The sequence below is a fragment of the Kogia breviceps genome, chromosome 14 (assembly GCF_026419965.1).
Source record: "Kogia breviceps isolate mKogBre1 chromosome 14, mKogBre1 haplotype 1, whole genome shotgun sequence".
NCBI lineage: Eukaryota > Metazoa > Chordata > Mammalia > Artiodactyla > Physeteridae > Kogia > Kogia breviceps.
Window position 1 is genome coordinate 21,683,546 of NC_081323.1, and position 70,385 is coordinate 21,753,930.

The following is a 70,385-nucleotide window of genomic DNA, read 5'->3' on the forward strand; positions in this document are numbered from 1 at the left end:
GCAACGTAATGAGTCAACATTTTTATAGATTATATTCCATTTAAAGTTATTACAAAATATGGCTGTATTTCTCTGTGTGGTACAATATACACTTTTTTAAAATTAATTAATTAATTTATTTTGTCTGCGTTGGGTCTTCATGGCTTCGTGCAGGCTTGTTGCTTATTTATTGTATACATAGTAGTTTGTATCTCATAATCCCCTATCCCTATCTTGTTCCTCCCCTCTTCCCTCTCCCTACTGATAACCACTAGCTTGTTCTCAATATTGGCCTGTTTCTGTTTTATTTGTTCATTTGTTTCTTATTACATTTTAAATCTTTTGATATCACGTAGGTTCTTTGCTGATTTAACAAATAAGTATTGCTCTATTACAGTTAAATTTCCTGAACCTAAGTCTTGGTAAGGAAATAATGTTGATCTTCAAAAAACATAATTGTTAGGGACTTCCCTGGAGGTCCAGTGGTTAAGACTCCAAGCTTCCAATGCAAGGGGAGTGAGTTCGATCCCTGGTTGGGGAACTGAGATCCCACATGCCGTGCAGTGCAGTCAAAAAAGAAAAAAAATTGTCAAATGCAGTGATGATGTAGGAAAGTAGGTATTATGCCTTCACAAAACCTTGTTCTATAAATACCAACCTTTTGCTGATTCTTTATCATTTAGCTCCAAATTTACCATCCAGTTCCAACTAAATTCCATCGACCTGGTTACCAGCTAAATCGGAGGCTTGGAGGAAAGTGAAACGGGAGGAGGTTGGCCTAGCTTTTTATTCATTCAACAGTTACTGCCCCCTCCTCCCTGCCAGGCCCTCTACTGGGCTCTGAGGCCAAGCAGTGACCTCAGAATGAGCCCTGCCCTCAAGGAGCTCATAGCCAAGTCAGAGTTGACAGACACAGGGAGTGCACATGCATAGGTGTTTGCTTGATTGCCCGAGATCTCCCCAGACTGTCTACAGACCGCGTTTGTCTTACTCACTTCTCTATCCTCCATGCCCAGCACAGTGCCTGGCCACATTTTAGGCACTCAGTCAATGTTTGCTGAATGAGAGCAAAGGCTGCATGGAGGAGGTGGCGCTGACCTGGGGCTTGGACACTGGAGAGGCTATTGACAGGGGAAGACAGGGGAGAGGGGACACTCCCTCAAGAGGAAGAGTGACAGGATCATTTTAGGAAGATCATCCTGGCTGCTGTGTGGAGGACAGTGCTTCTGGGGGAGATGCGGGGGCAGGAGGACCAGCAAGGAGGCTGGTACAGGGCTGAGGAGAGAGAGGGTTGTGGCCTGGACCAAGGTTTTGGGAGTGGGGACAGAAAAGGCCTGAAGGGGGATTCTGAAGGGAGCACATGAGGAGCACAGAGCACGAGAGGGCAGGAGTCACAGGTGCGTCCAGCTGTCTGGGGGAGGGGGCAGGCTGGAGAGGCCTTGACAGGAAGTTAGGTCTGTTGAACAAAATTGTAGGGCAGCAGGAACTTCCAGATCCCTCAAGTCAGAGCTCAGCTCTGGTGTCATTTCTCCCACCTGGAACGGAGCTGGAGGCGGTGGTGGAGCAGTCCTGTGGGTCCAGGGGAAGGGAAGAGAAGTCAGCTGCATGTGAATAAGAGGCCCTGCCTCACCTTCTGTTTTCTGGGGCCCTGAGGGGGAGAGGGTTGGCTACCACGACTTTGTAAATGCCCAGACCTGGCATGAAGTTTACTGGAGGGTGAAGTCCCTTCAAAAACAGACCTTCTGATTCTTGCTCAGCAGCACACATCACACGCCGTGGATGGAAGGACCTCCTCCTCTCTTATTATATTTTATTTTTCTCGGGGTATAACATATATAAAGTACGTAAAGTCCTCTAATCTTAAGGTACAACTTGAATTTTTGCCCATGTAATCACCAACCAGACTAAGATATAGACCTTTTCCAGCACCCCAGAAAAGTGCCTCTTGCTCCTCCCCCATCTCTATGCCCCCTCCGACCCAGCTGGCTTCTGATTTCTAGAACCATAGATTAGTTTTCCCTGCCCTTGAACCTTCTGTGAATGGAATCATACAATATGTACTGTCTTTGTGTCTGGACTCTTTTAGTCCACATACCATATGTGAGTATTATCTATAGTGTCACGTGTGTCAGCAATTTGTACTTTTTTTCTTATGCCATGCTGGACGGCTTGCGGGTTCTCATTTTCCTGACCAGGGATTGAACCCGGACCACAGCAGTGAAAGCCCGGAATCTGAAACACTAGTCCACCAGGGAACTCCCATCAATTTGTACTTTTATATGTAAAACATAGTAGTCCATTGGATGGACATGCCATAATTTGTTTATCCATTCTCCTGTTGATGAACATTGGGCTATATGCATGTTGAGCTATGAGTAAATCTGCTATGAAAATCCTTGCCCAAGTCTGTTTGTGATAGCCACTTATTTCTCCTGGAATGAAAAGCTAGGAGTGGAAATTCTAGTCATAGCGTAAGTGTCTGTTTACATTGAGTAGAAACTGCCAGTTTTCTGAAGTGGTTGTACCAATTTCCCCTCACAGGCAGTGTGCAAGAATGTCCACATCCTTGCCAACGCTTAGCCTTTTTCTTTTCTAAACAAGAGTTTCCACTATGAGACTCCTCTTTTCCTCCAGTGTTGGATATTGGGTGTGCCTGGCGTGAGTGCAATATCCCTCAGCCCAGAAGCAGCAAGACAGAGGTCACATCTAGTTTGTTTGAGTCTCAGCTGCAGGAGGAATGGTCATCTCCTTGATGTGGATGAGACCCCAGGACTGAGGTGGCAATCTTAGGACCATGAGCATGAAACCAACATGAGGACAGCACAGCAGACATGGAATGAACCTAAGAGATGGAATGTTTGTCATGACATGATCAAGCCACTCAACTAACCTGCCACTGAGTGGCAGGGTACTTATTTTCTTAAGCCAAGTGATTTAGGGTCTTGTTTTTGGAACTTGAATCATAAAGGATACAGTCCATAAGCCCCCCTTGTAGCCAAACAGAATGGTGCCATTTCTGTCCTCCATAGCAGTCAGCTCCACTGAACATTCTTTCCTTCCTGAAACCTCCTCTCTTGGGATCCCAAGCTCACCTGATCCTCCTCCTACCCCACTGCTTCTCAGCCTCCTTTCCTGGCTCCTCCTCCTCTGCCTACTTATTAATCTACCTTCACTTTCTTGGGACCTCATCCAGCACCATGATGTGTGTACTGTGTGCTGATGTTACTGAAATATGTATCTCCAGCCCAGATCTCTCTTCTGAGCACCAGTCTCATATAAAGCTGCCTATTGACCCTCTCCACCCAATCGCTGCCCAGGCTGTTCAAACTTACCTTCTTAGCCAGACTCTTGACCTTCCCCCTTAATCTGAGCCTTCTGCAGGCTTTACCACCTTAGTCAAGGGCTCTTTCATTCCTTCATACTCAAGGCAAAGATCTAGGTGTCATTGCCAATGCCTCAACACCCACCCACATTCCATCTTACATTCTCTACTTCTCCACCTTCCCAAGCCACCGCCCTGCCAGGGTCACCATTCCTTTGTACCTGGAAACCTGCAACAGCCTTCTAGCTGGTCTCCCCACACCCACTCGAAAGTGCTTTCCAAGCCATGTAGGGTGGTCTTTCAGAGACCCAAACCTGGTATCATTCCCCTGATGAAAAAGATAAAGACTTGATTAAAATTATTAACAGATAGTGATCATTTGATGATTTAAAAAAATGTTATTTTATTGATGTATAGTTGATTTACAATGTTGTGTTAATTTCTGCTGTACAGCAAAGTGATTCAGTTATACCTAGATATACATTTCTTTTCCATTACGGTTTATCACAGGATATTGAACACAGTTCCCTGTGCTATACAGTGGGACCTTGTTTATCCATTCTATATACAGGATAATAGTTTGCATCTGCTAATCCCCAACTTCCAATCCATCCCTCCCCCACCCCCTCCGCCTTGGCAACCACAAGTCTGTTCTCTATATCTATGAGTCTGTTTCGTACATATGTTCATTTGTGTCATATTTTAGATTGCACATATAAGTAATTTGATGATTGTTTTTCTACCCCTCCCCCACACTCCCCCAGTAGCCGGGCATCGCCTTGAATTAGAACAGCGCCTATTTCACGCTCCATTCTATCCTCTTGCCTTTAGCACTGCATTTACACATGGTAAGCGCTCAAGGAATGTGCTTATTTAGCTAATAAATCGATACATTGACTCATTTAATCCCTATAACAACCCTGTGAAGTAGGCATTTCATCAGATTCGGGGAAGCTAACAGTCGGGGTGGGCAAGTGGCTCGCCCAAAGTACAGGGCAAGAAGAAGAGTCAGGTCCTGACCCAAGTCAAATTCTAAATTCTGAGCCGGAATATTTCCGCTCCTGACCTTTGGCCTTGGTAAAGGGGACAGGGAGGAGGCGGACTTTGAGCCACGTAAAGTTTTCACAGATTACACGGGTCATCCACGAGGACCAAAGCGAACAAACGTTCACCTACAGAGACTAGGGTACGCCCCCTCCGCTCTAAATGTGTAAAGATCACAATCCACTGCATATGTATGAGGGGACCAAAAGGGGGGGGCGTGATTTGGGGGTGTCCTGGAGGCGCCTGATCAAAAATTCTTCGTATTTGTAGACTTCATAAACCCCAGATTTCTGAACACGTTAGCAAAAAGTCTTCAAATGGTCATCTGTGGCACATGTTAGGAGGATATCGGGCATAGAAGACCCCCCCAATTTATGTCGTATTATCAGGCATCTGCCGTAGGCAGCCCGATCCCAGAAGGGGTCCTCGGTCGGCTCGACTAGAAGACGAAGGGGGCGTCTCCCCTGCTTCCTGCGGCGTCGGAGGCGAGTTGAGGTGGAGACGGGCTGCAGCTGCGAAGGCGTCAGCGGTGGCGGCGGCGCCATGGCAGGGCTCGCAGGTACCGTGGCGTCGGCCTCCTGGGGGTGGGTTGAGAGGTCCTCAATGCGGCCGCGCCGCCATGTTGTCCCTTCGGGGTCACCTTAGGCGTCGTCCGGTCCCTCTCTGGGGTTTTCCTTCCGCGCACCCTGGGGGCCGCCCCTGTCCGGTGTCACGTGATTGGCCTGTTTGGCCCCCATCCTGGGCCTTGGGGGTCTCTTCTTGGCCCGAGGGTAGATCACTGGACTCCTGAGTTCTCGTTCAGGCCTCCAAGGTCAGCACTCGCCTGTCTGCTTCTGGGATGGGGCAGGCAGAGCTGGGGAGCTCGGGGCTGGGGCTGCGACAACCTTCTCTCCGGCCGCGGTGCCGGTGGCAGGGGGCCCAGCTTCTGAGATGCCTGTCACTCTGTCCCCGCCACTTAAGTTGCTTTTTTCTTTTTTTTAAACCAGAAGGGGCGTGGGGGAGAGGGGAGAAAAGGGTCTCCCTTTCCGGGTCCCCGCCTTGGTGTCTAGGGTGATAGGTTGACGCTCTGCTTTGGGTCGCGGGTGCTTCTTACTTCCTCTAATTTTACACCAAGTCTGGACACCCGTTCCTTTTCCTACAATATCTGTGGGGAGTGGCCCTCAAGGGCAGCTGAAGGAATGGATTGCTTGGCACACTAATGGCCTGGAGAGCAGAATGGGGGATGGGGGACAGTTGCTTTTTCCTTCCCTCTTCCACACCTTATTCAATTTCCTTCCAGGCCTCCGTGTCTCTTTTCAACGCTAAATGTTTGGGCAGACTGGGGTCTGTCCTGAGAAAGAAACGGCCTTTCTGTTTATAGGTTCGGATCATGTTTTATCCCTTTCAGGGAACTGGTGTTTTGGGGACAGCTTCTGTTTGCCCTGCCTGACATGGTACAACCATCCCCTCAGCCTTCTGGACGGCAACACTACAGCCAGGACACACGCACACACACACACACACACACACACACACACACAAAGTTCCAGCTTAAGTGCTAATGCCAAGTGTTAGAGCTTGTTTATTTGTTTGTTTGTTTTAAATCAGAGACTAATTAATGTCAGCAAATCTGTTGAAAGATTGCCGAGCCCTGGTCGGTTTCCAGTGACAAGATCGCTTCCATATCTGAAATTGGTCTTGTTAGAATTGCTGCCAAAAACAGTTTAACCTTTTATCTGTAACATGTTTCAAAGAGGAATCTGGAAGTCTGGGTTTGGCTGTCTTTTTCTGTTGTTGTTCTCTTATCTTTGAAACATATGCATTCCATTTCAAGCCTGTCGCTGTATGATATACCAAGGACCATGTGTTGCCTGCCTCTCTGACTTCCTGTTCTGGGAATGCTCTGGAATCTGGATCCCGCTGGGGAATGGGCCCCGTGGGAGGGAGAAAGGGAGGGGGAGGGGGAGCAGGATCATAACCAGAGAAGATGGTGACATGTCTCTGGGGCATATAGAGGAAAGCAGAGGTCTCCAGGGTAAAAGAGACTGCTGTTAGACTAATGTTTTGTATATGTGTGCATGTTTAAATCTCGGGGGGTAAAACTCACTGCAAATTCAGAATCTCACTGTAGGGTACTGGCTTCTGAGTAGATAGAAGTTTGAAAATAAATGTCTAGCAAATGACTCACAGCACACCTGCTCCCTCATCCAATCCAACCCACATGTAATAAGCTGTTGCTGTCCTGCAGCTGAAGCTCAAGAAACTTGTCGTTCAGTCGCAATCCAAATATTCCACAGGTAGAGGTAACAGTGTCACATAGCACCACACACTTCCGACAGTCATGGTACCTAAACCCCTCTGCAGTTTAACCTCAACTGGTTAGGCTAAGAAACTAACATCCTTTGGGGGCATTAGTCCCAAGAGTCTTGCCTGTTGCTGGAGTCTCACAAAGCCATTCCAGTTCCCTCATAACTCAACTGCTCTATCCTTGGCCTCATGGGGGCAAAGTCTTGAGGATGTGGTAGAGAAAATTTAAGCAAAGGAGGGGGGCTGTGGACTAAGGGCTTTGCAACAAAACTGTAGTCATTTTCAACTCTTTTTGTTGCTATCAGAATAAAATGTTTTAATGGTATTGCTTCTGGAAAAAATTCTATAAACAAGATGTGTTTGGACTAGACTTTTAAGCATTGCACAGGAATAGAAAGTGAACACATTCCTTCCATCTTCTCTGGTGGACTGTGTTTCCTGCCATAACGTGAGGGTTTGGATGGGGCACGAAAGTGGGGAGTGGACATTGCACGTTCAAGCCACCCATGCGGGTGCAGCCCATCAGGGCAGCCCTTGCCTGGAAGTCTGTCATTTCATCATGCCACACTCAGAGCCCTGCTGATGGATGGATGGAGAAAGCCCTGCAGTTGGGCTTTGCCAAGATCATCTGGAAAGCCCTGGGGCTGCCAGCAGCCTCCTGCCTTTTAAAAGGGGACCTACAGTGTCAAGAGCAGCCAGACACTTCCATGCTGCTGCAGCCTGTCCCCCTGAACCCAGCTACCTTATAACTGGGCTGAGATTAGAGCATCTGGGGCAGTGGGGCTGTGGGCACACCCCTTGAGGGTTCTGAGGGGAGGGGCACCCTTTATTGAGAACACATGCTGAAATATGTTCATGGTTCTCTGCATTTAGTGTGGAAAACCACAGAAACTCCCAGTCTTGAGGCTTGCCAAGATACAGGCTTCGGAAGGAAGGTGTGGGCATTGCCTGCTGCTGAGTCACCCTGGGGCAAGAGGAGACCAACCCCACCTACAGGCTACAGTAGGGTCTGGAACCACCCAGCCTGAGGAAGATAAGGCTCTGATCGCACATCCTCACCCTAGTCGCATTGAGTCCTGATTGCCACTTTGATGGCAGAATGTTTCTAGTATGTTGGGGTTCACTGGGATCTTAGCAGTCCTTTTACAGAGGGGAACCGAAGGTGGCTAGGAGTGACCTGACCAGGTTCCCTGGGCTGACTGATGGCAAAGCCAATACTGGAATTGAGGTCTATACCCTCCACGCCCATAATTTCTCTTCTCTTGAACTGAAGTTATAGGTGCCTCTCAAGGTGCTAGTGGTTGGGCTGAGAAATGCTAGGGTCTGGCGCAGGGGCGGGTAACATCAGGCTCAAGGGATTGAGGTCCTTTGTGCTCCAGAATTGTTTGTGACAACTGTGACTAAGGGATTTGAGGAAGTGGCAGAAGGATTTATAGCCCTCAAACCCACTCCCTGGATGTTGACCCAGGAACAGGTGTGTGGTGACAAGGGCACACAAAGCCAGAGACGAGGCTGAACAGGCGGCAGGGCCATTTGGTGAGGCAGTCAGCTGACCCCACGTAAAAGAAGCCCTGACTCACTGAGGAGTGGGAGAGAGAACTTGGGAGCCGAGCAGGCAGCCCACCCCACCACCCTGGCATGATGGCAGGGGAGAGCCCAGGGCCCAGGACCTGGTAAGCACCCTTAAGGATATGGAGGCTTGTGCTGGGAGAAGCAGAGGACCCAGTAGTGGGGAGAGTGAGCTGGAGGGAGGTTCCTGAGGGTCGGGGAGGAGACCCTGGGAAAGTAGGTGGGCCTGAGGATGCCCTTGTAGTGGTTCTGGTAGAGGTGATAGGGCCTGGCGGGATGAGCTGGGCGGGGGAGGCACCACACCACACCTTTTACCCCATAGTCATTGTCCAAACCAGTGCCCCCCGCCCCCGTGCTCATTTCCTTGGGGATCCTGGATGGAGATAAGACTGTGTTCTGCATTCCTGATCACCCTCTTGGCCCCGAGTACCTCCATTTTGAGGGCTCTTTCCACTTTTCCCCCTCCTATCTTTTCCCTCCTTCCATCTTTCCCACTGATTTTTTGCCAAGGCCCCTTATCCCAGGAAACCTGAAGGCACCCACACCTTTGGGGAGGTGTAAGTGGTCCCTTATTCCGAGACTACAAGTGAAGATGTCCACCATTTTCTTTGGGTGGTGGTGCAGGGATGTGGTCCTTTATCTCAGGACAGTGTTGAGATGGAACTGGGTGTGTGAAGGTTTATTCCCATTTTGTTGCTTCCCCTCCATCCCTCTCCCAAGTAGAGTGCCCACTTCACAATGGGCACATCAGCCCAGTCTTAGAATTATGTGTTGAAGCCGGAAAAGAAGTCACAGGAGACAAAACTTTTTGGTGCGCCTCCACCGCCCCGCAGGGTCCTGGGACACTGTGCGAGACAAGGGAGGTACTTTTTTAATTTTTTTGTAGAGGCGGTCCCTGTCCTCCAGGAGCTTACAATCTAGCCGGGGAGACACAACTAATGCACACTTATACAATCATTACAATTAGCGATTACCACAATATTGACCACAATTGCGTGAGACCTGGGGGATGCAAGATCAGTGAGGGGCTGGGGGCTTGGAGAAGGTGTTTTGGCAAAGATGGGATTCGTTTTCTTGTTCAGTAGGTCCAAATTGAGTGACACATTTCTTTTGGGTGGGAGTGGGGGGAAAGAGGAACTGAGGGAGCAAAGGCAGCAAGGCTGGAATGCAGATGCCATAGGCAAGGGACAGTGAGAGGGCCCCGCTCTGTTTCTTAACCCTCCTCCCTCACCCTCTGCCCTCCAGTCCCGCCACACAGGCACGCAGTTGTCACTTGTCTGCTGCACGGAGATTCAGGGCTTCGGCTGGTGAAGTTGGAATGTCCATTCTGCTGGCTGGTGTGGTTGTCTGGATCTCTGTGGTGCGGCCTGCTGGCATGGCCGTGGCTGTGGGGCTGGGATGGCACTGTCCCGACTTGGTCCAGATCTGAATGCGTTGCCTGTGCCCAGATCTCGGGGTCTGCTCCCCCCATTCCCCCCTCCTCCCTCTATGCCACCCGCAGTAGGACGGGTGCAAAGGGGTGGGGAAGGGATCTGGTGTTGTCGTCATTGTCGGTGCTGCTTCTCCGGGGGCCTACCGGCCCCTCACTGACCTTGGCAAGTGCTCCTCTGGCGAGAGGGCACAGGGGACGCCCCATTCCTGCGCGGCACTGGCTCCCATGCTGGTGGAACTGCACAGGAGCACCTGGTGACACGGCCGCCCAGGGGAGGGGGCTGGAGCCTCAGTTGGGGGCCCGCTGGCGGCGCTCTCCCAGCACGTGCCGTCCGGTTCTCGACACGGTGTACGCCAGCTTCTGCAGGGAGTACCTGAACACCTGTGGCGAGAGAGAGACCCAGGACCTGCCCTTAGAGGCCGAGCACCCGCAGCGTGTCTGTAGTGCTGCCGTGCCCGCCCCTGCCCCGCCCCCTGCCCCGCCCGCCTGTCCAATGAGGAGAGGCGGGTGCGGGCGCAGCTTGTCCACGAGTCAGGGCAGCTGGAGCTTTTCCAACTGTGCTGAAGGCTGCATGGCCGCAAGCTGATTGGACCCACAACTTAGGTATACCTCACTTCTCGCAATGGGCTGTGTCCCTGGAGGATTTCGAAAAGCGAATCCTACCCAGTAAATGCAGCATTCCAGGAACACCTTGAAGGAAATATGCGATTCCTTTGGCAAAGGATTCCTTTAGCAGGGAATTCTTCCTGCAAGGGGTGCTTTTAGGGTAGATGATTTTATGGGCAAAGCAATTCTTCTGATTTATTTCTTTTTACACAAAGCGCTTTGCCTCTATTTGATTTTTTTTTTTTTAATAAAGCGAACTGTCCTTTTTCGGAAGCGCTTTTTTTCTGTTCTATTTTTCCTGCAAAGAACCTTTTCCTCTAATTGTTTTCTTCAAAGCGTTCTTATCGATTCATAGTTTGTTAGCTCCTTTGTCTAATATTTTTTCTGCAAGGCGCTTTTTATCTAATGCATTTTTTTCTGCCAAGTGCTTTTGTCTGATTTATTCTTCCTGCAATGCGCATTTTCTCTAATTCATTTTTTCCCGCGAGTTTTTCTGATTTGTTATAATCTTGTTTGTGGGGTGCTGTTTTTGTTTTTCCCCTGAGAAGTGCCTTTTTCTAACTTATTTTTTTGTCCCACCCCCGCAAGTACTATATTTTCTAAAGGAAAATTTCCCCGCAATGCGCAATTTTTTTAAGGCGGAAAAATTCCGCTGTGTGAGCGGTAAAGTCTCTTTTCGCAAAACAGAAGTGCCCCGCCTCCCTCCTGGGGTCGAGTCTCACGTAGCGGTATTTTCTTACCACGTTGGTCGCTAAGAGCCTCGGCGATCGTCCGCGGCTGGCGCCCGCCGCGCCCCAACTCTTTGTTCCCGGGCGGGCGCACTGGGAAGGGTCTACGCAAGGAGGAGGGCGCAGGGGATGGGCGGGGGCGTGCGGTGCCGGCCGCGGCACTTGGGTGGGCAGGGATCGCGGCAATCAGGACAGGACGGGTCAGGATGCGGCAATTGAGATGCGGACTTGCCGGTTCAGGGGGCGCACATCGCGACCCTCTCCCACCCAGAGCCAGGGCACACTTACCTGCAGCAGCACGCGGAAAATGTACCAGCCGATGATGAGCAGTTCAGCCGAGGCTGCCGCCACTGCCGCCATGGTTCCGAGAGTGGTGGGTGGGTGGTTGAGAGTGAGTGCTGCCGGTTCCGAGGTCCGTTGGCCTCTCGGAGTCCGCTGTTGGGCGCACTGCCGCAGCCGCGGTGGCCGCGCCTTAAGTATCCGCCCACCGCCCAAGTGCGCATGCGTGCTTTGGGGGGGTGTCCGTGAGGAGGGGTGGCCGGGGGCGCTCCTCATTCGTCAGGAGAGGAAAAAAAATAATCCATCTGCTCTTTCCACACCGACCCCCGCCTCCTGAGTTCATCTTAGCCCCTTTCCAGAAGATTCCGCTGTGCCCGCGTTTGAATTTTAATGTAAAATGGAGGGGAAATGCAACTCTGAGTTAGCGCATAGGATATGAGTAGGGGTGCGCGCCCCTTGGTAGCGGAGCCCATCTCTCCGAGCCCGGGCCTGCAAATTCGAGCCCAGTGTCCGGTGCCGCGCCAGATCGCACCTGGGCAAGGATGGAAAAACAGGGGGACCTAATTTAGGGATCATCTGCCCCGCGGAGCAAAAACAGGTGCCCCTTCCAGAAGCCTTGGCTTCACAGGCCCCCCGCTCAGCACTCCCTTTCTAATATCCGATGTATTAGAAGACCACGTCCTCTGCTTTGCGAGAGCCTCTGAGCGCGGAACCTTTCCCTGATGCCCGCATCCCGCTTCTTACGGTTGCTAGATTTACAGCGGTGGCGGCTGTAGGGAGCCGAGCCAGGGCACTGAGCCCTAGGTGCAAAAGCGATAGTCACCGGGTGTCTACCCTGTAGGAAGGATGGCGCCTTTGTATGCGTGGAAGGGATGGGATGAGCTCTCCAAAGAAGTGGTCTGAATGCGCTCTGGGATAGTTTTCTGCTAGGCGGGTAATTCAACCTCTGCTCCCCTACCCTCCAGGCTCTGGTAGGTCTTCCTCAGCCAGCGAGGTTCTTTGTACCCGTTGCGCTGGGCGTCTGGAGCTTGCAGGAGGGTTTTGCTACTGCCGCCAGAGGGTCGTGGCTGCCGCCGCTCGGATTCCTGTCGCGGCTCGAAGACCGGAATGCGGTCTGCGAGCGCGGCCCTGGCGCACCGGTGGCCCGCTGCTCGAGAGCACTTCTTCTCTCCAGCAAACTGCCTGGTACAGGGGCCAACTGGCATTTGCCCCTATGTGGATAGACAATTAATTTTGATTAAAAGCTCATAGAGGTCAAGTTCTATACAGTGCCGGCAGCAGATGGAGAGCGCAAGTGAACCCAGAGAGGTCAGTTTGGACGAAGTAGCATGGTGATTTTTTTTTCCCCCTACATTGACTTTCGAAGAAGTTGGCTGATTTTGGCAAAATGACGCCGGATTATTTGAAAAAGGCAAGCTCATTCTAGGCTGCCATCTTAAAACAAAATATTCAGTGATGCTGCTGTGGCGCCTTCCCAGAGCTTGCAAGGATCCATTGCCGGCAATCTCCCGCCGGCACTGCGCCGCTAACTACTTTAACTCTCCACTGAGCACCTGCTGTGAGAGATACTAGATACAGAATCCTTTTCTTATTCCTCAGGGGTCACAGCATGGAGCCCATGGCCGTCCGGTGGCAACCACAGGGCGGTATTGTGAGGTCTGGGTCCCTTGAGGACGGGCCGCAGCCCCAGGAGGCGATACATGATCTCTGCTGGGCAGGGCCCAGGCAAAGCCAGGCCACTGTGCCGGACCTGCCTAGAGCCCACTGGCCTAGCCCCCAAGAAGGGGAGACACCCAGGATGCTTCTGGAAAGGGTGACTTGGAGAGGAGTAGACTTCCATGGGTGGGCAGGGAGGAAAGGGCATTCACATTTGCTGTTGTTAACCATGATCCATTTTTCCAAATAAGTATACATTCTGTTCCTGTTTTTTTTTTTTTTTTGTCTGTCTGTCTGTTTTGTGTCTGTTTGTCTGTTGTGTTGACTTTTCTCTTCAGGATCCCTGCTGCCTTGGTGATCCCGGGCTGACAGCCAGAGACCACAGCGGCTCAGCTCCTGGAGAGCGAGGGTTGAAGAAAGCAGAGGGCAGCCGCCCGCGCCCGCTGGCTCCCATTAGGTCGGTTCCTGCAGCGGTGCCCGGTGGCCTTGGCGAAGGCCCTGTCCAGCAGAGATCATGTATTGCCTCCAGTGGCTGCTGCCCGTCCTCCTCATCCCCAAGCCCCTCAACCCCGCCCTGTGGTTCAGCCACTCCATGTTCATGGGCTTCTACCTGCTCAGCTTCCTCCTGGAACGGAAGCCTTGCACAATTTGTGCCTTGGTTTTCCTGGCAGCCCTGTTCCTCATCTGCTATAGCTGCTGGGGAAACTGTTTCCTGTACCACTGCTCCGATTCCCCGCTTCCGGAATCGGCACACGACCCCGGCGTTGTGGGCACCTAACAGCCAGCCCAGTTAGCTTTCCAAGGAAGCAGAAGACGGGAGGGGAGGCATTGACATAGGTCATAAAGCATTGGAGTTTCAAATCCCGCGGCCCTGCGGGTGCCACATTCCTGATGGCGCCTTTTTGGCCTGTGACGTTTTATCCTTATAATGTGAATAATAGCACTGACTGGTGCTTTTATCGTAGAGTCCTGTAGTCGTGGGTGGTCTTGTGGTTGTGTGTGTTCTGTCCCCATCTTGGCCCCCGACTGGCAGGATGGCCACCCCCCTCGCCTCATTCCCACGAGGAGCCTGCACCCATCCTGGTCAACTGCCCCAGCATGATCCGGGCAGATAAAATGCCAGTCTCATTGTCACCTCTGTGACCCTTCCTTGTCAGGGGTTCCTTCCTTCTCAGAGTGTTACTGACTCCTCCGTCCCTCTCTTGGCTTCCTGTTAGTTCTCTTTAGCCCTTTCCTTTTTGGGGGAGCACCTGTCCAAGACAGGGCTCAGTTTTGCACTTATCTCGAATATAAAGAGATTGCTGATGCCCGAGAGCCTCGCTTTTTCATCCTTCTTCCCTGGCCGGCAGGCTAGACAGAATTGTGTCTTGACTGCTGTCCACAAATCTTCAGTATTTTCCCCACTTCATTTTGAAGGAAGAAGTAACAGATACATGTTGCTCTTTCACCTGGGGGTCTGGGCTCCTGCTCAGCAACCCAGCTTCGCTTCCTTTGCCCTTCCTCCTGCCTTTCTCAACTGTCGCAAGGAGGGGGCCTCGTTTTGTCTCCCATGCATGCTCTGCAGGATTGATGTGTGGCGTGTTTACGTAGATCTAGCAGTCCCCAGCCGAGTGAATGGGAGAGTACTTGTGTGTTTCATAACAGCCACGATCCCGATAGGTGTTTGGATATTTTTTGGTGTGGTGTGCCGTGCGTGCGCGTGTGTGTATACGTACGTGTACAAGTACATGTGTAAATCCTTTTTAAAGAAGCTTTATCGAACGTGTTGTGATTTTGAGGTGTAGCAATAGCTAGCTTGCAGGGGCCGCTACAGTTGGTATTTAGTATGGGGATTGCAGAGCGACCAGCACACTGGACTCCGAGGTGGTTCAGACGAGACAGAGGGGAGCGGTGGCCATCGTCCTCATGCCAGGAGCTTCTCCGGTCCTGCGCGTATAGACTGTATACGTTACGAAGAATACACGGGAAGACTTTGTGACTGTCACTTGCTTTTTTCTTTTTCTGCGCTTCAGTAGAAGTGTTGGCAAATGAGACTGTCTCCTGGCCCCTGCCCGCTGGCGATCAGCATGGTTGTCCTTCCAGTCTAAACCATCCATCTTTCTCTTGCCTGAAGGGGGAGGGAGGTGGGCCAGGCAGAGGACAGAACTGGAGGCAGTCCATCTAGGGAATGGGACTGCGAGGCCACACTTGTGGAACATTTGGACTGCTATTCTGGAGCTTTTATTTCTGGTGTGTTCGTTGCACAGCTGTTTGAAATGTTTAATAAAGCTTTATAAACTTTAGTCTGTGGTTTTATGTGGCTGCAGTCCATTTGGGTCGTGGTGTTGGATTTCTAAGTTGGTTGGGGGCAGGGGGTAGCATGGAGGGGCTGAGTCCTTGGCGCCACAGTACCTTAGGCTGAAAATTTGATCTGCTCTCTGGAGAGCAGATGGTGGGATTGGGGGAGGGGGAGCAGGGGGCAGGCCAGGCGGTGAACAGGAGGGAGTCTGAAAGTTTTCAGAGATGAGACATTTGCGTTTCTCAGCTCCCATGGCTTCTCGCCTGAAACTGTTTCCCTCCGTAGGAGATTTGAGTAACCGATCCCTTGACAAACAACTTAAGACAGCTGGAGCTCTAATCATCAAGAATTTTTATGGTGCTGCTTTTGAAGTAAAAATAAAGTGAAACCCCTTATGGCATTTCAAGTGGAAAAATAAATAAGGTTGGCCGTCCACACAGGGGGCTCCGGCGATGGCTGGAAGTGCGGGAGTAGCGTGGTTCTGTGCCGTCAATGTGCACGTGCTCCCATGGCCGTGACCTTTGAGACAGAGCTGGTGGCTTTCCAGGGCCCTGTGCTGGGTGTCCACCTCTCCATCTCTTCTCCTTCTAGAAAACATAACAGGAGCACTGCCTGTCCGAGGCACAGGGCTGTTGTGAGAGTTTATTGTTGTAAAAGGGCTTGGGTTGTTTCATAAAAGGTCATCTGTTATACCTAGATTGGTAATTTATTGCTATGAAGTTTTGTGTAGTTTTCTCTTGCCCTTTGCAATCTCCCCATTGTCGGTGTATCCCTTTTTTTCATTCCTGCCATCGCCTATCAGTGGTTTTCCTTTTCTTTGTCAAAACTTGCCAAAGGTTTGTTCATTTTAGAGGTATTTTCAGAGAACCAAACTTATTGATTATATCTGCTGGGTATTTTTCCTATCTGATGCTTTTGTGTTTTTACTTCTGCATTCTTTTTTTTTTCTGTGTTCCTGGATGTATTTTGTGGTTCAGCAAATTGACAGGTTGAGGAGTGTTACACGGGAAGGATGGTTTGTTCAGCAAACATTGAGCCCCTGTACTGGGCTTGCTGGGGATTTCAGGGGCAAGACCCAGGCCTGACTCTCCAGGAGCGCATGACTCTAGCCTAGTGGGAAGACTTAAAAAAATAGACAACTGCAAATTCCAAAAACAAAACAAACAAACAAGGCTTTTGTGGCCACGCTCTCCCGTGGAGGCACCTGGATGATAAATGAAGCCAAGATTATTGCTTACTTTGCTCTCCCTCAGAAAGCAGCTTTCTGTCGTAGGTCAAGCTCACTAAAGAGTCACAAACAGGCCTCCCTCTGAAAGATTTGTGGCCCCTTTCCAGCAGGGAGCCTGCAGCCCACCCTTTCCCAAGGTGATGCCACATCAGCATTCTGTCTGCCCAGCACTGCTTTCCACCTGCGAAGGCAGCACCGGCAGCACCCTGCCCCCTCTTCCTGAAAAGCCTTTCAGGAAAATGAGAAGTGGATATCTCTTCTGGAAAAGAGCAGGGTACCAGATCTTAGAAAACCACACCCTGCAATTCTGCCAGTCGCCGTGGCTCCTGGTGTGAAATGGTTGCTCATGTGGTGGTAACTGGTAACCACAAGATCCCATGAGGCCTGGGTCTGGGCCTCTTTAGGAACTGGTCTGTGCCCTGCTCTGTGCCTCAGTTTCCTTGTAGGTAAGATGTGGGCTTTGGAGCAAACACAGTCTTCCTACCCCTAATATACTGGGACTCCTTTCTCCGAGGAACTTCGGGTCCTCCTGGATGCATTTGAGGAAGGTGATTTGAACTCTGGGAAGGTGGCACTGCATATGCAGCAGTGCATATGCTTTATGCTTTAATGACATGAGCCTAGGTATGCCTCTGTCAGGAAGCCTTCCTGGACTCTTCCCTCTCCCTGGAGATCCAGTTGCCTAGATGACTTCACTCAGCCCTCTGTTGAGTGCTAGTGGTCATGCAGACTTTCTCTTCCGCAGTGATTGGGCTCCCCCCACCTCCCTAGGGGGCTTGCATTGTTATTTAATCCGAGGTACTTGTCAGAACCCTGTACAGGACCAGGCCTTGGGGTCACACAGTGGACAAGGTGGGCCATCTCTGCCATCAGGGAGTCATCCAAACTAATGGGAAAGGGGATGACCTTGGGCAGATAATCCCACAGATGGATATAATATGGACTGTGGCAGGTGCCCTAAGAGGAGTCTAGGGGGGACCTGGTGTGGGCTGGGGAGGATTGATGTTCAGGCTGAGACCTGAGGACAAGTGTAAATGTTAGAGCGAGCAGTGAAATAACAAATGAGACGTTATTTCTCACCATCTAATCAAGCATCTCTGCTTACAGCTGAAGAGACTGGGCTGAAAGCAAAATGAAGGACCACCAGTATCTGGCTGCCCTGGAGGGCTGTATTGGGAGATAGTGAGGGGGTTGAAGGTTGATGTGTTGGTGGCGGGCCCCCAAACTCTGCCCTGAGTGAGAAGTCTTCAGTTTCCAACTGACTGGAACCATCACAGACAAGGATCTGATGGGAGTAGGGGGTTGACCCCATCAGAGCAGCAGCTAATTTAAGGCGGGATGATTTTCAGAGGGACAGGATAGCCTTTGAGCAGTGACAGCAGCAGGACTGTCAGGAAGGCCACTGCCCCGTCTAGATCACTGGGGACAGCGAGAAGTAGACCCAAGGAGCCAGGGTGGGTGAGGAGAGGAGGCAGGAGAAGGAGCAGGCTGGGGAGGGGGACAGAGAAAGATGAGAGACTCCCGTTGAATAGCTGCCGGAAGTGAGGTCACGGAGGGGTCATCCCTTGTGCTCAGCTGGCTGCCGGAGCCAGAACCTAGTCTCCTGGCATCTATTGCAAAGCTCACCCCTCATCCCCCAACCCCCTAAAGGGAGAAAGGGTCACTGCTCTGAAAAGAGGGAGGAACTAAGCAGTGCTCTCCTCAGCAAGCCAGGGAAGGTGATCCTGACTAAAAGCCAGAAGAGGGGCAGAGTTTGGTCTGCCAGGCTTCAGGGAGAGAATTCCATACCGCGAGAAAAACTTTGATTATAGAGCGGGCTCGAGATGAAGGGGAGGAGCTGGCTGAGCAGCAGCTGGAGGCTTCAGACGGAAGCCCTGGGTCTCCCTCTCGGGACTCAGTGGGCATGGACTTGGGGAACAGCTTTAGGACCGACAAACCTTGAGCGATGAGGTTTCGGGGAGCCCGGGCCCTATGCCCCTGCCTCTTTGACCACTCGTCCCTGAGCCTCAGTTTCCTCACTGGCAAAACAGAGGTGGTAACACCCCCTGTAGCCTGGCTCAAGGCCAAGTCTTCACAAATGTTACTGCCTCTCTTCTGTGCCCAACCACCCTCCACCGACCCTTACTGGGTTCAGGCTTCATAGGGATGCAGTCTGATCATCCAGCTCTCCCACTCATTCATTCCTGCAGGGAGCATCACCAGGCCCTGTGCCCAGCCCAGAACCTGATAAGACCATGTCCTCCGTGAGGAGCTCCTGCAGCAGGGGGGAGGGCATCGAGGCAGTCCTGCAGGCGCATGATTACCGTGCTGTGTCATTGGGGCTTTGTGGAGTTAGGGAGAGACCTCATTCGTGAGGCCGTATGTCAGCACCTCAACATGAATTCCCTTAATTATTTTTTACAAGCCCCGAAATGACAAGATCCTAAAAGGGAGAGGACCACCTCCACGGTGCTCTTTCCTGAGAGGCCAGAACCCTGGCTTTGCATCCCTGCTTGGCCACCAGCTCGCCTAGGACCGTCCATGGGTTTTTCCCTCTTGGAAAGAAATCACTGCCTCTTCGGCCTCCTCCTCGTGAGGAACTGGTGCGGGGATGTTTGAGAGTGAGTGCCCTGTCACATACGGGGTAAGCACGAACCTTCCCCACAGACTAACCCTTTGAGCGGTTCTGGCCTCTCACCTCTTTTCCTGGACAACTTGTGGAGAGTCTACAGGGGGACGCCTCACCACCTTTTCTTAAGCTAAATTCTGCCAATCCCTGCCCCACACTGCTAGTGGCCGCCCTCTAGGGCAGGGCGGGGAGCTGGGGCCCTGGGCCTGATCCCCACCCCCTTGCCATGTGACCTTGCTCTCCTCTGCTCATTCTTCTCCAGGCACCGCCCCCCCCCCCCCCCGACACCCACCCCGTTTCCCCATCTGTTCACCTAGGAGGGGCTGGCCCAGGAAGTCTTTAACGTTTCCAAAGCCATCTTCTGTGAAGTATCAGTGAACTTTATCCTTGTTACTTCAGTCTTAAAGGTATTGGTTGAAAGAAAGTATGTTAAAACAAGCATTTAATCAAAGGATTTTTTTCATTAAAGAATAAACTTTACATCTCTGGGGTGCAGAAGTGTCAAGAATCTTGGAGTCAAAGCAGACTTGGGAGGGTCTCTGAGGGACGAAGACAAACATGGCCCTTCCTTGGTTCCCTGTTGCTTGTGGTCCTGACTCAGCTTGGCTGTCAAAGCCCTGCGCCACCCTTGAGGGTGGGGGCTTGATCTTTGTCCCTTCACCAGGCACAGTACCTGGTGCTGCCCTTGACCAGGCCTGGCATAGAACCTGCTGGTTGGCTGGCCAGGGACGTGGATGGGTGGAAGGCTCAGTCAGTCAATCTCTAGACTCTCTAAGGAGTTAAGTGGCCCTCACTCTCCCAGAAGTGAGGGAATTCAGTTTGCCTCCCAAGTCTCCTCTTGGCAACTCTGAAGTGGCAGTATTTTCCAGCCTCTAGGCTCGTATTTTACACACACATATCACAGACACTAATGTGTCACAAGAGATACGTGAGAAGAACCTTGTAAAAGGCTCTATAGCCTGGTATCCTTCCTGTGGCAACAGGTGGCTGTGAATCACCTCCCCTCCCTGGGCCTCAGTTTCCCCATGTGTAAAATGAAGCACTTGGACTAGATAATCCTTGAGTTCCTTTCTAGCTCTAGCATCACCCTCAGATGCCCTGGTACCCAGAACAGTAATTGGACAAGGGACATGGTGACCCCAGGATCTGGGTCAGTCCACATCTTGGAGCATGGCGGAATCGTGGTGATGGCTGCAGCCCCCTGGAAACTGAACATGGCAGGAACTGGCTGAGAAATTTTTTTGCTGATGGTGAAATGTCCTGGCAGAGTCTATGCAGGTAGGTTGATGCAGGTGAGGGGAGGGGTTGGGTTTTCCCTCCCTTGTGGTCCCCGAGTAACATTTCCTTGCAGATTCAGAAGCTTCCAGGACTGTTTGTTGGGTGCCAGCTAGATTCAGCCACTCATATTGGCAAAGTGGGTGAACCGTCTTTCCACACACTGTCCTGGCAGGGCTTGCAGAAAGACTTTCTGCTGCCACCCCTTAAATGCTTCCCTGCATTTCATTGTTATTGTGTCTAGAATCATACCTTCCCATAGCCTTTTGGTTCCCTGTCCAGGTGGCATATTCTCTGAGGATGTTGTGGTCCTGATGCCATAATCAGCCAGGAATAACTTAGCTCAGTGTCAGAGCCACAAGGGGAAGACTTGTCCAAAGTTGGAACTCTGACTATTGAAAGAAAAATAATAATCCATTCTCAACCTCACCTCAGAGCACACCCCCAAATTCAAAAACTTTTGATCAGAAAGGAGACATAAATCCATTAAAAACCAGAGAGAAAAAAAAAAAAAAAAAACAGAGAGAAAAGGAGTTGGATATTTAACGTGTCTGAAAGGGGGAGCCCCTCTAAGCTAAAGAGCAACAAAATGCAAGAAGGCAAAGACCAACCAATTTGAATACATCAAAACCAAGTATTTCCAAAGTCAGTATCACAAGCAGAACCAAAAGGCAGAGTGGGTAAACTATTTGCAGATCCATACTGTGTAAAAGATAACACACAAAACCTTAACAGTAAAAATGCAACAGATAGGTATGTAATTCATGTAAACAGTTTACAGAAGAGGAAATAGAACTGACAAAATTTTTTGAAAAAACATTCAATTTCACTAATAACAGAAGATCAACGATAAAAAACAAAAAAAGCACTAGTTTTCACCAACAAATTAGGGGAAAAAAAGTTTAAGAATACTCAATGCTGATGAGGATACAGTGGAAGAGGCACTAAGTGTGAAGGGGAATGTGAATTGGTGTAACTTTTTGGAAAGTAATATGATAGTCAAAGGAGAGAGATGAAAGTTTCAAGAAAGGGCAAATGGCCTATATATTTATACAACATTTATTGAGTGTCTACTTTGTGTGAGGCATGGTGCTGGGTGTTAAAATGTGAAGATAAATAAGATATATTGTCTGCTCTTGGGCACACAGTCAAAGAGGTAGAAAAACACACAGATTCTAAAATGATACATAGTAAGAAGGCCAGAGATATGCTTGGGACACATGCAAAGCATGGAGCAGCTGGGGTGGGTGGCACAAGTGTGAAGCTTTATGGGAGTATCCAGGGAGGTTCCTAGAAGAGGTGCCTTGATGAGTAGGAGTTATTCAGGTAGAGGGCAGAGACAGAAGTGAGAGGCATCATGGATGAACTCATAGACAGGGTCGTCAAGGTGTGAAATAAGAGGCAGGGTGAAGAGTTTGGTCTTTTTCCTCTTGACAACAGGGAGTCACTGAAGCATTCTGAGTGGGCAGGTGCCATGGTAAGATTTCTGTTTTAAGATGATGACTCTGGTTACTTGGAGACATTTGGAGGTGTGAGAACCAGTGAGGAGATGATTGCTTTGGTCCAGGTAGAGAGGGCAAGGCCTGAATTAGGGTGGGGGCCAAGAGGATGAAGAGAGATAAAGTTAGGAGAAGCTGCTGACTGACTGTTGCTAGGGTCAAAGAAAGAGAGTCAAGGATGCCTCCCCTGTTTGTGTCTTGGGCAGATAGGAGAATACCCAGGAGAAAGAACAGGCTTGGGGGGCTAGAAGAGGATCGTTGAGCTCAATTTTGGACAAGTGGAATGAAAGGTGGGCATCCAGGTGGAGATGGCCTGTGAGGAGCTAGGAGAGAGCTTGGATCCCAGCAGAGATTTGAATGAAAGATTTGGGTTGTGACTGATGGCAAGTGCAGCCATGGACTTTTGTGAGCTGCCCTAGGAGAATGTGGCAGCTGAGAAGAGAAAGGGGGTCTAAGGCAGAGAACCTCTCCCCCATTTAAGGGTGGGCAGAGAGAAAGAAAAGCCCACAAAGGCAAAAGAGAAAGCAGAAAGATATGGAAAAAGCACCTGGAGCCTGTGTTGGCATGGAAACCCAGGGATGTGGAACGTTTCCAAGAGAGAATAATCAGCCGACAAAAGAGAAAAGCCAGTTAAGTAGGGACTGAGGGCCCACTGGATGGAGCAATTAGGGACCCCCTAGATCCTCACAGGAGCAGTTCCTATGGGAGATGGGTCAGAAGCCCCCACAAGGTGGGCCGAGGAAAGTGAAAGTGGGAGGGAAAGCAGGCAGCATGGCACCTGTCCTGGGGAGTTTGGAATATGGGGGAGAAGCTGCTAGAGCTATGATTTGGGTCAGGACGATATTCTGGGCTGGGCTGAGAGGAAACAAGGATAGACGTGATGGAAAAGAGGTTGAAAGGGCTGTCACCTAAAGTCCTCTTGTCTGTATAACTCAGAGGCAAGATCAAAGGGCATGGATGGTAAGGAGGAAAAATGGCTATTGGTGACCTTAACTAGAGCTGTTGTCAAGTAAGAAAGTCTACATGGCAGTTTGGAGCTCACAGAGGAAGTGTGGACATCTCCCTAGGGGGTAGATGGAGAACTAGGAGAAGGTGCGGAGTTCACGGAGCAGGGCCAGACTCTGAGCTGTGACTGACACTTTAGGGATGGATGCAGGAAGAGGATGCTGCTGAGGGGACTGAGCAGGAGTGGCCGGAGGAGAGGACCGAAAAAGTGGGGGCCCTAGAAGCCCAGGGAGGAGAGAGTTTCCGGAGGTCAGAGTGGCCATTTATGTGCCAGATGCACAGAAGTCGGGAGGTGAGAGCATCCTGTGGACCTGGTCTTTGGGGATCCCTGCCATAGCAGCTTTGGGGGAGGGGCCAAAGCCCAACTGGGTGGGGGTGATCTGGAGACTGGCTGAGAAAGCAGGAGGGAAAAGGGAGACCTGAGAGGACAGAAGTTTCTAGAAGGTGCTGTTTCTTACTCACTGACATTTGGAGGGAGGAGGGCTATGCGAGGACAGAAGAGCAGGGACAGGTAATGAAAGGGGCCCCCGGAGCAGTGGGATTAAGTGTATAGGTGAAGGGATTAGTTGTGTTCGTGGAAAGGGGAAAAATTAAATCATGTACATTTTACCAAGTAACCTGATCTCTGTGTTTTTCTGGAGGTTGTTTTTCTGCCCTCCCAGTACTGACTACAGCTCTAATTAGCAGTAGTTTCATCCTGCCTGATGTCTGGGGCTGTGTCTTATTCATTTTTGTACCTTTCGGTACCTAGCAACAGGCAGCGAGCTAGGTAGAGACAGAATAATTATTTTTTGCTTGAAATTAAATGTCTGAAATGGAGGTTCAGAATTTTTTTAACCACAAAGATTTTGTGACAAATACCAAGGAATTAACAAACACCAAGGAATTAACAAACAGGGAAATAAGAGTCAAGCTGTCTGTATGTGAGGCTGTCTGGGTCTCAGGAAATGCACTCTGCACTCTGGTGTGGGCACAGCTCTTTATAGTTTTCATGGTGAGGTTGTGACCATTGTCTCATCTGGTCATGGCAAACCCACTCTTCCTCCCCTAGTGAGGCAGACAGCTACCATTAGTCCTATTTCGCATGTTAGGAAGCTGAGACCCAGAGAGGCAGGATAGAGGGAAGGAATGATGGGCATTGAGGTCGGTGGGGATAGGACACAGTCTTGAATGCTTCATTCAGGGTCTTCACCACCACTACCTGGTTGGTGGTGCCTCCTAGACATCGAGTAATTCTTTCTTCCAAAGTCAAGAGGGAGGGCTTCCCTGGTGGTGCAGTGGTTGAGAGTCCGCCTGCCGATGCAGGGGACACGGGTTCGCGCCCCGGTCCGGGAAGATCCCACATGCCGCGGAGCGGCTGGGCCCGTGAGCCATGGCCGCTGAGCCTGCGCGTCCGGAGCCTGTGCTCCGCAATGGGAGAGGTCAAGAGGGAGCTTTGGTCTAACTGGCTGAGCTCGGGCCTCATGCCATCCTCTGACAGGACTCGGGTGGTGAGAGGCAAGACCTGAAGGAGAGGCCTCTGTGGCTTCTGTGTGAGAGAGCAACCCGTGTCCCACCACAGCTACGTAAAATAAGGAACAGGAAATCTCCCTAAGTGTAACAAGCATTGTTAGGGTGGAATAAGGGATGCTAGAAAGCCCAACCCCCCCCCCCACCCCCAGACATCCATTATAGGAAGTAACCAGGCAGGGCTTCCCTGGTGGCGCAGTGGTTGAGAGTCCGCCTGCCGATGCAGGGGACGCGGGTTCGTGCCCCGGTCCGGGAAGATCCCACGTGCCGCGGAGCGGCTGGGCCCGTGAGCCATGGCCGCTGAGCCTGCGCGTCCGGAGCCTGTGCTCCGCAATGGGGGAGGCCCCAACAGTGAGAGGCCCGCGTACCGCCAAAAAAAAAAAAAAAGGAAGTAACCAGGCAGAGGCAGGGCGACCTGTTAGGAGGCCAGGGTCCAGATAAGAGAGGGAGAGACCTGAACTAGACCAGTGGAGATGGAAATAGATCCAAAACTTGTAGGAGATAAAAACCAGAAATGATGGATCATTAGCTGTGAGGGGGAGAGAGAGGGTGAAGACAAAGACTCCCATGTGTCTTGGGTAGACGGTGGAGACACCTCTGGGAAGGGGACCACAGCATGGTCCCCACAGCATGTCCCCACAGCAAGACAGTGGTCTCAGATACAGCCAAGGGGTCAGGGTCATAGCCAAGTGGAGCCCAGCAGGCACTTGGATCAAGGGTCTGGGGCTCAGGAAGAGATTCTGCTGGAAGTACTGGCCCAGGGCCATGACCACTCGAGTAAATGGGAACCCGGAGAATGAATGAGATCACCAGAGAATGGGGCAGGGCCCAGGGCAGAATCATGAGTTACAGTGACATTTGAAGAACCAATCAAGGTGTGGGTAGGCAACAAAGGGGAAAGAAAAGGAAAGGCCTGAGACATGCGACAACCAACCGGAAGAGTGGGTTGCCATGGAAACCAAGGTAGTGAAGAGTTTCAAGGAGAAAGTAATCAACACTGTCAAATGCAGCAGAGGATTCCAATAAGATAAAGACAGGATTTCTTTCTTTAGATTTGATGATGAGTAAGCTTTTGATGACCTTAATAAGAGCATTTTGGAGGAGTGACGGGGCATAAGCTTAAATAATGTTGAGATGTGAGGGAGAGGTGAATCTGTCACCAAGAGTCCTTTGAGGAATCTGGAAAGAAGACTTGGAGATATGAAGGACAGCGGTGGGAAAGTTGAGCGTAGGAAAGACAGGAGCAAGTTCATAGGCAGATGTCAATGCTCAAATGTGACGTGTTGTTTAGTGACAACAAAAGTTTATTCATTCTACATATTCTAGTTTACCACCTATTTTGTGCCTGGCATTGTGCCTAGCACTGGATTCTGTGGTGAATGAGTTAAAATAGGCAGATTTCCTGTTCTCATGGAGCTCGTATGGTAGTAGGGGAGAAGGATGTGAATCAGATAATCACACACATAAATGTATAACTTTCGACAGGCACTCCGAAAGAAAGGTACCAAGTGCTGGAGGGTGCACAACAAGGGGACCTGCCTTAGGCCAACTCCTGGAGGCTTCCCTGAGGAGGTGACACTTGAACCAAGTTAAGGAGACAGAGTTAACTGGACAGAACAAATTGGAGAAGAGCACTCGGAGCAGAGAGAACAGTGTGTGCAAAGCGAGGTGCTGTGAGACCAGAGGCAGGCAGTGCTGGCTGGGCAGAGCTTTAGAGGCCAGGGCTGAGCTCCTGTGTCCACCCTGAGAGCAAGGGACGCGTACCTGAGGCCTGCCCTAGTATTTCCTGTGATCTGAGACTCTGGCTGGTCCATGGAGCAGTCAGAGGAATCACGGGTAGACTTAGGGAGACCAGTTAGGAAGCTTCTGTCTGTTTGGACACAACACATTCTGGTTAGTCTTGGTGCTGGATGGATTGAAGAGGGGGAGGGAAAGGAGGAGGTATTCCAGAAGTCCCCTGAGTTTCTGGCTTGCCTTACTGGTGGCCTGGCAGTGCTTTTCTACAAAGAAACTATGCCTGTGAGGCAGACCCCAAGTCTGGTGGTAGACAGCTGAGGCATCCAAGCTGGGACATGGGGAAGAGGTGGCTGAATGCATGGACCTGGAACACAGAGTGAGACCGGTTCAGAACTCCTGAGGGGTCCTGAGTGGAAGTGTGAATTGAAGTGGTATCAGGTTTCTGGAGCATTCTGAGGGGATGAGGGAGGCTGAGGAAGGAGAGGCCAGGCACCAACAACTGGGGCCTGTAAAAGGAAAGAACGACCCTCCTAAGGTACAGAAAAGAAAGGGCCAGAGGGGTCTTTCAGCAGAAAGATGGAGCGGTCATCAGTGGGTATATGCAGAAAGGTCAGGGGTCAAGGGCACATCCACAAGCTCCTCCGATGTGCAACTGCACAATCACCATAGTGCCCCTGGAATTGGGCAGCCTGGGGTCCCTGCTGATTGCCACCCCCAGGGCCCATGGGAGACCTCTGGGGACCTTAACGGAGGCAGCTGTGCGGGGGGGTGGGGGGGTGATTAAGGAGAGGAAGGAGAGAGGCAGCAAAGTCTAGGCCCTTTAAATTAAATTTTAGTCTTCAAGGAAAGAGCAGTGCTGGCATATGAATATTCTGAGGGAAGGGAGCCTGAGTAATGGAGTGATTAAGGATGGAGACAATTAGTGAAATGAGTTCCCACAGGGGTTGGGTTCAAGTGTGGTGATGGATAAATTAGTTTGGGGCAATAATGTGTATTTGACTGAATGGGGCAAAATTTAATTATTTACCTTTTAGAGAGTAACTTGATCTCCATGTTCTTTTGGGAGCTTTTATCTGACCTATGTACCAACTACAGCTCTAATTAGCACCATTTTTATCCTGTCTCATGGCTGGGATCCTGTCTTCTTATTTTTTGTGTTTCTCAGCACCTAGCAACAGGCAGTAAGCTCTTTGGGTGCTGAATCAATACTATCTGCCTTGGAATGAAAAATCTGAAGTCAACATTCACACTTTTTGACCAGAAAGAATCTGTGACGATTCTCCGGAATTATGATGCAGGAAAGAATTAGGGTATTAAGTCATGATGGCAGGGGTTTGCGCGGGTGGGTAGGTGGAGAAAAAGTAGAGAGGTCGGCTCTCCTCATCCTTATCAGCTCTGTGCCATTTATGCATGTTCACATTCATCATCTCATGTGAACTTCACCTTCCCCCACAAGCAACAGAGCATCACCCTACATCATAGAGGAGGGAACAGAAACTGGAGAAGCAAGCGCCTTTCTGACATAGAGCGCAAGTAGCAGGAGCTGGATTCAACCTCAGTCCATCCAGGATCCCAGTCCTTCTTCCCAGGACCAGGTTGAGCTGAGAGGGAGAGGAAGAGGGGTCTGTGAGGTCCAGGTAGAGACGCTTCGCAGGCACGTGCGGAAGGTTGGAGGTACGGTCCGACTGGAGACAGGATATTAAAGCGTCATATCAAACTGCGGTGATAACATCTGCAGTGCTAGCACTAGAGCAGGTAGCATTCTTGTCTAAGAGACTTCCCCCCCACATAAATGATACATACATTCTGTATTTACATTGAAGCCCTCTGTATTTTTTAAAAAGGTTTTTCTTCAACCCATCTGAAACGGCTTTCCGTGTGTGGTGTGACACAGAGATCTAATTTGATCTTTTTCCAAATAGATAACCAGTTGGCTAAGCACCATTTATTGTCCCAACACTATCTTTTCTCCCAGTTCCCTGTGTCTACACTCTGTTCAGGTCTGTTGATCTGTTTGTCTACTTCTGGGCCAGTACCAGATTTTAATGAGCAAAAGCTTTATCTTACTAGCCAGTAAGTTAAGCACCCCTCCCTTCCTTGCCCTTTACTCTTTTTTAAAATTACCTTGGTCATATTGCACATTTACTTTTTCATATACGCTTTAGAATCAGCTTGTCAAAGTTCCATGAAAAAAATCCTGTGGGAATTTTGTGTGGGATTTCATTGAAGGGAGAAATAACATCTTTAGGATATCAGTTCTTCCCATCCGTGAACATGGTATGTGTCTCCATTAAATCGAAGTCTTATTTGTTTGGTTTGATTTTTAATGCCTTTTAATAAAGGTTGGTCGCTTTTGTCATAAAGGTTTTTCACATTTCTTATTAGGTTTATTCCTGAGTACCTTATCAGTTTTGCTCCTTTTGTGAGTGTAAAAGGTTTTTCTTTTTTCTTTCTGCTTTCCAAATTTTAATCAATTTACTAATCACGATGCTTCATTCACAGACACACACTCGGAGTAAATGTGCTTTGTCCCTGGGCACACAAATGAGAGCACAGCACACATATAAAGTAGAACTAATTGGCTGGAAATGAATTAGAATTTTTGAATTAAAATTTAATTATATAAGTAATACATGAATACGTTTTCCTTTAAATAAAATTAGAGTATTACAGATAAAGAAGTCTCTACTGAACAGCCCCCCGCCCTTAGATCCCTCTCCCCCTCCCGAGGTAGCTGCTCTTAGGCTTTTGCTGTTCATCCAAAATGTTTTCCAATGCCCATTGAAACACATCTTCTGTTCTCTTTTCGTGTGTTTGTTTGCACAGACATGATGTGTACAAGCTGGAGGTGATGCTCTCAGCTTAGTGCGCCCTGTGGGACTCCTGGTGTAGCCGACGTGCTCCACCACAGTGTTCCTTGCAGCTGGCGACTGGCGGCCTTAGGGTTACACCATGTTTGATTTTCTTGTTTTTTATTTATTGACTATTAAAGTGTTTCCAGTGTCATTACATTAAGACAAACCTGTAAGAGCATCTTATATTTGTTCATTTTGCACATGTACAAGTATCTCTCTGGGATAGATACTTAGAAATGGAACTGATGGGTCATATAGGGTATTCGTATCTTAAATTCTAATAGAAATTTCTAAAGTGTTCTCCAAATTGCCTTCTAATGTAATCTCCTGCTAGCAGCGTGTGTGTCCATTTCCCCAGACCATGTCCAAGTTTTCCATTTTTAACCAGTCTGATGAGTGAGAAATAGTATCTTGCTTTTGTTGGCATTTTTCTGAATTATCTGCAAGACTGAAGTCTTCATGTGTTTACTGTCCATTTTCATTTCCTCCTCTGGATTGCTTGTACATATCCTTTACCTGTTTCTTTTCTTTTTTTTTTAAGGTTTTTTTGTCTTTTTGCTATTGATTTTTAAGAGCTCTTTATTTGAATATTGATACTTCGTCATGTATATTGCAGATGTTTTCTACATTGTGATTTGTGTCATTTAATTGTGTAGTATCTTTTTGTCTTAGAGAAATTTTAACTTTGATACGATCAAATTTGTCAATCTTACTTTTAGGCCATTTTTACAGTCTTATTTAAGAAAGTATTCCCTGTATCAAGGTCATAAGTATTTACTGTATTTCCTTCTCTGAAATTTATAGTTTCTGTATACATACATATTTAAGCCCTTATACTATATACAAAAAATAAATTCCATATGCACAAATCTTAGGATCTAACTTTAATTCCTCCCCATTCCCAAATGGATAGGTAATTGTTCCAACACCATTTATGGAATAATATATCATTTCTCCACTGATTTAAAACTGCTGCCTCTGCCTGACACTAAATTCCAATGCGGGTCTATGTCAGGGCTCTTTCTGGTCCACTGATCTATTTGTCTACTCCTGAGCTTGATAATATGCTTTGCTAACTGGCAGGACAAATCCCACCCTCTTTGTTGTTTTTGTAAAATTGCCTTGATCATCCTTGCATATTTGTCCCACCACATGAATTTTAAAATAGCCTGTCAAGTTTCAGGAAAAATTCTGCTGGGATTTTAATTGGGATCACATTGAGTTTTAGGTAAGTTTGAAGACAATTGGCACCTTTATCATATTTGAGTCTTCTGCCAATGCTCGTTGCTGTTACCGCTCAGTTCCGGTCACTGTTACGTCTTTCAGGGAAGTTTTACGGTTTTCTCTAAAGTCGTGCATATTTCTTGATAAATTTATTCCTAGGTTTATTACAGGTTTTGTTGTCAGCTATGAATAGGGTCTCCCCTCCCTTTATCTGTTTGGCCCTTGTTTTTCCATATTTCATTTCAACCTGTTTACCAGCCAGTGGGCTTGACTTGCAGACACACACGCAAAGTGAACATTCTTCCTCCGGGGGCACAAATATGCAAGCACCACCAAACACACAGAGCCGGCATAATTGGCCGAAAACAAATTAGAGTCTTTTCAGATCATACTTTAATTAACGAAGTAAAGCATGAATACATTTTCCTTTTGAAAGTAGGACAATATGAGTGTAAGTAAAGTTTCCTCTGGCCACCCTCTGAAATCCTAGTTTCCCTCCCTCCCCTGCAGTTTTATGAGTCTCCTTCCGTAGAAATGTAAGTATCGATGGAGGTATTTTGAATGAATCATCCCACTCTATAGAGATCTTACTGTAAGCTGTGTTTTTTCACTCCGTCTTATATTTCTAAGATATACTGATACAGAGAGCTCCTGCCAGTTCCTTTTAGTAGCTGTGTTATATTCATTCCCATGAATGTGCTACATTTTTCCTTCCTAAGATCCATGGACATTTAGTTGCATCCTTTTCTTTCCTCCATCATTAGCAGCACCACAGAAAACAGTCTTACACGTGCCTCTTCTGTAATGTTTCTCTAGGGTAGTGATTGAGAAGTGGAATTTGTGTTCTCAGGGTTTCCACATTTTTAGTTTTAGACGTTACCAAAGTGTCCTCCATAATTTCTGTACCATTTAAACTTCCAGCCAGAGGGTATGGGAGGACTCCCCACACCATAAGCGATTGTTTTAAATGTTTGCCAATTTGCTGGGTGAAAAATTGAATCATTTTTTAAAGTTTATACATACCTGTTTGCTAGTGAGATTTTCATATGTGTTTTAGGCATCTGTATTTTCTCTTTTCTGATTGATCTGTTTATTTTTGCTCATTTAAAAAATTAGGTTGTCTTTATCTTATTGATTTTTGAGTTTCCTAATATAATCTGGATATTAATTTTGTGTGTGTGTGTGTGTATGCATATATATATATATATATATATATATATATATGGCAAATGTTTTCTTTCAGCTTGTCTGTTGCCTTCAAATTTTGTAGGGGCTTTTGTTAGACAGAAGTTATCAATTTTGACATAATCAAATTTATCCATCTTTTCCTTTATTCCTTGTATTTATATATCATGTTTAGGCCTTTCTTACTCCTAAAGTTTAAGTATACTCTGTATTCCTTTCTAGTAATTTTGTTTTTATTTGGGTCTTTAATGCAGCTGGAATGTATGTTTATGATTGAAATGAGATATGATCTAACCTTTCTGCAAACATACAGCTGATTATTGCAACATGACGGACTGTCTAGTTCCTTCTCTCTCCACTGATCTGAAGTGAAACTCCCTCATATACTGAATTGCCACGTCTAGGTAGGTCTGAGGCGCTGGTTCTCTTTCACCAGTCTATATATTTCTGTCTGCATCAGACTGTTTTATCTGCTCTAGCTTGAGACCACCTTTTGATATCTGTTAAGTAAAATGCTCCATTTCATTGTGCTTCCTGTTCAATTAACTCAGCTAACTATTACTGCACGTTAACTCCTCCACATGAATTTTAAAACCCGCTTGTCAAGTTCTGTGAATTTAAAGATTAATTTGGGGAAAATCAACGTCAGTACAATCCTGAGTCTTTCAATCCATGAACACAGTATAGCCCTGCACTCATTCTGACCATCTTGTCTGCCCTTTAGTCCCATTTTATGGTTTTCTCCATAACCAACCTACCAATTTCCTGATGGGTTTATTCCTATAGTTTTTATTGTTGTTGTGAATGAGTTCTCTCTGCACCCCCTGTTTTGTTTTTCTTTTGCTTGCTACATTTTTTTTTTAATCCACTAATCACTGTACTTCATTCATAGACACACACAAAGTAAACGTTCTTCCTTCCTGGACACAGACGTGCAAGCACTGCCAAACACACAGAGCTGGCATAATTAGCTGAAAATGAATGGGAATTTTTTCAAATTAAAGTTTAATGACACAAGCACAACATGAATATATTCCCCTTTTTAAGAAATGGAACATTGCAGATGAATCTAAAGTCCCTTTTGGCCACCCACTGCCATCCCATTTCCTTCTTACCCAGGGGCTGCTACTGTAATGGGCCCAATGTACACTTTTCTAGACTTTCTAAAAATTTGTAAATCCATAGGTAGGTACCCACAGGAAGTTACATGGTATAGTTGTCTCAAGTAATGAGAATTTTATCTTTTCCTTTTCACTTTTCACTGATACTCAATTTTTGTATTGACCTGGATTTTATTATGGTTACAGAATGGCATGTCAGTATTATCATCCATCACGATGTGATGACCAGCGACCTTCTGTAGCCAAACCATAGGCAGATGTGAAAGTAAAGATGTAGAAGCTGGGAGATAGCAGTGAAGGGAAGGGATCGGAGGACTGACAGGGACGGTAATGGGAGGCACAGGAGCGTCTGTGGACACACAGTGGAGTCAGGAGTGAAGGGGGCAGGTAGGTTTCTTAAAATTAAAAAGATAACCAACAGAGGTACTTGACAGCTGTGGTGGGAGAAGCAGGGATGGAGGGGAGTAGTTTCCAAGTGACCCAAAGCCTAATCATGGGACATCAGTGGGTCTTATGAACTATTTAGAAATAGGGTATCATAGATGCTGGTCAGAAAACTCTCATGACCCGATTTTGACTAGGATCTTGTGGACATTGTCAGGCAGCTTCAAGGAAGCACTTTCCTCCCTGGTTAAAGAGATGCATCTGGAGAGCTTTGTTGGTCCTGCCCCTTCCTTTCTGCTTAGGTGCTGTTGGGTGAAAACATGATACTTGGAACTCTGACAGCCATCTTGTGCCCAGGAGGGGAAGGCCAGGAGATGCAACTCTGTGCTGACTCAGTTCGGACACCTGGCACCACTGACTTCTGGACTTTCTTTGAAATAAATAAAATGGTCTTGCTGTTTAAGCCACTCTCGGGTTTTTTGTTAGATGCTGGTGAAAGCATCCTTCCTAATGCAAGGGATCTAATTGTTTCTTAGAGCTGAGAGGTGACCTCAAGGAACAGATCACATACTCTGGGGTGAGAGTTTGGGGATGGAGAGAAGGCAGAGAAGGCTGCTCTTCTATCCTCTTGGATTTTTTTTTTTAACAATGTGTATGTATTACATGGAAAGAAACAGAAGACTTGTTTTAAAACAGTTCTGATAAGAAGTGTATCAAGATGTGAACAGTGGTTGCCTCTGGGTACTTTGGGTACTTAGCAATTTTCTAAGATGTCCACAAATTATTTTTGCAATTAAAAAATGCAAAGACCCAAGTTCTTAGGAGATAAAACATGAGAGAGGTAAGATTTTGGGGGTTTTGGGGGCTTTTTTAAAAATAAATTTATTTGTTTTATTTATTTTTGGCTGCATTGGGTCTTCGTTGCTGCTCGCGGGCTTTCTCTAGTTGCGGCAAGCGGCGGCTACTTTTTGTTGCAGTGGGCGGGCCTCTCATTGCGGTGGCTTCTCTTGTTGTGGAGCACGGGCTCTAGGCGCACGGGCTTCAGTAGTTGTGGTGCGCGGGCTCAGTAGTTGCAGCTCAGGGGCTCCAGAGCACAGGCTCAGCAGCTGTGGCACACGGGCCCAGCTGCTCCGCAGCATGTGGGATCTTCCCAGACCAGGGCTCGATCCCACATCCCCTGCATTGGCAGGCGGGCTCTCAACCACTGCGCCACCAGGGAAGCCCGAGAGAGGTAAGTTTTGATATGGGAAAAGAAAGGGCCCAGAGTTTAGAAGAGACTGCCCAGGTGAAATCCTAGATAAAGACTTGGATTCAAAAGACTTGAGAGCTGCGAGACTGGGGGGAGGTGAGGGGAGCAGGCAGAGTAGGCGTGGATCTCATCTCTTACCTGGTCCCCATGAGGCCAGCAACCTCCATGGGATACACCAAGGACAGAAATGAGTCCAGCATGTGTGGGGCACACAGGTTTGGGGCCTGTATGCAACACGAGGGAGAGCAGTGACGTGTGTGTCACACCGAGGAATTTGGGCTTTTATCCCAAGGGTAGTGAGGAACCAGTGAACGTGCTTAAGCAGAGAGACCCATGTGATCACGTTTTCATGTTGTCATGTTTCTTTGCCAGTGAAAAAAAACTCACACCAGCTCAGACAGAAACAGAACTTGATTGGCTTCTGTAGCCAAACCCTAAGCAGGCTAGTTGGGCGTCCAGGTCCCCTGAAGCCAGAGACTTGACTGTCAGAGCCTTCTTCTCCCATCTCCGTGTCTCCATGTCTCACCACATGCCAGCCCCACCCTCCCAGACCTGCTTCTCCACATGCTGGCATTCATGGCTACTGATGTTTTCCATCCCTCAGGTTCATGACCAAAAGAGCCCGAGGTGAGAGTGCAGGAATTTGGTTAAGAGGCAATCGGTGATGGCCAATAAGGTGGGTAATGTAATAAGAAGGTGAACTTCGTTCAAAACGGGACAGCAAAATGTTTTTCCGGGAGACTTTGCATTGGTCTAGGTAAAGAAAACAATAAATAAGTCCTCTCACCCCTCTGGCTGCCTGCAGAAAAGGGTTTGAAGCGGCCCCCCACAAGCCTGGAGGCAGGGAGAATAACTAAGAGGCAGCCGCAACTGTCCAGGTGAGAAGGGATGCGGTGCTGAGCTAAATAACGCGGCAGGTGGCGAGGAGGTGGATTGAAGAGACGATTAGAAGTAGAAATAGGAGCCCCGGGGCCAACCAAGCATGAGAGATAAGAGAAGATGAAAAGTTGAAGATGGCCCCAGTTTGCTGGCCCAGAAACTGCCACAAACAGATACAGCTGTATTGCCAAAGTACAGTTTCTTTATTTCTCCATGACTCAAGGTCACTCGTACCCCCCCCCTTTTCTGTTCAGTGGCGCAAACTTAGTCGGTTTGAGGTAAATGCAGTCACATCTGGACATTCCCTGAGTCTCTTAAGTAGATTCTTGGTCCTCTTCCAGCTTCTCCGCTTTCCACCGCTGCTTCCCTTCTCCTTGAGGGTGGTCCATGTTCTGGGCTCTCCTATTTTGCCCTGGTCCCAGGGTGTACATCTGATTCTGGATCCCAGGCTCTATCTACTGCCATCCACTGAACCGAGATGTCCCCAGCGCACCCTTGCCCTGACCACAAAGCATTTCCAAGTCCACCAGCTACACTCACGCTCTACCCTATACCCTCATCATGATCACCTTGCTACAGGGACACAGAGGACTGTGAAGGACACCCCCAGGCCCATCTGTCAAACACCTTCTCCCGTCAGGGCTGTCAACCTCTCCAGCCCTTGCTGGGAGGTGTTGGTCTCCTGGCAGACACCATGAGGAACCAGGCAATATCCCCTTCTACTCTGGGATAGCCCCAAATTTCTTTTGGGAGATCTAGCATCTACTGTTAGTTCTGTCTCCATGTGATTTCCCTCCTCTCTCTAGCTGGTCAAACTTTTATCCCTCACAGGCAGAAGGACAGCTTCTGCATTCTTCCCTATTTGCTGTTCATGGCATCGGTTTCAAGTTCTGAGTCTCTTGGATTCTTTTCTCTGTACAAAAGACCAGTGACCACAACCAAACACCATGTCTCTGTTGTAGGTTTCAAGAGACTATTTGAAACCACTGACTGACTTTCTCTTTGCCTTCATGCTGTAACAACCCAAATTCTCCCCCAAAACTCTGACTGAATGGGGAGAGAGTGGCCATGGTAACGAGTCTCCAAAGATGGCCACCATCAATTCCTGCCCTCCCTGTATGCACACACTACTCCTCACATCAAGAGGGAGAGTCTGTATCCTTTCCCTCCCTGTGAATCTGGGCTGCCCTTAGTGTTTACTTGGCCAATAGAACATAGGGCCAATAACAGAAAAGACATTCTGGGACTTGGGAGACTAGGTCATTGGGAGCGTTGTAGCTTCCACACAGGCATCTTGAAACACTTGGTCTTGGGACATTCCCTCTTGCAACCCAGCTGCCATGTTGTGAGAAGTCCAACCCCTGTGGTGAATCCACAAGTGAGCGCTCCGATCAACAGCCGTGGCGGCCAGCTGTGTGAATGAGCCATCTTGCACAGTAAGCCCAGTTGCACCTTCGACGACTCAAGCCCCAGCTGCCTTCTTTTTTTTTTTTTATTTTTGCGGTACATGGGCCTCTCACTGTTGTGGCCTCTCCCGTTGCGGAGCACAGGCTCCGGACGTGCAGGCTCGGTGGCCACGGCTCACGGGCCCAGCCACTCCGCGGCATGTGGGATCTTCCCGGACCGGGGCACGAACCCGTGTACCCTGCATGAGCAGGCGGATTCTCAACCACTGCGCCGCCAGGGAAGCCCCCAGCTGCCTTCTGACCGCAACTGCATGAGTAACTTTAAGCAAGAACCACCTAGCTGAGCCCTGTCAACACCCAGAACCATGAGAAATAATAAATTGTGTTTTCAAGTCACTAAAGTTTGGACCTGTTTGTTACGCATTAAAACAGTGACAGGCAAGGAAGTGGGGGGTGGGGGAGGGAAACACATTGAGAAACATACAGAATAGTGTCCTACTACACAGCATGTAAGTGGACCATTATAATACAGTATGGTAAGTGCAGTAATGAGACATAGATATGTACAGAACTTTCCAGAGCAGGTCACCACTGGTCTGATTTCTTAAAGATGAGTAGGAATAAGCAAGGTAGAAGGGACTGGAAGGACATTCCAAGCAAAGGAAGCAGCACAAGCAAAGCCCCAGAAGTGAGGAGTGGCAGGAGTGAGCTTCAGGGCACTTGGTGTTCCTGGAATACTAGAGAAGAAAGATGGAGTGAGGAGTGGATTGCAGGCGTGGACAGAGGTCAGACCCTTCAGGGCCTTGGATGCCCTCCGCATCAAGGAGTTTGGACACCATCCTGCAGTCAGTGGGTGCTGTTTTTATACCAGTGATGTGTTCGGATTTGAGGTGTGGGAAAATCACTGTGGGAGCCAGTGTGAAGGCTAGATTTGGAAAGTGACAGTCTCTGGGTAGGGAGATCAATTAAGAGACTCTGGTTATGGTCCAGGTAAGATAGGATGAGACCTCACCTGGAGCAACGGCAAGAGGAATGGGAAGAACCCAAACACCTTTAGAAACTAAAGTCAGAAATGCATGGTGATTTTTGGCTGTGGGGATGAAAGAACCAAGGGTGATTCCCGTGTGTCTTGGGTGGGGCCCTCCGTGGATGGAGGGGAGGTGCTTGGGAGGGTAAGCACAGCATGGGGGGCAGCTTGAGGGGGGCAACAACGGGCTCAGTCTCAGGTAGAGCTGGGCTAGGGGCACAGCCAGGTGGGCCCCAGCAGGCAGCTGGATCCCAGTCCAGGAAGAGATTTGACTGGAGGGGGCTGGCCCAGGACAGAGGATAACAGGAACTCTAGGAGTGAGTAAGATCGCCAGGGAGAGAATGGGCGAGGACCCAGGGCACAATTGTGAGTTATGGTGACATTTGAGGGGCTGACTGAGGTGTGGGTGGTCGGCAAAGGAGAGAGAGAAGGACCTGAGGGATGAGATAAACGACTAGGAGAGGGGGTTGCCAAGGCAACCAAGGTAGTGAAGAGTTTCAAGGAGAAAGTAATCAACACTCTGATATGGCCCAAATCTCAGAAAAATAAGAAGCGAAGCCCTTTGAATTGAGCAATCAGGGGGCTATTATGAACCTCAGCAAGTACTGGTTTTTTTTGGGGGGGGGGAAGGGCTAAAAGCTAGTTTACAGGGGCAATGGAGTGAATGGGTAGAGGAGACGCAGACCTCTCCTGAGGCTGGATGACTAGGGGAGGAGTTGGGTGGCAGCAAGAAAAATGCAAGTGATCAGTGGAGGAGTTTTGAAAATGAGAGACCCTAGAATTTTCTCTTCTTGAAAAAGGGCATCAGCAGAGAGGGAGAGGATGAAAAGAGGAATGATTTGTGAGCTGGGATCCATCTTCTGAAGCCAGCTGAAAGGAAACAAGTGGGTATGATTGGAGATGTCTCGAGGGAGGAGAGGGAGCCACGGAGAAGTCTTCCTGTGGTGCCCTTTCTGATCCTGAAAAACCCGATGGCAAGGTTGTCTACACTGTCAAATTCTGCAGGGTGGTTAAGACTGATAACAAAGGGAAAAGGTGCATTGAATCGAGTAGCTAGAGGGTCATTTGGTGACTGTTCCGGATACTCTTCACCGACCCCTCCAGAGCCATTCTCTTTTTGCATCCTGTTCCGTGCCCTGGATGACCAAGCTTTATACCACCCATGCTTTCTGCCCTCTGCAGGGCACACCGATTCAATCCCTGCTCTGGGAAGATCCCACATGCCGCGGAGCAACTAAGCCCATGCGCCGCAACTACTGAGCCTGTGCTCTAAAGCCCGCGAGCCACAACTACTGAAGCCTGCACGCCTGGAGCCTGTGCTCCACAACAAGAGAGGCCACTGCAATGAGAAGCCCCTGCGCCACAACGAAGAATGATCCCCGCTCGCCGCAACTAGAGAAAGCCCGCACGCAGCAACAAAGACCCAACGCCACCAAAAAAATCTTTTTTAAATTAAAAATTAATTAATTACTTATTTTAAAAAGTAGGAAACAGCAAATGAGGATAACTGGGGGGAAGAAGAATTAGGAATTTGAACTAAAAAAGGGTAATCAAGCGATTCAAAACAGACCAGGAGTTTCATTTCGGTCACAGGGTTGAGATGTCTGAGATGTTGGTAGATGTTTGGCTCTCGGGTTCTGGAGCTCAGGGTAGAGCTCTGCACTGCACATGGGAGGGTGGTCATTAAAGAGAAGGATGGATGTGTTGGTCTAGAGCTCAAAGGAGGCTTGGACTGGACAGTCAGTTTGGAGAATCAGCTCCCAGGAGGTCTCCAAAGCATTAGGGATGCATGAGGTTGAGGGGGAAGGTACTCAGTGAAAGAGAAGACCAAGCCCTGGACAACACTGACATTGGACGGGGCTTGTCTGGACATGGAAGTGGAGTGTAAGAAAGAGAAGATAAGGAAAGATGGGCTTCAGAAGCCAATGAAGGAGAGTTTCCAGGACAGAGTAGCCACTGGTGGGCCAGGTGCACAGACATTGGGGGTGGGGGGGAGGTGAGGGCAAGCCCTAGACCTGGACTTTGGAGACCTCTGCCACCGCAACTTTGGGGGAGAAGGCAAAGCTCAGCTGGGTGGAGGATGATCTGGAGACTGGCTGAGAAAGCAGGAGGGAAAAGAGGGACCTGGGGGTGGGGGGAGGAAAGAAGTTTCTAGAAAGTGCTGTTTCTTTCAAGTTGACATTTGGAGAGAGGAGGGCTGTATGAGCCTGAGTTTGAAAAGCAGGGCCAGGTAAAAGGGGTCCCAGAGCAGTGGGATTAAGTGTATAGGTGAAGGGATTAGTTGTGTTTGTGGAAAGGGGCAAAATAAATCATGTACATATTACCAAGTAACCTGATCTCCATGTTTTTCTGGAGGCTTTGTCTCTGCCCTCTGAGTAGTGCTACAGCTCTAATTAGCAGTGGTTTCATCCTGCCTCATGTCTGGGGCCATGTCTTTATTCGTTTTTTTGTGTGCCTTTTGGTACTTAGCAACAGGCGGCGAGCTAGGTAGAGTCAGGATAATTATTTTCTGCTTGAAATCAAATGTCTGAAATGGAGGTTCAGAATTTTTTCTTTTTACCAAAAAGACATGGGGAGAACTTCTGAGGGAATGAGATTAGAGGCAAAAGAAGCTGTTAGTGTAGGTGCGGGTGGAAGGGTTGGGGGTTGGAAATGTCACCAGGTTAGTTCCATGGCTGGACGCTGGGAGAGGCTCTCAGAGGATGTGCACAGGAGGAAGGGCTGGGACTTCTCCTCCTGGCGTGGACCCAGCTCTTCACAGGTGATGGCATCGCCCACTGGCCAGGCATCATCCCCACCTGTTCTTTTCAACAACTGCCATTGCCCAATCCAGCTTTTCTCTCCTTACATCACTCGGCCCCGTGGCAGCAACTGACCCAGCTGATACCCCCTCCTGAAAACGCCTTTCCCTGGCCTTCATGACACCAAGACCCGCCAGTTAACTTACCCCCTCACTGTCTATTCTTTGGCTTCGTCCACCCACCACCTAAGTGTTGGGTTCCCTCAAGAATCACATCTGGGCCCTTTCCATCTTCCTCTATCTTCTCACCCTGGGGGGGGGGGGGCACTAATGACCCCAGCCCTGCCCTTTTAAGACTGGCCTGCCCAGCTACCTGGCTGACATCTCTACTCGGATGTCCTTCACCAACAACACCCCAAACTTTCCACAGCCAATCAGGATGCTAACTTCTCCCCAAAACTTTCTCTCCCTGCTCGCCTTCCCCTTCTCCGCCAAAGGCCCGGGCTTCAACTCCGTTCCCCAAACCCGGCCCTTCGAGTCAGCCTCGAGTCTCCCCTGCCCTCACCCCTCCCATGGAGTCCCAGGAAATCCTGGCCGTTCAGTCCCCAGAATCATCCCCAGGCTGACCCTTACCTCCGCCCATCCCCCCCACCCGCTTCCCAGCCCCTCCCACCTCCTTGCCGCAAGGGCCTCACAGCCTTCTTTCTTGCTCCTCACCTATCCACTTATCACACAGCAGTAAAAGCAGACGCTTACAAAGTAAAAGACATCACGTCATTTTCCTCCCCATCAGCAGCCCGCAGTGACTTCCCACGCCCTTTCTCGAGGCCAGCAAGGCCCGATCTGTCCGTCGTCTCTTCAATCCCCTAGGCTGCTCCAACTCACTCTCCTCAGGCTACAGCGAATTCCTCCAGTTCCTCTCTTGGAGGCTCTGCTCACTTTGTCCCTCGTCCCAGGAAAGCTCTCCCCTACCTCCTCTCAGCCTTTGGGGCTTAAATGTCCCCTCAGAGGAGGCCCTCTCTGGCCACCTGTCCAGAGCAGGATCCCTGCCCCACTTCCTTCCTCAGTGTTCCATTCATTTCCCTCATGGCCCTGGTAACCATGTCTTCGGTAGTTGGCTTTTTCCTCTGTTTTGAAAGGCTCTCCCCTGAAAGAGTCCTTACTCTTACGTATTCTCCTAAAAGCTCCCTGAGGCCATTTCTTCCGAGACCATTCCGGTGTTCCTGCTCCTCACACACATTTGTTGAGTGGAGAATGAAGCTGTGTTGATGCTCTCCACCTCATTTGGTTATGGCAAGCCCATTTTACAGACAAGGAAACTGAGGCGTCCAGAGTCACAGTGTCTGACTGGCAGGGGCAGTGCTAAATCCAGATCTCCTGACCCCGCCTCCAGATTTCAGGGCCGTACCCGCCACTGACCTGCCGCTATGGAGCACGATGATACGATTTGACTTCCAGGGAGAAGAAATAGCTAGAAAAACATGTATATGTGTGGACAAGTGGTGTTGTGGGAAACCCAAGATGAGATACCCAAAAGGAAGTTGGACGTGGGGGTCGGATGCTTGGGCAACTGATCTGATAATAAATAGAGCTTTCAAGGCTTCTAACCCTAACAGATACTGCAGTATAAAACAAAATAATATATTTTTCAAAAATAGAAAAACACCTCAATGGAATAGAATAGAAAAACCAGATGGAGAGCCCTAGAATATCACCGTGCCTTCTGAGAAGAGCAGAGCCATCACAAATTAATGGAGAATAGAAGGATCTGTCACTAAGTGGGGCAGCAAAATGATCTTTATTCTATTTAGGAAACCCAAAGCAATTTTTACCTCCTTCTGTCCTAACGATCAAAATTAATGTCAGGTGATTTAAAGAGTTCAATGCAAAAATAAAAAAGGAAAAATTATACTACTAACTCGAAAAAAAAAAACGTAGAAATGATTCATTATCTAAACTGTGATTGAGAGAGGACATTGTAGCCTTCACAGCCATAGAGAGATTTATAAAAGAAAATACAAAGGTAATTGACTATAGGAAATGTTAGGTTCTGTGTGTTGAAAATTCTCATAAATAAAACATTCACAGAGCAGTAAGAATTTTCATAATGAAATGTTGGGGCAATAAAAGGCAGCAAGAGTCCATTTATGAAAGATGAAGTTCAAAAGGCAAATTCAGTTGAAAATGTTGAACTTAGTCATAATGAAATAAATGTAAATTAGGATGGAGAGATACCACTTTGGGCCCATTGAAGGAGTACTACAAAACAAGAGGCTGGCAGTGCTGGCTCGGTCCTAGTGGCATGGGACCTCTTATGCACAGCTGGCTGGACTATGAAGTGGCAAAACCTTTCTAGAAGGCAATTTGCTTAAGACGTGTGAAAAGCCTCAAAAAGGCTCATACTGTTTGGCTCAGGAATTCCATTTACAGGAAGCTCATCCCAAGAAAATGATCTAAAGGAAAGAAAGATTAGTGCAGAAAGATTTGCACTGTGGCTTTATTTATGAGAGGGAAAATAAAAAGGAAAAAAAAAGAGAGGCTATCAAAATCTCCAACCCCAGGGGAATGGTTAACCAAATTACGTTTCATTCATTAAATAGATTATTAGGCAGCCATTAAACATAATAATTACAAAGAATGTTGACTAACACAGAGAAGTGCTTAGCATATAATCAGTGTAAGAGGATGGTGCAAAATTATATATATAATAAAAGTATTTATTGTAAACAAACGCATAAAAAGGCTAAGAAAAGATGTGGTTTTCAGATGCATTTTCACAGAACATGACTGTGGGTGCTGGAGCTCGAGATGTTTCTGTTCTTCATGCTTTAGTCACTGTACACATTTTCTGCAATGATCAGGTATCACTGTTCTTATGATAATAGATTTCAAAAATACAGACGAGAATAAGAATAGCTAATGAACACAGTATACGATATACTCACCCTCCAAGATCATATACTACTTTTATAATAGGAAAACCAAGAAAAAAGAAAAAAAAACAAGTCTTAAGGGAATGGTACCTGCATCAGGCAAGTTTTGAAGGTAGGGAGGAGGGATGATCAGAAAAGGAAAGAAAATGGTCCAGCGTGAGGGAGGCTGCTTGGGAGGACCCCTTTCAAAGAGTTTGAGGCATGGGGGCTTCGTGCTCCTGGCAACCAATGCCCATCATTTGAAATGCCCGTCCTAGAATATGGTAAGAATTCTTCAGTTCTGTAGATCAATGTGTCTGTTCCTGGCCACATTGTTTAATCACTGCTGCTTTATCCTGTGCTACCTAGTAGGGCAAACTCAATCCTTTTCCTCCTACTGTGTTCCCACCACTTGTTTTCCTTTCTCAAAATTATCTTGGCTCTTCTTGCCCATCTCCTCTCCCTTATGACCTTTAGAATCAGCTTATTAAGTTCCCATTAGAAAACCCTGGTGGGATTTTGATCAGGAAGGCACTGAATTTGTACATTAATTTGGAGAAAATTGACATCTTCACAATATCGAGTCTTCAGGACCCTAACATTTCAAGGGTGGTTGAGTCAGAGGCTCTGATTAATGAGACTGGGAAGGAAAAGGCGTCATAGAGACGGGTTAAAAACAAGGAGAGGGTGTTGTCATGGAAACCAAGAGAGCCGAGTGTTTCAAGAAGGCGAGGGTGATCAACAATATCAGACCCTGCAGAGAATTCCAATAAGACAGGGATGGAAAAACACCCACTGAAGTTGGTAATTAGGAGGTTATCGGAGCCCTCAGCAAGAGTGGTTTCAGGGGTGAGATGGAGCTGAGCCCTGACTGCAGAGCTTGAGGATAATAGATAGATGGCGAAGACGCCCCTTTTGCCGAAGTTTAGATAATTAAGTTTAGATAATTAGAAAAGTTTCAAGGATTATTTGGGAGCTAGAAAGTGAAGTGTGGACTCAGGGGAAAGTTTTCAACTCAGGTCAACAAATATTTTCTGAGTGTCTCCTTCCTATGTGCTGGCTGGCTGTTGGGGAGACGGTGTGAACAGGACAGACACATGCCTGCCCACGCGGAGCTGATCGTCTAAACGGGGAAACAGACATGAATCAAGCAGTCATAGGAGTAAGTGGATAATAACAAAAACGATAATCACAAAGGGGAGGTGCATGGTGCTGAGAGCAGCCCGGGGGCCTGGAGTCAGGGATGGGAGGGTCTGCTGATGTTTCCTAGAGAGATCTGAAAGATGAACAGGTATCGACCACTAAGGGGAATCAGAATGAGTGTTCCAAGTGAAGGCCCTGCAGTGGGAGGGGCAGGACTCGTAGGAAGGGAAGGGAAAGAAGGCGGGTGAGTGATGGTGAAGAGGGTGAGAAATCAGCTGGAGAATTCAGCAGGCTGGGAAGGTTTGAGGCTTGATCCCAAGAGTGATGGAGGGGGTTTTGGAGGAGTTCTTTTTTTTTTTGGCAACTCCATGCGGATTGTGGGATTTTAGTTCCCCGACCAGGGATAGAACTCAGCCCTTAGCAGAGAGAGCACGGTGTCCTAACCACTGGATGGAGGAATTTGAAAATAGTGGTGGCATGTTCCCACTTGCATGTTGAAGATATCACTCTGGCTTCTAGTGAGGAAAGGATTGCAGGGGTGCAGGGAAACCTGGTAGAGGGCAACTTCCCGTCCATGATCCACACCAGGGCTGTGGCTTGGTCTAACATGTAGGCAGTAGACTTGAAGAGAGCTGGAAGGATTCAGGAGCCATTGGGAGGTCAAGTCTCCAAGGCACGAGGCAGCCTGTAGATGGGGGACAAGTGCAAGTCAGCGGCGCAGGAAGAGCCCAGGTGTCTGTTTGGTGGTGTCTTTCCATGAGATGCGAGACTCTAGTGAAGGACCAGATTTTGGACAAACAGTCTGTTGAGTGTGTGGAGTACGAGGTGCCTTTGGACTTCTGGATTCTGGAGATTGGGCTGGAGTCGAGGACTGGCAGGGGGCTTCCGGCATGAGGGGTTGCAGGAGTACTGTAGCAGCTCGAGCAATGGGTGAAATTAAAGACTAGAGTATGGAGGGAATGAGCAGAGAACAGAGGCTGAGCCCAGGCGAGCATCAGCATTTAGGGGGCTGGATATAAAAAAAAGAGGCTGAGAAGGAGGGACGGAGGGGGGGGAAAGCAAGATGGAGGGAGTCCCCAGAAGCCCAGGGAGAAGAGTTTCCAGAAGGACAGAGTGGCTGCTCATGGGCCACGGACAGAGGGTCAGGGGAGGTAAAGGCTGATTGGCTACTCTGGACTTGGACTTTGGGGCCCTTTGCCAGTTTTCTTTGGGGGGGGTCAGGGGTGAGGGTGATCCAGGGTCTACCTGTGAAAGAGGAAGGGTAGATAAAACGTGCAGGATTTTTCATTTGGCTTTTTTTTTTTTTTTTTTTTTTGCGGTACGCGGGCCTCTCACTGCTGTGGCCTCTCCCGCCGCAGAGAACAGGCTCCGGACGCGCAGGCTCAGCGGCCATGGCTCACGGGCCCAGCCGCTCGGCGGCACGTGGGATCTTCCCGGACCGGGGCACGAACCCGCGTCCCCTGCATCGGCAGGCGGACTCCCAACCACTGCGCCACCAGGGAAGCCCTGGCTTTTGTTTTAATAGAAGAGCAATATCCGCCTATTAATTTTCCCAGAGGAAGGTACCTGTGGGATGTGAGCCATTGCAGAACAGGGCAATTAGCTAAATGAGGCCACGTGGACAAGAGGGATCCATCCTGAGCAATAATGTGCATCCAACCCCCGGGAGAGAATTCAACGCTCAGCCTTTTACCTGCATCCCACTTTCTTTCAGGGAGTTTGTATGTGACCTTTGTGACTTAACGGTGTCTCACATGAGCAGGAATTTTTCATCCTGCCCATGGCTGGGACTCTGTCTCATTCATTTTGGAATCACCCCCAGCCTGGGGGCTGGGGGCTGCTGAAGAAATTATTTTCTGACTTGAAATAAAATGTCTGAAATGGAGGATCAAAACCTTTGAGCCAAAAAGAGTTGGTGATCAATGGAACAATCAGAAAAACATTTGTGTGTGTGTGCTGAGTTCTGCATGGGAGAGTGAATGAGAGGTTAGGAGAGGGGTTTTGGCAGGGTGCAGGGGAGGAATGGAAGAGACGGCTGGCACAGGTCTTTACAGTTTACACAGTGGGGTCATGGCCATGATGTGGTTTCTACAGACACTGCGAGGCAGATAGAGAAGGAAGCTGAGACCAGCATGGGACATTTGCTGTGGAAAACCTCAGAATGTGTTGGTGGCCGGCTCTCCCTGCCTGATTCCAGCATCCCAGCCTGTCTCCATCCCAGGAAGAGCTCCAACAGGAGCTGCTGTTCCAAAGCTGACTGCTAGCAGAAATCAAGTCCAGAATCAGAAGGAAAAGTTACGAAAGACGAACAAAGAGTTTGTGGATCATCAAGAGAAGACATTCAGCAGAAGGCTTCCTGAAGCTTGAGGTTTGACCAGCCCTCTTGGACATCAAAACATAACTCAAAACCACATCAGTGGGCTTCCCTGGTGGCGCAGTGGTTGAGAGTCCGCCTGCCGATGCAGGGGACGCGGGTTCGTGCCCTGGTCCGGGAGGATCCCACATGCCGCGGAGCGGCTGGGCCCGTGAGCCATGGCCACTGGGCCTGCGCGTCCAGAGCCTGTGCTCAGCAACGGGAGAGGCCACAGCAGTGAGAGGCCCGCGTACCGCAAAAAAAAAAAAAAAAAAAAAAAAAAAAAACCACATCAGTGAGGCTGCGGTGGCCAAGCGTGGGTCCAGGCCCTAGACTCAGGGAATGTCACGTGATCGCAGGCCGGCCAAATAGGCAACGCAGCTTTACCCGGCAGGACCTCACCTCTCCTGGGCCCGTCCTCACATGCTGGCAGCCACAGGCCATTGTCTCCACGAGTTCTGCATCTCCCCCAGCTCTCGCTAACTTCCCCAGGCCCACCAGCTCACTCGTCCCCTCTAGTCCCTTTGTGGGCACCCCAGACGCTCTCAGATGCCCCCACGAGGCTGCACCAGGCTCTCTGCCAGTGTTCTCTGTGGTGTATGCACCATGTTGGACTTAAGACTTCTGCTCTGGGATCCCCAGACTTGTCTGGGACCCCATCTTATTCCTCCTTGGGACTCAGCTTAGGGGCTGAGCCTCTCCTGGGGCCAAAATTCTGGTCAATCCCCTTGGATTTCTCTCCTGCCCACAGGTTCAACCCTTCGCCCCCCTCATGAGGCCCAAGCACAACCTCGTGAATTGTCTTTTCAATCTACCATCTATGCATAAACTTTTGCCTCTTCTGTTAGCCGTGTTTTTTTTAATTGAAGTATAGTTGATTTACAATGTTGTGTTAATTTCTGCTGTACAGCAAAGTGACTCAGTTATACATATATATACATTCTTTTTTATATTCTTTTCCATTATGATTTCTCCCAGGATGCCTCTTGCTTTGACTCCAAATCCTCTAAGCTGTGTGGAATCCAGAGTCTTTCCTTTCTCAAGCCTCAGCTCTCACCCTGAAAAGCTCTCACCTCAGCTCTGGTTCTGTAGGCGCCCTTGTAGACAAAAGTCTGCACAACCATTTTCTGTGCTATGGGCTTACAAAAACCCACAGCACAGAAGCTAAAAGCCAAGTCAGAGACTCTATATAATGTCACCCAGGACCCCCACGAGCAGTGCACCCAGGAAGCTTGGACAGTGGGGTGGGTGGTGAGGTAGAGGGACTTCTACCCACACACAGTACAAGAGAAAAGTATTACCATACACCACACAGTTAAAAACGGGCACCCCGAAGCAGTGAACAAAGAAGGGCTTAGTCAATAAAAGGTGCTGGAATGATTGCTAAGCTGTTTGGAAAAGCAAATCCACCTTATTCTCCACTTCATGTCATACATCAATATCAAGTTCAGATGGATTAAAGATTTAAATTAAAAATCACACTTGAATAAAGTAGAAGTGAATATTCATCCGAAACTCTGGATAAGTGCTACCTTCTAGGTTTAAAAGCAAGGGAAGCATTCACAAAGAAAAGAAAGAGAAAACAGGTTTGAAATTTTAGACTTAAGTATAAGTTCGGGCTTCTCACTGTTGCGGCCTCTCCCGTTGCGGAGCACAGGCTCCGGACGCGCAGGCTCAGTGGCCATGGCTCACGGGCCCAGCCGCTCCGCGGCACGTGGGATCTTCCCGGACCGGGGCACGAACCCGTGTCCCCTGCATCGGCAGGAGGACTCTCAACCACTGCGCCACCAGGGAAGCACTGAAAGCAACTTTTAAAGATGTCACACCGAGGGTTAATATCCTTGGTGTTTAAGAATCCATACAAATTGAGTTTTAAAAATTTACATCACTGCTGGATAAATGTGAAGGGAGAGGGACACTCAATTAACAGAAGATTAATTTTTTATGGCTCATAGGTTGAACCTATTTTCCAATATCTAATTATTTTTTTTTAAGTAAATTAAAACAACAGTGAGGTTAACACTTTTTGCCCATCACAGAGTAAAGAAAAAAAATTTTAATGAGAATACCCCGTGCTGGCAAGGGTGTGATGAAACCGACAATACTGCTGTTGCGAATGTAAATTACTACAGCCTTTGACCCAGTAATTACACTTATGGCTCTCCCTCAGAAGTAAATAATCTCAAATTGACAAAGATTTAGGTACAAAGAGATATGGTATGGCCTTGTTCATGACAAAAAAAAAATTGAAATAATCAACTGTTGGGGAAATATTAAGAAAATTATTTTCTATTCACTCAATGGACTATTATTCAATTAATCAGGATTTTTACCAAAAGATCTGGAAAATTCTTATGATATGAAAGTGGAGCAGCACGTGAGAAACCAGAGTGCAAAATGTATGCCAGATATGATCTCAGCTATGGAAACAAACAAATAGCAGAAAAACATTTTTAAAAGACTAAAAGGAAATGTGCTGGGACCCTGAACCCAAAGGCATGGGACTCAGGACAATTTTGATGGAGGACAGGGAAATAAATAGTTGAGCCATGGAACAGGGCAGAGTGGGGTCCTGGTTGTCTTCTCAAATTCAAAGAACTTTGTATCTGGAGAAGCAGGAAAGTGGAGTCTTGCTTCAGCCTGGTTACCTGGTTCAGCCTGCCCTAAAGCTCAAAGAAAGGGTTGCACTGGCCACTGAGCTCAAGATCTTGCCGTTTGTGGGTGGGGTGGGGGAGAGAAGGACTGGGAGTTTGGGGTTAGCAGATGAAAACTGTTAAATATAGAATGGATAAACAACAAGTTCCTACTGTATAGCACGAGGAACTATATTTGATATCCTGAGATAAACCATAATGGAAAAGAATATTTTTAAATGTATATATATATATATATGAATCACTTTGCTGTACAGCAGAAATTAACACACCATTGTAAATCAACTATACTTCAATAAAAATTTTTTTAAATAAAAAAATAAATCACAATTTGTTCAGTACATCTAGAGCAAAGGACCAAGTTCAGTGGTAGGAAATCACCACTGAGCCATACCAGAGGGGTTAGGATATTATCCTGAAGACAATGAAGACCCTTTGAAGATTTTTAAGCTTTCCCTTCTAGACAGATTACATTAGCAGGGATTCTGTTCTTTGCAATATCAAACACCCAACATAAACTAACTGAGGCATAAAAATAAAAGTAAAAATTAAAAGAGTAAAATCTAAAACTATAAAACTTCCAGAATAAAACATCTGAGAAAACCTTTGTGACCTTGGGTTAGGCAAGATTTCTTAGATATGATGCCAAAAGCATGATCATAAAAGAATAAACTGATAAGTTGGACTTCATCAAAATTAAAAACTTATGTTCTTTGAAAGACACCGGTGAGAGAATGAAATACCCAACCTCAGACTGGGAGAAAATATTTGCAAGTCATATATCTGACAAAGGACTTGTATCTAGAATATATAAAGAAGTCTCAAAATCAATTTTCAAAACCCAATTAAAAATAAGCAAACGATTTGAACAGACACTTCACCGAAGAAAATTTACAGATGACAAATAAACACAGGAAAAGATGCTCAACATTATTAGTTATTAGGGAAATGCAAATTAAAACCACAATGGGATGCTACTGCATGCCTATTAGAATGTCTAAAATTAAAAAGACTGATCGTGGGCTTCCCTGGTGGCGCAGTGGTTGAGAGTCCGCCTGCCGATGCGGGAGACACGGGTTCGTGCCCTGGTCCGGGAAGATCCCACATGCCGCGGAGCGACTAGGCCCGTGAGCCATGGCCGCTGAGCCTGTCCATGGCCGCTGAGCCTGTGCGTCCGGAGCCTGTGCTCCGCAACGGGAGAGGCCACAACAGTGAGAGGCCCGCATACCAAAAAAAAAAAAAAAAGACTGATCGTACCAAGTGTTGGTGAGGATGCAGAGCAACTGGAACTCTCATACATCGTGGGTGGGAATGTTAAATGGTACAAACACTTTGGAAAATAATTAGGCAGTTTCTTAAAAAGTTAAACACACACCTATCATATGATCCAGCCATTCTTCTCCTTGATATTTACCTCAAAGTAACGAAAGCATGTATCCATACAAAGCATGGTACATGAATGTTCATAGTAGTTTTATTTGTAATAGCCACAAACTGGAAACAGTCTGAGTATCTATCAACAGACGAATGTATAAACAATCTGTGGTCCACCCATACAATGGAATACTACTCAGCATTAAAAAGGAATAAACTGGGTTTCCCTGGTGGCACAGTGGTTGAGAGTCCGCCTGCCGATGCGGGGGACACGGGTTCGTGCCCCGGTCCGGGAGGGTCCCACATGCCGCGGAGCGGCTGGGCCCGTGAGCTATGGCCGCTGAGCCTGCGCGTCCGGAGCCTGTGCTCCACAACGGGAGAGGCCACAACAGTGAGAGGCCCGCGTACTGCAAAAAAAAAAAAAAAAAAAAAGGAATAAACTATCATACACAACAAATTGGATGAATCTAAAATAATTATGCTGAGTGAAATAAGCCAGAAAAAAACAAGAGTATATTTGTCTCCATTTATATAAAATTCTGGGAATTGCAAATTAATACATAGTGACAGAAAGCAGATCAGTGGTTACCTGGAGAATAGAGGGAGAGGGTTAGGTTGGAAGGGAAGAAGAGATGACAAAAGAACACAAGAAATCTTTTGTGGTGATGGTTATGTTCATTATCTTGAGTGGTGATGGTTTCATGGGTATATACATAGGTAAAAACTTTCCAAACTGTACACTTTAAGTAGGTGTAGTATTTGTATGTCAATTAAACTTCAATAAAGCTATTAAATAAATAAATAAGAAAATAGGACTTGTATTGGATGCAACTTGGTATCAGGGACTTTTCCCCAATCTCTCACCTCTGCATTCAATTTCCCTGGAACCCAGATGAACCTTTGCCCTTCCTGAGCCAATAAATTCCCTTTTTGCCTGAGTTGTATCAAGCTTCGTTTCTGTTGCTTACAACCAAAGTGTTCTGAATAGCATGGAGATAAGCCTGGAGTGTTATAAGAACAGATGAAGGGGACTGTAACCCTCATTTGGGGAGAATTGGGAGGTGGTCACGAAAAAGATGCCTAGAGAAGGTGACACTTGTTGATTTCTCAAGGATTAGGGACCAGGGTAAAAGAGACTGCAAAAGCTCTTAGGCAGAGGGAGAAGCATGAACTCCATGGAGGACAGAAACTGTGAGGTGTGTGCTTGGGGGCAGTTGGGTGTCCCAGGAGTTTGGGATGATAGAAGCACTGCTGGAAAACGAGACTGGAAAATTCAACAGAGAACAGCTTGTGCCAGATTTTTGTTTTGCAGAGATCTCACTGGGACTTGGAGAAGCAGGTGGACCGGGGAGGGGTCATTGCCACAGTTCAGAGTTGACTTTGAGGAGCCTGTGGACACCTAGGGGAGATGACCAGCAGGGAGTCAGGGCTAGAAGTCTGGTTCTCAGGTGGATGTCTCACCTGGAGGTGCAGAGCAAAGGCGGTCACCATGTCAATGGCTGTGGCTTGGGAAGACTGAGAGGTAAAGAGAGCCCACCAGAGTCTGAGGACCCCCAACCCGCCATTTCAGGGGCTGGCAGAGCCTGGGGCGCCTACAAAAGCAGTGGAGAGAAGGAAATGTCAGAGCCACGTGGCCACATGAGCAGAGCCAAGAGCAGGTTGTCATGGAAACTGAGCCAGTGAAGCATTTCTAGGAGAGAGGCATCAGCAGGACCAAATGTAGCAGAAAATTCCAAACCAATGAAGGCTTCAAATTTTCTTTTGATTTGGCAATTAGTAGGACATTGATGAGCTTAATAAGAACAACTTCAGGGGATCATGGGCCAGTGAGGGGGTGGAGATGGAAAGAGATTTAGGAGGTAAAATGGACCAGAGTTGGTGATGCGGTGCACACTGGGGGAGGAGGGGGCAGTGTCAAGCAAGACCCTCCCAGGATTCTGGCTTTCCGAAGGGACTGGACAGCCGTGGAGAACACTGAAAGAGGAAGATCAGGAGTTCTGTCCGGGACAGTTTTATCTAACAAACACATTTTGGCTTTGACAATGTGCTGGACACTGTTCTAAGAGTTTTACTTATATTAATTCATTTATCCTTGTAACTATCCTATAAGGTAGCTCCTAACTCATTTATATCGCCATTTACACATGAAGAAGCAGACACAGGAGGTTGAGAAAGTTGCCCATGGCAAGGAAGGGCAGAGTACGGATTTGAAGCCAGGAAAACTGGACAAGTTGGTGTGAGCACGCCGCCCCTTCCCCAAGATGAACAAATGGGGATCAGGAGGCCAGTGGATCTAGGCTGGGGGTAGGGTGGGGGGCTGGGTGGGGAGGCGTAGAAGCAGCCGCAGGCAGGGAAGTGCCCTGACTTGCCTCAACTCGGTGCCAGTGGGGGGCACACCCTTGGATCACCGGGTCCAGAAGGGGGTTGGAGCTTTAGGGATGGGTGACACTGTGGCCCAGACCATGCCAGCATTAAGAGGGGCCCACCAGGGAGACTGAAAAGGCAGGACCAGGGACTTCCCTGGTGGTCCAGTGGTTAGGACTCCATGTTTCCACTGGGGTTGGGGGGCCGGGTTCCATTCCTGGTCGGGGAAGTAAGATCCCGCAAGCCACGTGGCAAAGCCAAGAGGGCCAGAGGGCAGGTGAGGAGAGGAGTGTCACTCCCAAAGGTGGAGTGAACGACAGTGGGCCCTGTCCCCAAGGGTGAGGGCAGGTGTCTTGACCGTGGGGATCTCTGCCAAGCAGCCTCAGGGCTAAGACATGGGAAAAAGGAGGCAATCAAGGGTCTGCCCATGAAGGAAGGAGGGACAAGGGGAGCTAGGAAGACATGCAGAGTCCAGAAAAGTATTATTTTTTAATGGAAATTGGGGGTTTTTTAAAATAAATTTTATTTTATTTTTGGCTGTGTTGGGTCTTCATTGCTGCACGCGGGCTTTCTCTCGTTGCGGCGAGCCGGGTCTACTCTTCACTGCGGTGCGTGGGCTTCTCATTGCAGTGGCTTCTCTTGTTGCGGAGCACGGGCTCTAGGCATGCGGGCTTCAGTAGCTGTGGCACGCGGGCTCAGGAGTTGTGGCTCGTGGGCTCTAGAGCACAGGCTCAGTAGTTGTGGTGCACGGGCTTAGTGCTCCGAGGCATGTGGGATCTCCCGGGACCAGAGATCGAACCCGTGTCCCCTGCAATTGGCTGGTGGATTCTTAACCACTGCGCCACAAGGCAAGTCCTGAAATTGGGGTTTTTTTTAATTAAAAAAATTTTAATTAGGAAATGCATTCTCATGGTTCAAACTTCAAAACCTACAAAAGGATGCCAGGTGAAAAGTCTCCCTCGGGTCCCTCTCCCCCTGTCCCCCAGGTCACCTCCATAAAGGCAACCAGCATATCCTTCCAGAGATAGAAAAGAAAAAGTCACTATGTGGAATTCTGCAATGCTGTAAATACACAGAAAAAAGAAATTTCAGAGTATTGAAGCTCTTAGGGGAAGGATGCCTTGCAGGGTGAGTGATGGAACAGAGGGACACAGGAGCTGGGGGCTCGTGGGGTGTAGGGAAATTAGTTTTGGATGAGAATGTGTGTTTCATTGAATGGAACAAAATTAAATCGTCTTCCTGCTGCCAAGTACCGTGAGCTAGGCTTTCTCCTGGGCCCTCTGGGCACCCGGGCCCAGTGGCAGCTCCCGCTCTCCGGAGTCTGTCCAGCCCCACAGCTGGAGCCCCGGCCCTGCCTTTGAAACGCTCCACACCTGGCCGCCGAATTAATCCCGCCAGCTGCTCGAGAAACTTTTTCTGACATGAAATGAAATGTCTGAAATGCAGCTCAATCTTCTTTTTTAATTACTGAAACCAATTGGAGTGTCAAGGGGACGTGAAGGGAACCTCTAGGGCTGAGGGACGGGAGCAGAGGGGGAGGGGGGAGGGGAAGCAGAGGGGGAAGGGGGAGGGGGAGGCGGGGAGGGGGGAGGGGGAGGCAGGGCGGAGACCAGGCTGCCCACCCGGAAGGTTCCTGAATCTCTGGCTGCTTGTGGCCTCAGAAAGTGAGGTTGCAGCAGCAGGGCCATCATTCCCAAGGCCACCGGACCCCTCTCACAGTTGGTGGGGGGCGTTTGCTCCCCTCACCTTAGCAGCTCCCCTCCCCCATTCAGCAGAGGCAGGGGCTGGACTGAGAGGAGGCCCCAGGGGTTATGACATGGACTCAGGGTCAGGGGTCACTGTGTCCCCCAGTGCCTTCCCCCAGCCTCATTCTGTGACTCCAGGCAGGTGGCCCCTCTCGCTGGGCCTCAGTCCCTCTGGTTGTAGAAACGGCGGGTAGGGTTTTGAGGAGAGCTTGCACTGGTTGACCTTTCCTCGCTTCCACTATTTTCGGCCCTGACCACGTTGGACTCTCAGGACCCATGGGCCACCTTCTCTATCTATAGTGATGCCCGGGAGGCCACCAGGACCCAGGTCGCTGTCCATAGGACCCCATATTCCAATACACACCAGCATCATGGAACCAGGGCAAGAGGGCTTTGGGGGTCAGTGGGCATCCCCAAAGACAAGCTTCTGGTAGGTTTGAGGGGTGAAGACTGGGCCCAGGGTTCCTCCTGAATGGGGGGTGGTGCATCCTTGGGGAACCAGGTAGAGTCCATGGGTTCAGGGGTTCACAGGGGGGCCTTACACCACCTCACAGTATGATGGGAGCTCTGGCCAGTGCAGTCCCTGCTGCCCTCACAATGCGGGTCCCCCTTTCCTGCTGCCTCAGAAAGTGGCTTTTGAGGGCCTCATGAAGTGCCATGGCCCCTGAGAAGGAGGAACCTGGGGAAATGTTCTAAGACACTAACACTCTTTACGTACATTTTAGTATTTGTAGTTGAAAATGAATACATCTACGGGGTGAGTGCCCCAGGCTCCTTCCCAGAGGCCACCCCTGTCACCTGGCTGTTATGAATCTTTGAGGCCCTCATGGGGCTGATGTCAGGTTGAAGGGGAGGGACGGACGGTGTACTGGACGAGTTGGCCTATCGGAGGTAGGGGTGCAGGAGGGAGAGCATTGGGTGCTCCCACCTGGGAGACCTGGTGGGTGTCTTCAGTGTTCCCTGCGAGGACCATTTATAAAGAGCGGTTCTCACTGGAAGACAATGGATTCGACGTAGGACACCTTAGGCTTCAGGAGGCCCGAGGGACAGGAACGTCAGGTGGGGGACATTGCCTGACCCAGCAGACTGGCCCCATCTCACCAGGAACAAATGGCCTTTCACCCTTCCCTGTCCCTCTAGAAGCTTCCCCTCTGTGTTCCCAGCGACTATTTCATACACTCTCCACTTTCCGCAAAACACTGACCTTCCTCCCCACCCTGCTCCCTTCCCACCGGGGTCCTGCCCCTGCTCCAGTGTGGGCACCACCTTGCCTCTGATCCCTCCCACCCAATGTCAGCAGGTCTTCCCCGGGCTCACCCCTCCCTCCTGGGTCTCCAAGCCCTCACTCCCTGGGCAAAGGACCCCAACCCCATCCAAACATGCTTGGGTAGCTGCTCCCCGGACCCCATGCCCCTCCAGCTCCTGCCTCTCTCAACATCGTGGTAAATCTCCCATTTTCTTCCACCCTGCAAGCCGGGTCTACTCCCACTGAGACCCTGAAACCCTTCCCATCCAGGTCCCGGCAAATCCACAGCCACCTCTCGGCCTTCACCTTACTTGGCTCCTCAGCGCCTTTGGTACCATCAACCATTGTCCCTTCTACAGCCTTGTCTGGGGTCCCTGGTGCCACCCTCTCTGGATCTCCCCTCACTCTCCATGTCCCTTGCCAAGACTTCTTCTCCCCTCAGCCCCGCAGTGTTGAAGTCCTTCACGGTGACCCAGAGCCCTTTGCTCACTCGCACCCCCTCCACACATCACTGTAAAGACCATCTACACACTGCTGCCGATTCCCAAATATCCAGCCCACCCAGCCAGGCGCTGTGCTCCAGACCCGTGTAACATCACCCACCTGATCTCACCTGTCTCGCTTGCCCTAAAATGTAGGGGTCGTCACCGACCCCACTCCTCTCCCATCTGTCCCGACAATCAGAACCAAATCCAACCTGTTCAATCTTGCTGATATTTCTCAGACCCACCCCCTCATTTCCATCCCCACTGCCTGGTCCAGGTGTTATTCTCACTCTGCCCATGACTATAATAACCCCTGACCTCTTGCCCCAGGTCCACTCTTGCTTAAAACAATCTCCACTGCTTTGGACAGTCAGTGGCTCCTCACTGCTCTTAGCATAAAATCCTTACTGCATGATTCTGACCTCTGACCTCTTTTCCAAGCTCATCGCCCACCCCTCTGCCCTTCACTCACTACACTCCCACCACAAGGGCCCATTAACCCCTCACACATTATCCTCTTCTTCCTGCCTCAGGGCTTTTGCACATGCTCTTTCTACTGTTTGAACAAACCTCCCTTTGTGCATGCCTCCCTCTGCTTCAGCCAGCTAATGCCCACAATGGTTCTGCCTCAGCTCAACATCACTTCTCAGGGGGAGCCTTCCTTGAAGACCACAGCAAGCACCTGGTCTGTCTCCTTCATATCTTATTTTTTGTAAGATTGCTTGTTAATATGGGTCTTTTCACCTGTACATGGGGTGCTCCTTGAGGACTGGGACTGGGGCTGTCCTGTTCCCCAGCATAGATTCTCACTAAGTATTTTCTTTTCTTTTCTTTTTTTTTTCTTTCGGCCATGCCTTGTGGCATGTGGGCTATTAGTTCCCCAACCAGGAATAGAACCCATGCCTCCTGCAGTGGAATCTTGGAGTCTTAACCACTGGGCCACCAGGGAAGTCCCTCTCACTAAGTATTTTCTGATTGGCTAAATGTATCCAAGTGGAGCTATTAACCGGCAGCACCCACATGCCAGGCAAAGATGCAGGAGATACAGGTGAAGATACCAAAAGCCCTTGACCGCATAGAGTTCATAAGCAAGTAGAGGAGACAGGCAACAGACAGGTGCACAAATAACTACATCCTTGGCCTTCAGTGATCATAGGTGTGATGATGAAATGCAGGACGAGGGCAAAGTGCTGAAAGTGGCCAGAGATCTTCCTTGCTGGTGAGGTGGGGGAAGGGTCAGGCTATCTAGATGGGATAAGCAGGGAAGGCCTCTCTGAGGAGGTGGCATTCGGTCAGAGATATAAATGGCACAAGGGAGTGAGTCATGTGAGGACCAGGGGAAGGAGGCATGCCAGAAAGAGGGAGTATATTAGTTTGCTAGGGCTGCTGTAACAAGCAGAACAAATTTAAACAAAAGGAATTTATTGGCTCACAGTTCTGGGGGCTAAAGGTCCAAGACCAGGGTGTTGGTAGGCTTGGTTCCATCCAAGGGCTCTGAGGGAGAATCTATCCCACACTTTCCTCCTAGCTTCTGGAGGTTTGCTGGCAATCTTCGGTGTTCCTTGGCTTGTAGACAGACATATCACCCCAATCTCCACTTTCATCTTCACATGTCTTTTTTCCTGTCTGCATATCTGTGCCCAAATAAGGACATCAGTTACATTGGGTTAGGGGCCCACCCTAGTCCAGTGTGACCTCATCGTAATTAATTATGTCTGCAGTGACCTTATTTCCAAATAAGGCCACATTCAGAGATAATGGTGCTTATGACTTCAATATATGAATTTGTGGGGACAAAGTTCAACCCATAAGAGAGGTCCTGTAGAACAAGGGCCCTGCAGTAGGACAAGCTTGGTGTGTTCCCAGAACAGCAAAGAGGCCAGGGTGGCTGCAACAGACAGCAAGGATGATGCAGGGACAGGCAAGTACCTCAAGCTTGTTGAGCTTATTATTTATTCTAAGTGCAGTGGGGAGCATCGTGGGTCTGAGATATGACTTCCATTTGTAAAGATCCTTCTGGCTGCCTTGTAGAGGATGACTGGCACAGAGTTGAATCTGTCTGTGGGAGCCCTTTCAACAAGAGAGCGGGTGAGGAGGCCCAACAAGAGTGCAATGGGAGACAAGACAATGTTACAGAAAGGACAGGCTCCAAACGTGAGCTGGAGGAGCCAGAAGGACAACAGGATTTCTGGAGTCAGTGGCTCTGGGGACAAAGGAAGAGATGAACGGGAAGGCCTGGGCCATCTGTGTGCACCCAAGCAGGGAGGGGACCGAGAGGTGTTGGCATGCTTGGCATCCAGGGAGCTTTAGGTGGCCGGGTCTACAGCTCAGAGACCAAATCTAACCCAGAATTCGGGCGGGGAAGGAGGAGACAGTCCATGAAGGTGAGGACACAGCCCACGAAGGTGAGGACACAGTCCATGAAGCTGAGGACACACTCTGGAGAGGAATCCAGGGGCCTTGCCCTGGGCCTCGCTAGAACAGGGTGCTGGATGCAGGGAGAGAAGCCCAGCAAGGTGACTGGGGAAGGTCTAGATGGGGTCAGGGGGACAGGAGAGGATGGTGTGCCAAGGGAAGGAGGAGGGCGTTTCGGGAAGGTGGGAGCTGTCACCCGTGGGCTGTGAGCAGAAAGGTTGGAATGGAGGAGATGAGGAAAGAATGGTGACCCTTGGGCTTGGCAGCTGGGAAGCTTTGGGGAACCACTGTGAGAGGAGCTGGTCAGGAGAGGGAGTCGGGGGGACAACTGGTTGGGAATCCCCCCTGCCACCCCAAGAAGGGAAAGGCAGGAAAGGGAGAGGTGGGGAGGCAGGGGCCAGTGGGGACCTGATCTCTGGAAAGGGAAATCTGATATGCTAGTTTTCCGAGAAGACACGTCAGGGACATTGAGCAAGTAGGGATGTGACAACGAGGGACCAGATGGGACCAAGGGTGTAGGTAGGGGGATTATCATTGGACATGTGTTAAGTCCAACACCTAATTAAACCGCCTCTCTTCCTGGAAAGCTTGATCTCTTCTCTGTTCCTCTCCATGGTGACGGGGCCCCACATAGGTACGGGCTCCGTCTAGCATCATGGCTGGGGTCATGTGTTCCCACCTTCTCTCACCCTTGCCCACTTGCAGCAGTCGGTAAAACCGATGAGTGCTGAATGTATTTAGTTTTGTTTTAAAGCTTAGTACACAAGAAGTACAGTGGGCAAATCTGAAGTGTGCAGCTCAATGATTTTTAAATTATGAACACATCCATGAAACCACCACTCCGATCAAGACGAAAACAATTTCATCCTCCTAGAAGTCTCCCAGTTAGCACCCACCATCCAGAAGTAATTATTATCCTGACTTCTATCACCCAAGAGTGGTTTTGCTCGTTCTTGAACTTCACATGAATGGAACCGGTGTATACAGTTTTGACAAATGCATATAGTTGCATAACTGCCACCATTTCATCCCCCAGCCCTCAAATTCCCTCAAGCACCACCAGCCCCTAGCCACCCCTGATCTGTTCTCTTCCTGCCTTTTCCGGAATATCATGTAGATGGAACCACAGAGTGTGTAGCTCTTCTGGGTCTGGCTCTTTTGCTTATCGTAATGCATTGGAGATTCCTCCATGTTGTTGTGTGTTTAGGTATTTGTTCCTTTTTTTTTTTTTTTTTTTCTGTAGTACGCGGGCCTCTCACTGTTGTGGCCTCTCCCGTTGTGGAGCACAGGCTCCGGACGCGCAGGCTCAGCGGTCATGGCTCACGGGCCCAGCCGCTCTGCGGCATGCGGGATCCTCCCGGACGGGGGCACATACCCGTGTCCCCTGCATCGGCAGGCGGATTCTCAACCACGGCGCCACCAGGGAAGCCCATTTGTTCTTTTTTATTCCTGAGAACTGTTCCATTGGATGGATGTACCATAGTTTTTGTTGTTATCTTTTTAATCTCTTTACCAGTTGAAGGATATTTGGGTTGTTTCCAGTTTGGGACAATTGTGGATAAAATTGCTATAAACATCTATGTAGAGGTGTTTATGTAGAGAAAAGTTTTCATTTCTCTAGGGCAGATGCCCAGGAGGGGATTGCTATGTTATATGGTAAAGTATATGTGTAACTTACAAGAAACTGTAAACAGTTTTCAAAGGCCGCACCATTTTGCATTGACCCCAGGAATGTATGAGAGTTCCAGTTGCTCCTCATCCCTGATAGCACTTCATATCATTCAGTTTTGTTTTATTTTGTTTTGTTTTCATTTTAGCCATTCCTGTGGGTATGTAGTGGTTCATGTCTTTTGTCCGTGTCCTTATTGGGTCGACTGGGAGGGTTTGAGTGGAGGATGGGTATGATCAGATGTCAGATGTGTGTTCGAGGGCTGGCTGGAGAGGACCAGAATGGATGAGCCTATATCCTGGGATATGGGAGGAGTGGGTGCATTGTTTGGTCACACCAGGCGTGACCCTGAGGAAGCAGAGAGTGAAAGAATCTGAAAGGGGCTGCAAACGTGTTCAGGAGGAGCTGGTAAGCCTTGGCTGTTGGGTTTTTTTTTTTTAATAAATTTATTTATTTATTTATTTTTGGCTGCGGTGAGTCTTTGTTGTTGCACATGTTTTCTCTAGTTGCGGCGAGCGGGGGCTACTCTTCGTTGCGGTGCACGGGCTTCTCACTGCGGTGGCTTCTCTTGTTGCGGAACACAGGCTCTAGGCGCGTGGGCTTCAGTCGTTGTGGCTTGCGGGCTCTAGAGTGCAGGCTCAGTAGTTGTGGTTCACGGGCTTAGTTGCTCCGCGGCATGTGGGATCTTCCCGGACCAGGGATCGAACCCATGTCCCCTGCATTGGCAGGCGGATTCTTTTTTTTTTTTGGCTGCGTTGGGTCTCCGTTACTGTGTGTGAGCTTATCTAGTTGCAGCTGGCGGGGGCTACTCTTCGTTGCGGTGAGCAAGCTTCTCATTGCAGTGGCTTCTCTTGTTGTAGAGCACGGGCTCTAGAGGAATGGGCTTCAGTAGTTGTGGCACACGGGCTCAGTAGTTGTGGCTTGCGGGCGCTAGAGTGCAGGCTCAGTAGTTGTGGCGCACGGGCTTAGTTGCTCCGCGGCACGTGGGATCTTCCCGGATCAGGGATCGAACCATTGTCCCCTGCATTGGCAGGCGGATTCTTAACCACTGCACCACCAGGGAAGTCCCTGGGCAGTTTTAACCAAGGATCTGGTGCTCAGAGCTGGGCACAGAAACTGGGCGTGGAGAGAGGAGAGAGGAAGTGGAAGGAAGAAGACCTAGAGGCTTGGAGCACAGGGAAGAGGAGGCACAGAGGGTGGGGAGAAGGTGGCCAGAGACGGGCAGGGAAACCAGGAGACAGGAAGGCGCTGAGGAGACCCAGGGGCAACATATTTGAGGAAGAAAAGGTGGTTGGCGATCTCGGATGCTGCCGAGTTAAGCCGCTGACTGTGACCTCGCCCAACAGGCTGATGAAATTGGCCAGGAAGGTTTCAATTTCCTGGAGGACCTGGAGCAAGACCGGAAGGGGCAGCCCGAGGAGTGGGACTGGGGGCAGAGGGGCAGGAGGAGAGAGGAAGGCTGTTGTCAGAGGGAAGAAACAGGCTGGGAGGGTGAGGGCGTGGGGAGGGCCTTGTTGACGGGATCCAGGCCAGGTGGCAGGATTAGTTTTAAACAATACCTCAGTGTTGGGCTGAGCTGCCTGAGGTGAATTAATTAAGTTCTCAGCGGGAAACTTTATCCCTCTGTCCTGGGTGAACCTCCTGGGGTCCCGAATGCTCCCCGGGAAGGGCAGGTTGCATCCTGCCTGGGGCCCCTGCTAGCTGTCCCGCTTAACTGTGGCCAACGTCGAAAGCCCCCAAGAGGGCAAGTGGGCAAGCGAGCCCCTGGGAGCCCATGGGAACACCAACTTGGGGGTAGAAGGTGAGGATGGCAGGCAGGGATGGAGGCAGCTTGATGGAGATGCTTGTCCAGGAAGGTGAAGAGAGGGATCTGCTGAAGGCAGACGCAGTGTGATGGGAGCCGCTGAAAATTTTTATGGGCAGAGAGAAAAAAGCCAGTAGAGTGGGAGAAATCAGAGGAAGAAGAAGAGAGGGGGTGTGAGGCCCAAGAGGAGATGGGCAAGGGACAGCTGGCCTTAGACATACGAAAGTGCTGGCAGATGGCTCCAGAGACGTTTGGGAGGGGAGTAGGGGGAGCCAGTGCCCCCGCAAAGGCCTCTGTTTCCTCCATGGAGCTGGAGCCCAGGTTGTCTGTTGAGCCTGGGGGAATATGGGGCACGGCGGGGTGGGGGGGCTCAGGCAGAACAGCTGTTGCAAGGGTGGAAAGGGAAAGAGTTTGGGGACCACTTGAGGGGTTGCTGAGCTGCATTTAAGACCCAGCTGAGGTTGGAGAAAATTAATCTGTGTTGGCGCCAATCAGCATGGTGATGTGATTTTCGCCTGCCAAACTTGGCAGCCCAGAGGTGGAATGGAGAAAACAGATGGTTTTCTTAGCTTCTGCTCATCCACCGTCTAGTTTAATCTGCCGGCAACCCTGGCCACCTCTGATTTACAGATGGGGAAACTAAGGCCCAGGGAGAGGACACCACGTGCCCGGAGTATTGCAACATGGAAGTAAGGTGGGGCCGAGCCCAGGGACCTGACCCCTGCTTGGGGCAGCGCCCATGGCCCTGCTACCTTCTGCTGGCTTGCAGCTCCCTGCCTCCCAACCCAAATACTCGCTGAACCCACTCCCTTGTGTGCCCAGAACTGCTCAGCTCAGCTTTGCCTGCTCACTAAAACCTCTCCCCCAGGGACCAGGAGGAAACAGAGAGGCTCAGAGATGACACGTGATTGGTCCAGGGTCACACAGCATGTGAATCAACATTGTTAAGGTGTCAATTCTCTCCAAATTGGTGTATAGATTCAACACAATTGCAATCAAAATACTAGTAGGCTTTTTGTAGACACTGACAAATTAATTCTAAAACAAATATAGAAATCTAGAATAGTCTAAACAATTTTGAGAAAAAAAGAACAAAGTAGGAGGACTTGCACTACCTAGTTTCCAGACTTACTATAAACCTATAGTAATCAAGACAATGTGGTATTGGCCTATGGATAAATGGAATAGAACCACATATATATAGTCTATTGATGTTTGGTCAAGAGTGCTGAGGCAATCAATGGGGAAAGGATGATTTTTCTCAAATGGTACAGGAACAATCAGAAACCCATATGAAAAAAAGTTGACTTCAACTCTTACCTCACACCATAGCCAGAATACATAAAGAACTTTTACAGTTCAATAATAGGATAGTCAAGCTGTTTTTGTTTTTAATTGGCAAAGATTTGGACAGATATTTCACCAAAGAAGATATATGAATGGCAGATAAGCATGAGAAAAGATGCTCAACATCATTAGTTACTCCAAAGATGCAAATTAAAACCACAGTGAGATACCACTACACACCCACTAGAATGGCTAAAATTAAAAAGACTGACAATATCAAATGTTGGCAAGAATGAGGAGCAACTGGAACTCTCATACACAGCTAGTGGGAGTACAACCACCTTGGAAAACATTTTGGCCGTTTCTCATAAAGTTAAACATGCACTAACCATTCAATCCAGCAATTCCACTCCTATATGTTCACCCAAGAGAAATGAAAAACATGTCAATAAAATGAAACACACAAAGACCAGCTCTCAAACATCATAGTAGATTTATTTGTAATAGCCTAAAACTAGGGGGGAAAAAAACAAATGTTCAACATGCAAAAGGTTAAGTACATTTCTGCATATTTACACAAAGGACTACTACTCAGCAATAAAAAAGAAAAAATTATTGATACATCCAACAACATGGATAAAATCTCAAAAACATTATGCTGAGCAAAATCAGTCAGATGCAAAATAGTACACACTACATGATTCTATTTACATGAAACTCAGGAAACTGCAAATCTAATGTATAATGATGGAAAAGAGATGATTGGTTACTTGTTGTGGGGAATGGTAGGAGACTGTCAAGGGGCATTGAGAGGAATTTCTGGGGGATGGAAAATTCTATATCTTGATTATAGTGGTGGTTACATTGCTGTAATAGTTTGTCAAAACTCATCAAAATGTACACTTAAAATGGATACATTTCATTGCATGTAAATTATACCTCAGTAATCTTATTATACCTCAGAAATATTATTTAAATTGTCAACATGAGAAAAATTAGAACTCTGAGGACCTCCCTTATACTTACTTTATGATTTATCAATTGTTTTAATTTATTGTTGGGTAGAGGAGCCATAATCTTGAAGCCTCTGAAGGCCTTAATCCAGCCCTGGAAGGCGTGTGAGGGCCAGATGCTCGGATCTTGGCCAGGAATTCCCACCTCTTCCCCACCCTAGCCTAGACCAGCCCCAGCAGTTGCTCCAAGATGTATTGGACACCTACAGAACACCACCTCAACTTAAATCCACCATGAACCCCATAGTTGTGCTGGCCCATCCCACTGGGGGTGCAGAAGTGAACAAGCAGGCAAAATTCCCTGCCCTCATCAAGTTTTCATGTTGGTGGAAGGAGACAGGCGACAAGCAAAACAAAAAAGTAAATATATCATAGAGAGAAATATACAGGGTAATGAGGATTACAAGTTGTGACTCTAAGTAGGCGCCATCTACTTAGAATTCACTGAGAAGATAAAATTTGAACAAGCACCTGTGAAGTGAGCAAGTTAGCCGCATTGATATCAGTCTTCCAGTCAAAGACTGAAAACAGTCTTCCAGGCAAAGTGAACGGCCAGTACAAAGGCCCTGTGGACAGATCATGACTATCAGCACCTCACTAACCAATAAAGAACCTTCATGCAAATTAGAAAAAGGCATCCTGAATGAGGAACAAGGACTTGATTCACCCTTCTGCCAGAATCTAGACAAAATTTTAGAAAAAATGATTTTTAAATATTGGACAACAAGCAACATAAGACAGTGATCCCTGTAGGTGAGCCCTACCACTGACCCAGCTTTCTACCTGGACACATCTTGAGTGTAAAGAAGGGAAACCCAAATAGAGCTCGTGGTACTGCTGAGCTGGTCTTTGAGACAGAGATCAAAGTTCAGGTAGGCTGAGTAATTTGTAAATTGAAGCTCAGAGTACCTGATGGGAGGAAGCTATGCAGAAAAATAGCTCCAGAAATCTACCTAGGGGTCCCCTTGAATCATTACTAAGTGCGAGGTTTGCATATGTAGAGTGAAACTCCATGAGGCCAGGCAAAGAAAGACAGGGGAGTTTTAAGGTGAACAAGGCCCAGATCTCATACAGGGTAGGGGGACCTTCATGTGTAGACCAGCCAGAGCTTGAGTCCTCAATGATCCAATGGAGCATTCGATCATGCCTTAGTAGAAGGGATAAACTATCCCATGAGTGAAGGCTACCCACCCTGAAAGAGCTTATCAGTGAAACTCAAGATGATCAAAGTAATTAACAGGTAATGTAATCGCATGCCACACCTTAAAGGAAGACAACAAAAACCCAGACCATCAACAGTGTAACAGTCACAGTGTTCATAATCCAATCAAACATTCTTAGATGGGCCAAGAAACTGAACAGCATGTGACCCATAACTAGGAGTAAAATCAGTAAATAGAAATAGATCCAAAAATAACACAGATGGTGGAAGAGCAGGCAAGAATGTTAAAGGGGCTTTTGTATCTATGTCTTTAAAAGAAAAAGGCAACCTTTCTTCTAGGCAAAGGGAACCCCAAACCAGAGCTCATGGCTTGGAGAACAGAACAAGGGCTAGACACCCTCAGCCAGGTGCCCTCATGAAGGGTGCGTCTTAACCTCAGGTGACAGCCCTGGCGTCTCTCTGTTCAGGGGACACCAAGGAGGCTGGCATGGCTGGAACAACATGAGTGAGGGGGAGAGGAGGAGGGGATGAAGGCAGAGGTAAAGGGCAGATAGACTAGGGAAGACCTGTGGGCCACCGTGAGGATATCGGCTTTTACTCTGAGTGACGTGGGAGCTATGGGAGGACTTGAGCAAAGAAGACTCTTGATCTCTCTGGAAGTTAATGGGGGATGAAGAGGAGGGGGTGACAGTGGGAGCTGGAGGACCACAGAGGACGCCCCTTCAGTGATCCCGACACAAGTTGCTGGGGCCTGGCCAGAGCTGGAGGCTAAAGGGGTTGGGATTCGAGGGGTCTTGGAGCAGCCCCGAGGAAGGAGACTCCACGGGAAGAGGGGACAGACAGCTGTGGGCAACCAAAGGGGGAGGAGCCAGAGACGACTTGGGCTCCTGGCTGCTGGTACAGAGGCAAAGAGAAGTACCTCCCAGGGGTGAAGCTGATGCAGTGGGTTTGCGCCACCTGGGGCGGGTCCAGCCAACGCTGGCTCCAAGTCTATGGCTTGAGAGATAGGGAACAAAGGATGAGGGTCTTGGCTGCAGGAGCAGGTGGGAGATGTCAGCACAGAGGGCAGGGGGTCAGCTCCCCCGAGGGGTGTGCAGGGGTGAGAGGAGGGGGAGAGAAGGAAGAGACAGGACAGAGAGACAGACAGATCCTACCCAGAGCTAACACGCATGCTGTTGGCAGATGGATGGATGGATGGATGGGAAGACAGATGAAATGACCGTGACAGTGACAGCGAGGGTGGGAGCCAATCCCAACCAGGCCTTGGAGAGACGTGACCCACTGGCAGGTATACACATGTAAACACACAGAGACACACTCACAGTGAAACACACACACACAGCAAAACTCCGCAAACTCCATAAAGAGAGAAGAAGTGAAGGAAGGGCCACAGACGCGTGCACGCGCGCGCGCGCGCGCGCACACACACACACACACACACACACACACACACACACACACAGCAGGAATGACTCCCAAACAGCAAATTCAATAAGGCTCCTCTGGAGAGCAGGAGGGAGAGAGTGTGGCTGAGTGAGGTGAAGCCAGAAGCAGTGAAAGGAAGGGACAGAGGGAAAGGGGCTCAGAGAGACAGACACATGGACAGGCAAGACACTGACACAGCCCAGGGGGAGGGCACACACACAGACCCACATATGCAAGCCCTCCCAGGCTCCAACACCCGGAAGATGCTCGGCGTCCAAGATGGTGAATGAATTGATGGGAGGGTGAGTGAGTTTGAAGTCACCCAGCAAATTAGAATTAGAATGAGAAAAATGGTAAAGAGGAACCTACAAGTGTGCCCTGTGGTGAGAGACATGGACACAATTGTGACACAGTGTGAGAACCAAATCTAGAAGGACAATGCAACAATAAGAGAGACAATGGGAAATGGAAGGAAACTCAGAGTCAGAGATCCAGAGAGGAAGAGGTGTGCACACAGAGACGGATAGAAGAACAGATGCTCCACAGCCTGACACAGGACCCCAGACAAACGAGATGCAGAAAGAGGCTGTGCATGGAAGCTTTCCTTCTTTCCTCCCTTCCTTCCTTCCATCAATCTACCTGAATAATACACACCAATCTAGTAATGTGGATCCCTATGGGAGAATAAGTTAGAAACCAGGATTTAGGATAACTTTAGTCCTTCCTGTAATGTTTTACTTTTTTCAAGTTGAATGTATTTACACTATCACTTGGATAATTAAAAATTAATTTTCCAAAGGAAGAGAACAAAAGAGGCAACAGAAAAGGGGATAAGAGACAGAGAGTAGGAGAAAGAGAAGATACCCACAGACAGACATGTCTTCTGTTTGTCCATCCATCCTCCCCTCCAGCTACAAACATTCCTCAGCCCGTTCTCTGCACCGAGAGCCAGAGAGAACTCAGATTCAGTCCCTGCCCTCCAGGTGCTCCTGGTCCGGTGGGAAAGAACCCCATCACCACCACACCCATGTACCTTGTTCCCAGAGGCTCCTACGTTACCATGGAGGCTCTCAGGGGAGAGGGGCCACTGGGCTTCCTCAAGAAGGATTAGATGCCTGAGCCAGCTTCGCTGGGTGTCTGACAGACCAGGAGAAAGGTCATTTGTGCAGAGGGCCAGCTTGAGCAAAGATGGGGAGGTGAGAAACTACCCGTGCTTTCCTGCCGCTGCAAGAGGTTCAGTGTGGCTGCGGATGGGTTAGAAGGAGAAGTCACCAAGAATGAGAGAGTTGAGTCTGATCCAGAGAAGGCTTGAAGCACGACCAATCAATTTGAACTTGACCAGGAGGGCGGTGGGGTACCAGCCGAGCAGGGGTCAGGCCAGTAAAGGGTGAGTTGCTGAATGGGAGATTTAGTAGAAAGGTGGCTTGGGCAGCCGCACCAAGTGTGAATGGGAGGGGCAAGATTGGAGGCTGGCTGCCAGATAAGACAGTGGCGGTCTGCCACAGGAGGGTCCCCAGTTGTTATGGAGGGGATCCGACAGCCCTATGGTGATACTGGGTGTGGCCAGAAGGACTCAAGAAGATGGCTGTGACTTACACAGGGGTGAGGAGGTTGGTAGAGGAAACCAGTGAGGGAATGGCGGGGTTGAGTCTTCAGATGTCCATAGGGCGCCCCTGTCTCCTACTTCCCTGCTCAGGTACATGGATCAGCAGGTCCCAGTTCAGGAGAACTGAGTTCTGGAGAGCATCGGCACTGGGGGTGGGAGGAGAAGGGTAGACGGAGGAGAAGTGGCCCAAGGGATGGGAGGAAAGCCAGGAGCATCCAGTGTCCCGAGGGAGGAGAGAGGGTCTGGAAGCAAAGACGGGCATCACAGTCAGGGCCCCTGATGGGCCAGTGCAGGTGAGCAGACAAAAGGGGCCACAGGATTTGTCAAGCAGGAGGTCTATGGAGGGCTCACCTGAGAATCACGATGGACTAGGGGCAGCTGTGGTCAAGTGCAAAGGCTCGGGTGGCGTGGGGCAGGAATGGAGGCAGTCAGGTCTGAGGGTTCCTTTCCCAGCTCTTGTGTGGATGGAGAGAGAGGATGGAGTAAGAGGGAGAAACAATGGATCACTGGAGAACGTCTCTCCTAGTGTTGGAGAAACGTGGACCCCGAAAGAGGGGAAAGGGTGACTGTTGCCAGGGCAAACGCACTGGCCATGGGAAGGAAAAGGAGCCAAGGAAAAAGATGAGATATTTTGGAGGAAGAAGCAGCACAAACTTGAAGGATGGAGTCAGGGAGAGACTGATGCCTGGATTCTTGTTCCTGGAGGTGGAAGAGGAGGAGTGTAGCTGAGGGGTGGACAGGATAAAGTTTGGTCTAGCTTGGTGAGTCTGTGATGCTGGTGGTAGGACGGAGTGGGGCTGAGCAGGGAACGGCAGACGCACGGGGCTGGAGCTGAAGGATCTGGGAGGCGGGGGAGGCCAGCACAGAAACAAGGGCATTGGTGTGGAAGGAGTCTCTGGAGTCCTGGTGTGGACAGTGTGGTGTATGACAGCACATGGAGGAGGAGGCACAGCCCCGGGGAGCACTGATAGAGAAGATCGGGAGGAGAGAGATGGGTCTGAAGAGGTGGCCAAGGCAGAACACACACTCGCATGCACACACACACACACACACACACACACAGTGACGCTGAGAGTGACTTAGAGACTTTAGAAGTCCCCATCGCTCTGTCTTCTAGTGGGTGATAACTGGTTTTTCTTCCCCCTGGACTCCTTAGAACTCAGCCTGGGGCTTCAGAACTCCCATCCTCAGAGCGCCCAGGTGCCTGATGGGTGTCTGCTGGTGGATGGATGGATGGATGGATGGATGGATGGATGGATGGATGGATGGTACAGTCATCCACTCATCCATCCACATGATGCTTCAGCAGTGGCTGAGAGGATGGGGGTCTCAAGCAAGCAGTCCCTTAGAGGGAGAGTTGGCAGGGAGGGGGAACTAAACGGGCCATGGGTGGCTAAACAGGAGTATTCAGAGACAACTCAGGGCTCCCGGCTGCAGGACGACACCGGAGAAGCAGTGGCATTCTGCGTTAATGAGAACAGGACAGGGGCTGGTTGGGGGCGTGGAGACGATGGGATGAGTTTGAGGCACCTGTGGAGGGGACCAGTCCACACTGGTTCCAATCTGTGGCTCCAGAGAGAATGAGGGTGCGCCAGTTCTGAAGCGCAGGAGGAGACTG

General features: G+C 49.0%; 2 protein-coding genes and 1 long non-coding RNA gene across 6 annotated transcripts; 2 read left to right on the top strand and 1 right to left on the bottom strand.

Moving 5' to 3' along the window:
- Positions 1-9,005: 9,005 nt before the first annotated feature.
- NNAT (neuronatin) lies at positions 9,006-11,457 on the bottom strand. Of its 3 annotated transcripts, none has more exons than XM_059036838.2 (3): positions 11,255-11,415; positions 10,242-10,322; positions 9,006-10,013 (listed from the first exon to the last, which is right to left on the bottom strand). In XM_059036838.2, the coding sequence occupies exons 1-3, from the start codon at positions 11,324-11,326 to the stop codon at positions 9,921-9,923; spliced, it is 246 nt and encodes an 81-aa protein (XP_058892821.1). In that variant the 5' UTR covers positions 11,327-11,415; the 3' UTR covers positions 9,006-9,920. The 3 variants fall into 3 exon arrangements, with proteins under 3 accessions (XP_058892821.1, XP_058892822.1, XP_058892823.1); XM_059036840.2 differs by having other exon boundaries at positions 9,698-10,013; positions 10,247-10,322; XM_059036839.2 differs by lacking the exon at positions 10,242-10,322 and having other exon boundaries at positions 11,255-11,457.
- Positions 11,458-13,327: 1,870 nt separating this feature from the next.
- On the top strand, positions 13,328-15,183 carry BLCAP (BLCAP apoptosis inducing factor). The gene has a single exon (XM_059036842.2). The coding sequence runs from the start codon at positions 13,416-13,418 to the stop codon at positions 13,677-13,679; it is 264 nt and encodes an 87-aa protein (XP_058892825.1). The 5' UTR covers positions 13,328-13,415; the 3' UTR covers positions 13,680-15,183.
- A 4,464-nt stretch (positions 15,184-19,647) lies between these two features.
- LOC131740713 (uncharacterized) lies at positions 19,648-33,272 on the top strand. Of its 2 annotated transcripts, XR_009330977.2 has the most exons (3): positions 19,648-20,293; positions 31,618-31,708; positions 33,112-33,272. It is a non-coding gene; the product is annotated as an uncharacterized lncRNA (long non-coding RNA). The 2 variants fall into 2 exon arrangements; XR_009330976.2 differs by lacking the exon at positions 19,648-20,293 and having other exon boundaries at positions 31,574-31,708.
- The last annotated feature ends 37,113 nt before the right edge of the window (positions 33,273-70,385 follow it).

Excerpts from the sequence above, each read along its gene's own strand:
- BLCAP (XM_059036842.2), top strand. The coding sequence starts at position 13,416 with ATGTATTGCCTCCAGTGGCTGCTGCCCGTCCTCCTCATCCCCAAGCCC.
- NNAT (XM_059036840.2), bottom strand. The coding sequence starts at position 11,326 with ATGGCGGCAGTGGCGGCAGCCTCGGCTGAACTGCTCATCATCGGCTGG. Across the intron at positions 10,323-11,254 it reads TTTTCCGCGTGCTGCTGCAG|GTGTTCCTGGAATGCTGCAT; the intron begins GTAAGTGTGCCC and ends ATTTCCTTCAAG. Across the intron at positions 10,014-10,246 it reads GACACAGCCCATTGCGAGAA|GTGTTCAGGTACTCCCTGCA; the intron begins GTGAGGTATACC and ends CTCTCGCCACAG.